Below are 71,087 nucleotides of genomic sequence, written 5' to 3' on the forward strand. Positions count from 1 at the left end.
ATGCCCATGGTGCCAGCAACTGGAGAGGGTGAGTATTGGTGCTTGAGCCAGTGTGCCGTTGCTAGCAAATAGCAATCCAGAGTAGGCAGTGAGTAGGTGAAGTGGCCTGGGAGGGAGGGGAGCATGTGTGTGTGTGGCAGGACCAAAGGGGAGAAGGCTCAGGGGAGTCCTAGCCAACTGCCAGACCGTAGGGTTTAGAGATCAACTGAGAACCACTTGCATGTCTCTCTGTGTGTATTACACAACAGGGAGGTGAGGAGATCCAAAGGCAAGCTACTGGGCAGACTGATTTTCTAAGCCCAGTTACTGCAGGGATCCACAGTGTGTGTGTCCCTGTGTGTATTGCTGTCTGTATTGGGGTGGTCTGTAGCAGCTGGAGTGGGGCTGTGGCCTCAGGGACACATCCAGGTGTCAGCAACTGGGGAGACTGGGAATCTGGGGGCACCTACTGGGCAGACTGTGTCTAAGCCCAGCTATTGGAGAGCTCCACATTGTACGTGTATATTCCTACTAACAGACCTTCATCAGCCAGCGAGGGGAGCAGGATGAGGCTGTCGGTGCTGTTTATGTCTGTCCGTGTTGTTCGGTGTGGCCAGCTGCACACACACATGTAGATGTGTCTTGTACACCTGTGTTTGTGTGTGTGCCTATCAGGAAAACCTGCTCAGCCTCACTACTGCTTAGACCTGGGGCCATGGCACTGTGGCAGCCTCACCTGCCGGGCTCGGCAGCCTCTCGTAGAAGGAACTTGCATGATGTAGTCATGCACGTAAGTGCTGGTGGCCTGGCCAGCGCAACAGCCAAACCAGGGTCATGTGCACAGCCATGCTGGGATGTGTGCAGCCACGCCATGCACTGCTGGAGGAGTCAGGGGCACCTAGGCCAGGCCCACCGTGCTGTGCTCAGGCTCTCGATTTCCTCTGTTTTGCTAAAGGCTGAAATAGCTGCACCTCATGAGCAGGCCTGACCCATTGCTAAGGCCAGGAGGCAGCTGTGGGCAGGCAGCAGGGCTGCCTGGAGGTGGCAGCGTCTGCCACAGGGCCAGAACCAGCCACAGCACAGCCCACATGCCCCAGTCCCAGCTCTCCCACTCAAGGAGCTGCCCAGAGCCAAACGCAGGGCACAGGTCCTACCCGGGGGCCTGTGGCCCATGGCATGTTGCCGGCAGCCAAGCCACAAGCTGAGTCCCACCGTGCCTCAGGTCTGTCTCCCACCTGCCAGACCTGCTGCTGCTTCTCCTCCACACCCGGTGGGGCCATGGTGCCAGCACGACGTGAGCCCACAGCAGCAGTCATGATGCCTGTCTCTGTACAAACAAGTGTGGTTTATTAAGGCATTTCTTTGAGAAGTTGGCACTTGGGTCCAGGCTGTGCTGGAACGGCCCTGTGTGCAGGCCGATGAGCAGCGCCCAATACATGCAGCTCAGCGAGACATGATACAAAAGGTACAAACAAAGTAGAAAACAGGAATCGTAGTACAATGTGTAAAAATAAATAACTGGAGGCTTGGCTCCTGGCTGGGCTCAGCAGCCCATGGCTGTGTCCCCCCAGACCAAAGGGGGGCTGCTGTGTGTCTGACCCTTCTACGTGGTGCTTGGGGGGGGGTGACCCATCTGTGTTCCCCTGTCCCAAACTTGCAGTGGGGGGTGGGGCTGCTTGGCCACCCTGGTCTGTGCAGGGCTCAGGGAGCACACGGCACCCTCAGCATGCTCTGTGCTGTGCCTGTGAGCAGGATAGCCCGGCCAGGACAGAAGGGATGAGGGGTGCCCGTCTCAAGACCCTGCACAGGCTGTCCCTGTGCTGAGTGAGCAGAACCCATCCTCCCCTTGCAGAGCCACCTTGGGTCTGCTGTGGTTCCCAGGAAGTGCAGGTGTGGCCCTGCAGCCCCCTTGGTGCCACCATTGGATCTCTGTCCTGTGTTGCTGCCCTGTGTCCAGGGACATGTGTGTCATGGGGATCAGGGTGCAGCATGGTGCCTGTGGTGTGGGGACACCCACAGTGCAGGCTGGGTTGGGACGTGCCGCAGAAAAGGGGAGGTTTAGGGCCGAGACAATGACAGAGATGGAGCTACAGTCACAGATGGTTCTTTGTGGGAAATGGGGAGGGAGTGGGCAAAAGTGATGGGTTTTGGCTGCTGTGATGAAACATTTGGGGCTGGGGTTGCAGCCATGGTGCTGACATGCTTTGGGCTGAGGCTACAGAGTGGGTCTAGCAAAAGTGTGATAGGAAGGAAACTCCCCCAGACCCCCTTCTTGGATGGCTGGGTGTCCCCCCCGACACCACAAACATGCTCACGCCCAGGCTGTGTATTTGGGCCTGCTGCAGTGCTCCATGTGCCCTGTTCCCAGCCCTCCCTCTGCACCCATGTCTGTGTGTGGGTCAGTGACTCTGTGAGCATTCAGGGCCGCGGCAGCAGTCCAGAGGACTGCGCTCCCAGGGCCACGTGATGTGTGCCTGCTCCACCATGAGCAGCCATGGGCTGTGGGGCGAGCAGTGGGGGGGGCTGGCCCCAGCGTGAGCATGACACCAGCTGCGATGCCAGCTGAGTGGTGCTGGAGTGAGGATGGGGACCAGCCCCATTGATGTGTGGCTCTATCCCATGCTCACAACATGGCATGAAGGACTGGTGCAGAGCAGCCGCTGCAAAGAGGGCTGGGGGTTCTGACACCTACGCACATGTTGGAGGTGTCCCTGGTGGCCCAGACTGTCCCGGTGAGCACATTGCACTGACCAGTTCCAGGGGAGGCCAGCTGCCCAGTGTCCCAACCTGTGGCTGTAAGATAACATCCTGGCTGCCACCATGCCAGCTTCAGGCCATGTGGCTTTTTGGGGTACCCCCTCCACCTGCTCCCCTCCAGCTGCAGGCTGGCCATCAGGCCTGGGGGCAGATGGAGCAGGAGGAGGTCACTGGCTTGTGTCACTGAGCAGCCACATCGCTGCCTTCCCTGGGGCCAGGTTGTCTTGGGGTCAGCTCTGCTGCATCTCATGCCGCTGCTCCAGCCAGCCCTGCTGCGCAGCCTGCCTGGTGCCTGGGCAGTGTCCGTGTCTGGTGCCTCAGCCAGCCCACAGCCCAGAGAGGTACCTGGCCCCGGGAGCTGCTTCTCCAGGAATGGAGCTCCCATGCTGAGCAGGGCAGCTGCCTCCCAGCCCAGGCCCTGAGGAACAGGGGTCTCCAGCAGCTCTGGGAAAAAGGAGTGGGAGGTTGAAGGGCTTGAGAGACCCCAGAGGATCCCCTTCACCCCCACCAGCCATGGATAGGCAAGCAGAAAGCAGGCACTGCCTTCTCCTCCCACTCCAGCTTGGCTTGGGATGGATCTCCCCTTGCTATTAGGAAGCAGGTTCAGCCATCCCCGTCCCCACAGGCAGCATGGGCAGACTGGCAGGCTGCTGTGGCTGTGCCTGCTGAGCAGTGCATCCCTGCCCTGGGAGCATTCCTCCCCAGTGCTGTGAGCTGCTGCGGGGAAGGGGCCAGCGGGGATGGCTCAGCGTCCTGCTGCACCGAGGCTGCTGCATGGCTTGGGCAAGTGGCCAGGGAAGGGCAGGGTCTGCAGTCTGCAGTCCCCTGGCCCAGCAGGGCAGGGAGTATCTGTCTGCTCCCAGCCTCTCTCAGAGCACAGAGTACCATGAAGCACCATCCTGCCAGGCACCGATCTGAGACACCATGAGCAGTACAAGGAACCATCACCCTGGGGTGCTGGCACTAGGATCAGCAGTCCACAGGGCATCAAAACCAGCACTGAATCTGCCAGACCACAGGGAGTGACAGGAGCCAACAGCCCCAAAAGACACAGGAACCCACAGCTCACGGGGGCCCCAGGCCAGGCAAGGTGCTGGGAGAGCAGGATTAGCACCCATGCAGTGCAGCCCTGGGCTTGGCCCCGCTCCTGACCCCACGGCTGCGGGGTGGGGTGGAGGAGTCCATGGGCTCAGGTCTAAATCCTGAGCTCGGCCTCCTCGGGGGGCTCCAGCGAGTGCTCAGCACTGATGGCGGAGGCAGAAGGCCCCTGTGAGATGCCAAAGGGCGAGACCACGGGGGAGCGGGCAGCCAGCGGGGACAGTGAGGGGGAGAAGCTGGGCGACATGGCAGAGGACGAGATGGAGCCCTCGTGGCTGATGGGTGAGCGGCGCAGGGAGGACGGATGCGGGAAGGTCCTGCCTGGCGGCGGCTTGGGGGGCACAGACTTGGCACCCGGGTGGGCCACTGAAGTGATGAGGGGTGGGGGGTCAATGCGGGGCTTGGGCTCTGCCTTGGGCTTGGTCGGGAAGGGCTTGCGCAGGGAGCTCTCATCCTTGAGGCGGGCAATCTCTGTGAAGACGCTGGCCAGCGGCTGGAATTGGGGGCACCAGTTCAGCAGGTAATCCCAGTTGTAGCTGCCGCGGAGCTCTTCATCGCTGGCCACAATGGCGGTGAGCGAGCCTTCCACGGAGGGCTTGCCATCCTCTGGGAAGGCATAGTCCTGAGGCTGGGAGGAGACGCTGAGGCCACAGCGCACGCCGAGGAAGGCGCTGCCTCCTCCATCCTCGCGGTACAGCTGTGGGGGCGGCCCTGGCAGCAGCAGCCCAGAGCCCTTCTTGCTCTTGAACCACTGGGCACTCTCCAGGGCAGCCGGCTCGCAGGAGATGTCAGAGAGTTGGTCGGCGTCTTGCTGGATGCCGGAGTCAGGGCCGCGGGCGGAGATGTGCTCCTGCATGGAGGCCGTGATGCTGGCCACGCGCGGGTACTCGTTGATCATCCGGATCTCATCATCCTCAGCGGCTTCAGCAGAGCCTCGGCCACTGGAGTGCGAGGGGTCCAGCGAGCCGCCCCGTGTGTACGGCCCTGCCGGCTCGCCCCCATACCCTGGCAGGGCCTGGTGGTAAATGTGCTCACCCCCGGGAAGCGCCGGCTCCTCACGGCCGAGCTTCTGCAGGGAGCCACTCTGCACGTGACCCAGTGGCCCGTCCGCCTCCGGCTTCTCGCGACCTCGGCGGTGACGAGAGCGCACCAGCGCCAGCACAATGGCCACGGCAGCCAGCACCACCACAACCCCCAGCGAGGCAGCCACAGCCACCAGCAGCAGGTTGAGGTCTGGAGCCAGGCCGAAGGAGGTGTGCGTGACGTCAATGATGACCTGCGCAGAGGCCGAGCGGGAGGCAGGCAGGGGGCTGCGTGCCTGCACCTCCAGGCTCATCTCACGTGGCTCCCTCTTGGCGCGCCCGGCCCCGGCCTGGGGCTGGCTGTCCACACGCAGGTAGATGGTGCCTGTGGTTTGGTTGATGGCAAAGTACGGCGAGGGCTTTGCCAGGGAGTACAGTACAACACCATCAGCACCCTCATCCTCATCTGTTGCCAGCACCCGCCCGATGCTCTGCCCTTTGTGGGCACCCTCAGGGACCTCGAAGTTGAAGGAGGGGCTCAGGAAGATGGGATCATATTCATCCTCCCCTGTCACCAGCACCCGCACGGTCACTGTGGCAGAGGCATTGCCAGCATCAGTGGCCCTGACTAGGAGCTGGAAGGCTTTGGTTCGTTCATAGTCAAAGGTAAGTCGGGAGCGCAGCTCCCCAGAGCTGCTATTGACAGCGAAGGCATCACGGCCCTCCGCCATGCCAGGCTCTCCCACTGGCTGCTCCAGCACTGTGTACCGCAGTTCCCCAAAGACACCAGTGTCTGCATCAATGGCACGCAGCGTGGTGACCAGTGTGCCAGGAGGGAGGTTCTCCCGCATGCTGGCACTCAGCACCTCCACCGGGAAGTACGGCTTGTTATCATTGACATCCTTCACCTCGATGGCTACAGGTACCAGAGCAAAGTACCCACCTGGCACATCTGTGGCCTGCACCACGAGTGCATGCAGTGCCTGGGCCTCCCGGTCCAGGGGCCGTGCCAGGCAGAGGGACCCTGTGCTCTCATGAAGCTGAAAGAGCCCATGCTGGTCACCTGAGCTGATGGTGTAGTGAACATGGCCGCGGGGCCCTGAGTCAGCATCATGGGCCACCACACGCAGCAGCTCTGTGCCGGGGGGTGTGCTCTCGCTCACTGCAGTGCGGTACTCAGCTCGGGTGAACACGGGTGGGTTGTCATTGACATCCTGCACAGTGATGAGCACAGGCACTGTGGCACTGCGCTGTGGCAGGCCCCGGTCTGAGGCCGCCACAGTGAGGTTGTAGACTGGGATGGCCTCAAAGTCCAAGTGCTCCACAAGCACCAAGGCACCCTGTGTGCGGAGGTGACCCCCTGCCCAGGCCACCCGACTCTCCACCTGGAAGGCGTTGCCATCATTGCCACTGACGATGGTGTAGTCAAAGCCAGCATTCTCCCGGGAGAGGTCGGCATCACCTGCCTCTAGTGTCAGCACGGTGGTTCCTGGGCGCAGGTCCTCGGGGACACTGGCATTGTAGCGTGGCACATAGAAACTGGGGCTGTGGTCATTCACATCCAGCACTTGGAGCTGCACTGTGGCCCAGGATGAGAGGCTGGGAGAGCCACAGTCGCGTGCCTCCACCACCAGGTCCAGGGTGGGCTGGTTGGCATCAAATTCCACCTGCCGGGTGGTGAAGAGGGTTCCTGTGAGGTCAAAAAGCCAGAGTCAGCATGGGGGCCAACAGGGAGCCAGGAAGGGTGTTAAGGTTATTGGCTGGAAGAACAGGCTGCGGTGGGAGCACTTGATGGCCACCCCAGATAGTGACCTGGTTAGGGGCTGAGCCTGGGCCAGCCCGGGGGCACCTCCCTTTGCAGGCACTGTCAGACCAACCCACAAGATGCAGCCCACACAGCAGCCAGCCCCACGCACCATTGCTGGGGTCGATGGCAATGTCAGGGCTGGGCACAGCCAGGTGGAAGGTGACATCCCCGTTGCTCCCCGAGTCTGGGTCGGTTGCACTCACGGTGAGAATGACACTGCCTGCAGGTGTGTGCTCTGGTAATGTCACCTGGAAGAGAAGAAAGCCCCAGTCAGCACCACATCCCCCATGCGGGCGCCTCATCCCCCTTTGCCTGCAGCCAGCCAGCAGGGCTGGGAGAAGGTCTGGGGCTGGCCAGGCCAGCAATAGCCAAGGTGGCCCAGCTCATCGCCAGCCAGGGCCTTCCCCACCCCTGCACCAGGGCCATGGCTGGCACATTGAGGGGGCCTGTCCCACATGCATAGCACCTAGCCTTGCTAGCACGACTCCCAACTAGCTTCAGCATCCAGTCCCTATTCTCTACTTTGTTCTGCTAGTCTGAAGAACTCTTTAATAGTTGATATTTTTGCCACAAAAGGTATTTTACACAAATCAAAACAGCTCCTGTCTTTTTAGTGTGCGAAACAGCATGTACAAACAGAGAGTTCCATTGGTCTGGGCTTTCACAACCTTCAAGCATTTCTGTGGCTTCCCCGCTTCTTGCATCTGCTCCAGAGATGCAGCACATTGCACAAGTCAGCTTTCATCCAGTGGTCTGCCTATGGGGCCGAGGCCAGGTCCTGCCAGAAACACTTGTCCGGGTTGTGACCCATCTCCTACCACTTCCGGCCTTCCCACTGTTCCCACCTATTCCAGCAGGTACGGCCTGCATGCAGCTGTGCAGGCCCGCAGCTGCTGATCCCAGTGCTACATGTCTGGTTTCAGCCTCCTGTCCACGCCACAGCGACAGCACGAGGGGTGTCAGGATGCGGATGGGAGCTCAGACCCGTCCTCACAGGGTCCTCTGTGCCTCATAAGGCCGGGTGAGCCAGGCAGGAGCAGCAGAGGGGCTTGTGCAGGATGGCCCACACTGCCTGTCACACCTGTGTGCACAGTACCTGATAGAAGCCCTGGCTGAAAGTCGGTGCGTTGTCATTCACATCCTCCACAACGACAGTGAGGTTGGCCTCGGTCTCATGGCGGGTGTCAGAGGCACGCAGGGTGAGGGTGTAGTGGCTGCGCTGCTCATAGTCCAGTGGCCCTGTCAGGGCAATGTGTCCCCCATACCGCAGCACGCTGAACGTGCCCATGGCATCACCATCCAGCATGAGTGTGTAGGAGAGCACGGGGCCAGAGTCCACATCGTTCCCAGTCAGCTGGGCTATCTGGGTGCCCAGGAGCGTGTCTGTGGAGAGGCAAGGCATGAGCAAGCAGCCCCATCTCCTTGGAGAAGACCTGGCTCACACGGTGGGAAACCAGCTCAGTCCAGAGCCTGAGCACTGGGGACGAGGGAGAGATGCTAGGGGTGAAAGGGAAGGTCTTGGGAGGTAGGCAGGGCAGGACAAGGCTGGCACAGGGCACACAGGCCGAGGACAGAGAGCAGGCAGGGCAGGTGTGTTGCAGCCAGAGCCCCTGCAGTGTGGGCAGGGGCCAGGGATGAGTTGGGAACTCAGCTGGTTCCCTCAGGACACAGCTGCAGCACAGGGGCTGTACATTCCCCACCCCAGGCCATCACACACCAGGCAGTGCCCAAGAGCTCCAGGGGAGCTTAGCCATTCGGTCAGCACAAGCCATCCCTTGGCAAGGGAACGGACAGACCCCTCTGGGGGCTTCTCCCTGACCCACAGGTGCCCATCGCGCCTCAGCTCTTGCCATCGGTGACGCATTACCTCATGGGGCTGAGCTGCACTTACTCTCTGGGACCCGCACCTCCCAGGGAAACGGGATCGTGGGGCTATTGTCATTGATGTCCATCACCACAACGGTCAGTGTGGCAGAGCCAACAAGAGGCGGAGTCCCTCTGTCCATTGCTGTTACCACCAAACTGCGGGCAAGCACAAGGGTACAGCACAAGGTTCACAGACTTTTGGCCACATGTGTGAGGGAGCAATGCATGCATGCACAGCATCTGGAACATGTCGGGGGGTTACTGCTTGTGTGCACAGGGTTGGAGTGTGTACATGTGGTAGTGGAACTGTGCACAGCATCTGGAGTGTCTGGGGCAATGGATATGTGCAGAGCATCTGGAGTGCATGTGTGGGGCAGTGGATGTGTGTGCATCGAGAGTATGGTGGGGCAGGGCAGCAGATGGATGCACATTTGAGGTGCATGTTTGGAGGGCAGTGGGTTTGTGTCCAGCACCTGGAACACATGAGCAGGCAGTGAATGTTGGCACAAGTGTTTGGAGCATGTGGTGGGCATGGATTCATGCACAGCCCTGGCATGGGCACGTGGGACAAAAGATGCATGCATGGTTGGAGGCTTTTGCAAGGGGAGGTAGTGGATGCACCCATAGCATTTTCAGTCTGTGCAAGGGGCAGGTGTCTGGAATGTGTGTGGGAGATGATGCAGGCAGAGCATGTGGTGGGGTGCAGGGAGATAGGCATTTGGAGCATATCTGGGTGTTGGGGAATGCACGGAGCCTCTTTGTGGAATGGTGATGGGTATGTGAATGGAATGAATGCCCTATGCCTCCCCATGCCTGGGGAGAGAGACATGTAGCTATTGGAGCACGCATATAGGGGAGAGAACATAGCCTGGGTGGGGAGGCATCTGGACCACGCATGTGTAAAAGGGTAAGGGAAGACTTAAATTCATTGTGTGCAGTGTTTGCCATTATTTTATATACATGTGGCTAGACAATGTCTAGAGTGTGTGCACATGATAAGGGACGCAGAGGACCTGGGCTGAATGCAGGAGGACTTGCAAGCGGGTTCAGGGCAGTGCATCAGCACCTGGAGCGTGTGTGGCAGGGCAGAAGGGTGCAGCGCATGGGAGTGGGAAGGAACTGAGCATATGTGGTCTGGATTAAGGAGACAGGAAAGGGAATGGATGCAGCTACTGAAAAGAGTCCCCTCCCCCCCCCAATTCTTCTCAGATTTGCAGAGACCAGGCTGAACAGAGCACTGGCTTATCTCATGGCCATCTGTCATGCCTTTGATACCATTTTCTCCCTGTGTTAACACTAAGCCCAAGTTCCTGCTGTTTGGCAAAAACATTTTACAGACAAAGCTGAGACAGCTTTGGGTGGCACCAAGTAGCAGAGTATCCTCTGCAGCCTTGGGGGTGCTGCTCCACAGCTGTGCCCCCCTCATATCTGTGGCACAAATTAGTCTGGCTCCACTCACCGGGTCTGGGACCAGATCTCCCTGTCCAGGATGGCAGCAGTAGTGATAGTGCCAGTCTGAGGATCAATGTGGTACAAGCCTGTCATTGGCAGGGACTGGTTGATGGCATAAGTCACCTGCCCATTCGCTCCCTGGTCCAGATCATCTGCCAGGACCTGCAAAGCCACATGAGAGATTCAGCAGTGCAGTTGTGGAGCCCTGCAAACCACAGTCCTCCAAGGCTAGACCTATCCATAGGTGCCAGCCCCAGGCTCATGGCATTGGCCCCCAACCCCCTCACCCCAACAGAGAGGCAGCCCAGGGGCCCAGATGTCCCTGTTTGTGCCACCAGTGATACCTGGATGACTGGCGAGTCATAGCTCTGTGACTCCCAGATGAATGCCACGTAGTTCTGCAGCTGGAAGCGTGGCAAGTTGTCATTCACATCTTGCAGGTTAAGGTTTATGGCCATAAAGCCGAAGGAAGCTGCTGTTTCTGCCTGGACCACAAGGCGCAGGCGGGGACTGGCCTCGAAATCCAGGCTGCTGGAGTCCTGAACTGAGATGGCACCTGGCAGCAGGGAAAGAGCAGAATGGGGTGGGTGAAGAGGGGGTGAGTGATGCAACAGTCCATCTAGCCCTCACCTTCTCTTTTGTTCCCTTGCGTTCAGTTCATCCCTCTGCTCATCCATCCATTCTCAAATAGACAGAACAAATGCACTGAGCTCTTCTGAGCCCTCTCCAAACTGACATCCTTCTCATCGGTCCCAGTGAGCTGCCCTGGGTGATAAATCCTGCACCTTACTCAGTACGGACATCTTCTGCTTACATTAAAGCATGCAATAGTCCTCCCACTATGGAGACGCCATCTGACGCATGGCCAGTTTAAAAAAGAACTGCTCCAAGTCAAGCCCCATACTGCTACACAGGCTCATCAAGCTCCAAGCCGAAGTCACTTAACCGCAGCTATTAGTCTAGGTCAAATCCTTACAACGACACTGTAGGAGCTACCAGCAGTTCTCCTGTTCGGAGTCTGAGGACAGACATCCATTCTTATCCCCCAGAGCCACTGTTCACCTGGGGGTTTATAATGACAAGGTATTGCTGTCCCACCCAAGGAGGTGGAGGGCATCCAAAAAGATGCACTAAAATGACTGGCAGCATTCCTACAGGCATCCATTCAAATGTAACGAGGAGGAACCATGTTCCAGTGGCTGAATTCCTGCCTTGGGGATTCCTACAGAGCCTCACTCTCTTTGAAGCCTGTTTCAGCATCTACATGCAACCACCAGGTGAACTGGTCAGGTGACAGGGGTGCAGTATCAGGCATCTAGGACAGCTATGTGGCCTTGGACGAGGTTAGCTTCTGTGTAAGAGCTCTGCTGTCAGCTTTGCACAATGGGTTCCAATGCACACAGCTGAAACCAGGCCATACATCCAGGAATGGAAAACACAGATTACAGCTAGAAGCATGGTGGCATGGTTTGGAGAACAGCTGTGTCCTCACCTCCTGCAACCCAAGGGCTGGGAGCCAGCTGTGCTCCCTTGCACCTCTGGCACCATTTGACTGCCAGAGCAGGCCCTGCCTCCAGGGCTGGCTTGGCCCAGATGAAATACAAGGAAAGCAGTAAGCAGCAGTTCACCTTCTGAAGGGTTGTTCCTGGCTGGGACAGAAGCAGCAGAGCCTGAGATGCCACAGTATGGGTCTGAGGATGCTCCCGTGACATTCCCCTGCTCTGGTCTTGTCCACAGCAGGCATTTTAGTATGCTCTACAATGCAAAGCTCTCGCACAGCTCCTGTGGACATCACCTCTGGTCCTCCTTGGAGAGGGCATACACCTAGGGATGTCTGAGGATAGTCACGGACTGGTGCCCATGTGCTGGCCCACTGTCACTGCAGAGCTGGAGGAGAGGCGCTGGTGTGACACTGCTTGGCAGCTGGCAGAGGGCAGGAGAGCAGCACGGTGCCAGCCCCCCTTGGCCTCCCTCTCTGTGGTGTTCCACCACCCCGTATCCCATTGCAGCACACAGCCCCTTGCCCTGGGAGAAAGCAGGGTAGTGTCTCACAGACAGACAAACGGGACACAGAGTGACATGTTTTAAGGGAAAAATCCTGTATTCTGGGCACTTTGCCCAAGGGAAACATTTCCTCATTGAAATGAAGTGGCATTGCCACAGCAATCAAGGTGCAATGGAGGTGCAGCCAGGACACATCCAGGGTGTTCTGAGAACGGCTTGAGCAGAGACAAGATGAAGGGATGCAAAGGGACAAGGATCATGGGGGAGATTTGTGATTCTGTGATCCTTTCAGGTCTTGCTGCAGCACAGCAGCATGGTAGCTTGCCATGCGGACCAGTGTCACAGTCACGCAGGGTGTAGCAGACCCCTGCTTATACTACTCAAGACAGCAAGGAGAGGGGACCTCCGCGCATGGCTGATCTCACAGGTCTCAGCCTCCCACACTGGGGAGCACAGTTCCTGTGTGCAGGGTCTGGCTGAAGACCTGGGTGGAGAAGCAAGGGGGAGGAGAAGGTCTCAGTGAGGTCTGTTCCAGCCGTGTTGTCAGCACAGGGTTTCAGTTGTAAGCTGCTGCAGTGGTGCAGTGCGGCACCAGGTCTGCTCAGGGACAGACCATTGGGAAGATCGGAGCAGTTGCTGTTCTCACACAGCGTGGCTCTGAATGAGACAGACAGGACAAGGCACAGCTCTGGCAGCCCCATGGGCAGCTTGGGAGTCACTTGGGGTTGCTTACACCCCCAGGCTATAATGGCAGCCATATAGGTAGGCTTCAGGTGAGAGACCTGGGCACACATAGGAGCATGGTGACTGCTGGCTCAGAGACCTGGGTGCCGGCTCAGGGAGCAGATAGAATTGGCCAGCATCCCACCCCATCAGCCCCTCATTCATGGACATAGCAACTTTGGCCCTGTTCCATAGCTATCAAATGCTCACTTCTGAAGAGCAGCTTCAGGTGTGTGAAGGCTGCTCCTTCAACAGCAGCAATCTCTGGGACTGGGAGCATGCAGGGGAGCCCTGGGCACAGCAGCTCTTCACAGTCAAAGTCCTCTGTGAGCCTGACTGGGGTTTTAGTACACCTGCCCGTTGACTCTGGGTTTCAGGAACTGCAGAGTACCAACTCCTGAGCTCAGTCTGGGGTTGCTGGTTACTCTGTTCAGGTGCTGGCATGCACCAGGTGACAGAGGAATTGCAGTCAAGCTATGCACATGGCTTTGTTGCGAGGTGGCATCAGGCACCCTGGAACAGCCAGGGTGCAGGCAGTCCTGAGGGGGGCAGCTTAGCATGGTGCTGGCTGGCTGCCATGATGCAAGGCTGCAGCAGGAAACCTGCAGCTCAGGGTCCTCAGGGTTCAGTGGGGCCATGCCCCAATGGGGGTTCAGACACCCTTCATGAGATACAGTGTGCTGCTCTGGCCTCTCCACAGCAGCAGCACAGCGCAGTGAGTGGCCTGCAGTGACACCAGGCTGAGGAACATGTATGGCGTCTGAGCAGATGTGTGGTGACAGTGGGCTGCTGTGGACACTGTGATTTCAGATGGGTACTTGTGCATGGCTGAGCATTTGCCACCATGCCCATGGGCAACTTGCAGTGGCCGGTACTTAATCATGGTGCCAATGGATTGCATGCTGTGCCATACTATGGGTGGCTCACAAGGACCTGGACAGTGCCCATGGGTTTCAGAGGGCACAAACACAATATCAGAAAGATCTCTGTCACCCTAGGATCCTGTCACAAACCCAACCATCTAGCAGGCACAAGAGAACGGGGTTTTAACAAGAAGCACATCTGTGCTATGAGGACTGACTTTCTCGTATCATAGAACCATAAAATTATAGAATAGTTTGTGTTGGAAGGGATCTTTAAAGGTCAGCTAGTCCAACCCCCCCTGCAATAAGCAGAGACCTCTCCAACTAGATCAGGTTGCTCAGAGACCCGTCCAACCTGACCTTGAATGTTTCCAGGGATGAGGCATCGACCACCTCTCTGGGAAACCTGGGCCAGTGTTTCACCACCCTCATTGTAAAAAACTTCTTCCTTATATCTAGTCTAAATCTACTCTCTTTCAGTTTAAAACAATTACCCCTTGTCCTATCACAACAGGCCCTGCTAAAAAGTCTGTCCCCATCTTTCTTATGAGCTTCCTTTAAGTACTGAAAGGCCGCAATAAGGTCTTCCTGGAGCCTTCTCTTCTCCAGGCTGAACACCTCCAACTCTCTCAGCCTGTCCTCTCAGCAGAGGGGCTCCAGCCCTCGCAGCATCTCCAGGGTCTCCTCTGGCCCCGCTCCACCAGGTCCATGTCTCTCCTGTGCTGAGGCCCCCGAGATGGAGGCAGCACTGCAGGGGGGTCTCCCCAGAGCAGAGCGCAGCAGAGGGGCACAATCCCCTCCCTCGCCCTGCTGGCCACGCTGCTGGGGATGCAGCCCAGGATGCGGATGGCTTGCTGGGCTGCCAGCGCACATTGCTGGATCATGGCTAGCTTTTCATCCACTAGTACCCTCAAGACCTTTTCAGCAGGGCTGCTCTCCACCCCTTTATCCCCCGCCTGTATTGATACTGGGGCTTGCGATATCCCAGCCTCTTCCAAACCACAGTGCAAGCACCAACCTCACAGCAAGGCACCCCTCACCCTGTCTCAGCCAGGCTTTCCCTAATGTGAAGGGATGCACGGCCCTTCAAAGGCTGCCCTTTGAAGCATGTGGTGCAAACAATACCAGCTTGCCCAGTGTCACTGGGCAGCACCCTGCAACCTGCCTCACTGCTCTGCCTGGGCTATCAGCCACCCACAGGCACCACTGAAACGTTCAGCACCTGCTGACTGCTCAGGAAACAGTGGTGCAGCGGGAGGGCTCCCTTAGAATGTCCACTGGACAGTGAGTGGTTCCCCATTTACTGTCACTTTTGGGGACTGCACAGAGACAGCCATGAATCCACAGCAATGCTGCAGTCACAGTAGCTACATGAACACCAGAGAATAAAGCACAGCAGTCCAGGTGTGGAGCTCTGAGGCCCCAACATAGGGTGTGTCATTTGGCTGAACTTGCCATCTAAGGCAGGGGCTGCACCCAGATTGCATCTTAGCAATGGTCCTGGCCTCTGCTAAATCCTGAACTGGGCCTAGGAGTTTCTGGGGAAAGGTCCAGTTGAGAGGGACCAAAATTGTGGCGGGAGCTGTGCTAACAACCTCTGGACAATGACAGATTAGTGTCCACGTCCAAATACTAACGTTATTTAACTTCCTGGTATAGAGGTGTGGACTGTGTTCCAGCCCACAGTAGCTGTTCCCCTTTTGGGGGACTCTGAGCCTTGTGATAGCTGAGCAGGCACTGGTGCCCTCCCACTTACTGCTTCCCCAGGTGGTCTTGGTGCTGTACCTGAACTGGGCTGGATAAGGAAAGCATTCTTCTCGTTGCCGCTGATGATGCTGTATGTGATGCGCCCAGAAGAGCCCCCTGTGTGCGTAGCTTGGATGCTTGCCACAGCAGTGCCTGGAAGAGAGCAAAACAGTGTGAAGGGGCAGCAGAGTCTTGGGGCAGGTAGCAGAGAGGGTTGGGGTGGTGTGTGGACAGCACATGCTGTACCACGGGAACACAGCTCTGCCTGAGGACACTTCTGCCAGAGGAAGCGAGATCTAATGGTAACTTTGGTCTGGGAGCTAGGATTTGTGGGGCCTGCCCATGGCCCCTCTATGATCTCACTGTGACTCCTGCAGACCTTCCAGGAGCAACTGGGCACCTGTGACTGCCTACAGTGATCTGAACACCCTGGGGCAAACCCACAGGAGCTACCACCCTGAACAGCCTGTGCACCAGCCAGACCCTGCAGTCCCTTGGGTCTATCCAAAGCATAATGGAGCTTCCCAAGACCTTGCAGTGCTACCTGGTTTGAGCTTCCCACAGCTTTGCCAGCCAAACACCCACCCTCCCTCCTGTCCTGTCCCATTTCATCCCAGCACTTGCTGCTCACCCTGCCTAGCTGATACCTGGAGCAGCATTTTCTGGCAGGGCCACATCACTGGTGCTCCGGGGAAAGCGCAGCCCCTGGTATGGCTCGTCCTGCAAATGGATCACCACCACACCGGTAGAGGAGAGTGCCGGTTGCCCCAGATCTGTGGCCAGGATGAAGAGCGTCCGCTGGCGCTGGCTGAGTGAGCTCAGGGGCTGCATCAGCTGGATATCCCCTGTGTAGGAATTGACTGCAAAGGCAGAGTTGGGGGTGGCAAGGCGATACAGGATGGAGGCATTGGCACCTGCATCCCTGTCCTCTGCCGTCATGGTGGCCACGACCTGTTTGAGTGGTGTTTGGCGGGACAAGTTGACAGTGAGTGGGCTGTGCAGGAAGGCAGGGGCATGGTCATTGACATCTCGCACTGTGACAGTGACACGCACAGCTGTGCTCTTGGGCTCCCACGGTGCTGAATCCACAGCCTTGGCCAGGAAGCTGTAACTGGGGTGGCGTTCCCGGTCCAGCGCCTGGGCACTTCTGATGCGCCCACTCTGCGGCTCAACCTGGAACATGCCAAGTGACTCATTGCCCAGGTAGTAGGAGATTTGCCCATTGGTGCCCTCATCAGGGTCCTCAGCCACCAGCTGCAGCACCAGGGCGCCAACAGGCAAGTCCTCTGGCACCTCTACCACATACGTGGCTTGAGCAAAACCAGGTGCATTGTCATTTAGGTCCAACACCCGAACGTTCACTGACATGGTGGCACTGCGCGGGGGGGTGCCGTGGTCTTGCACCACCACTGTGAGGCTGTAGAAAGCAACTTGCTCCCGGTCAAGGGCACGTGCAGTGGAGAGGACACCAGAGACTGGGTCTAGGCTGAAATCCTGCCCAGGGTCTCCATCTGGAAAAGAAGAGGGAATAACAAGACAGCATGACTACAACTGGTACAAGGAAGGACCTGCCCTATGCTGCCCAGAGAAGACAGCACGAAGTCCATCCCAGTGTAGCCCAGCAGGGAGGGTAGAGTGAGCTGTTCTCTGTAAGACCCCAGTGGGACTGAACCTCCTTGGTCCAGCTCTGTTTGTCTGTGTCCCTGTGTGTGCGCACGTGCAAGAACTGGCTCCAACAGCTTACAGGCCAGTGCTGCTGCCACAGGAAACCCCCAGATAATGCATGGCATGATAACAACAGAGATCTCACTTTGCAACCTGTAAATTCAACAGGTCAGAGCAGCCAAGAGAGGCAGGGAACTAGTCCAAGCCTGGGGAACCAGACCAGAGCCTGGGGAATGAGGAATTGCTGCTCGTCCAGATCTTGGGGTGCTCTTTACTGGGGGCAGAGAAACTAGAGGGCTGAGAGGTGGCAGCAGCTTACATGTTGTTTGGAGCAGGAGAGAACTGAAGTGGAACAGGAACTGTCACAGCTGATGTTTCCCAGAGCCATGGGCAATCCAGGGTGAATAGCCCTTACCTACTGCCAAGAAAGAAGCTACAGAGCTCCCTGTGCACCTCACCTGCCACGTGGTATTCCAAGCGCCCGTTCTCGCCTCCGTCAGGATCGGTGGCCCGCAGGGTGTAGAGTGCCACGCGGCTTTGGTTCTCAGGGACCTCCACAGAGCAGGACTCACTCTCTAGGTGTGGTGCATGGTCATTCTCATCCCCTACTGTTATCCGCACAGTTGTCTTGGAGAGGTTGGGGGGCAGGCCACCATCCCGTGCATAGACTGCAGGAACACAGCAAGAGCACTGCAGGCTACCCTGCTGGCTGGGAGCTACCATCAAGGCTGTCATATGCAAATTCCCAGACACCCACAAGGGCAGCCAGGCATGGGCTCACTGGCATTCCTGCATGCTGAGACCACCCAACAACCCTGCCTGCCCCACAAACCCCCATCACCTCCCATGGCCTGCTCTCCCTGCAGACCTGCCCTACCCCAGCAGTGGGGAGCACCCATCTGCCTCCCCTGTGGTCTCCACCCCCATGCCTGCTGCAGCCCTCTCATGCACCAGCACAGCCCTACCCATCAGCACGTGTTGCTCCTGCTCCTCGCGGTCCAGGGCATGTGTGGTGACAATAAGCCCTGTCTGTGGGTGGATGGAGAACGGCCCCCCAGAGAGAGTCCCATAGGACACCTGCCCATTGGCACCTGCAAGGGGGAACATGGCTTGAGGGCAGCCCAGAAGCCTCTCATTTGGCTCACAGCCCTGCACATCCCTCCTCCCAGGCCTCCCACCCAGGGGTCACACAGGCTGTGGGAGAGGACGATCTCACTCCCTGGCAAGTAAAGCTGGGGCAGAGATGTGGGGTGGAAGGAGGTCCCAGCTCAGCCCAGCTTGTGGAAGGGAAGATGGGCCAAGGAACCTCCAAGGAACAAAGGCCATTGTCTTGGGGAGCAGAGGGAATCACTGTTCTCATTGTCAGCTTCTCCCAGGATTCAACCCATCCCTCATCTCCAGGCCAGGTGGTGATCCTTCCCTCCATGGCCAGCCAGGCTCTCCAAGTCAGGTGGAAGGGAGCAGAGTGCACCCGGTCCTGGGTGCTGCATATCCAGAAGGGTCCCTGACCAAACAGGGCAGCCTACCCTTGCCCTGCATCCTCACCCAAGTCCCGGTCTGTGGCCAGCACCTGCAGCACAGGGCTGCCAGCTGGCAAGTTCTCCATGATGTGTGCTTCATACTCAGGTTTCTCAAAAGTGGGAGCCTCGTCATTGACATCCAGCACCAGCACGGACAGTAGCTGTGTGGCAGAACGGCGTGGGAAACCGTGATCCATGGCCACCACAGTCAGGTTGTGCTGCACCACCTCCTCCCGGTTCAGGGCCCGCACAACGGAGAGCGCACCTGCAGACACAGGGAGAGGGGCAAGCTGGGACCACACAGCACCAGGACCGACTGTTCCCAGGACAGTTATCGCAAGGCTGCAGGCACTGGGGTGAGTCAGTGACAGCCAGGTCTCAAGAGAGGCAGCAGTATCATGCCAACCAGGTGTTATGCTCTCTGTACCCCACAAGTCTCCCTCCTGTGAGTTCCCCAGCCCACGTCCTCCTCCTCTGCACCATGCTACATCCCCATGTATCCCTGCACCCTCCTCAGCCCCCACATTCCCAGCGTCCCTGCCGCCCACCCTGCGTCCTCCTGGGCCCTCACCAGTGCTGGGGTTAAGGTGGAAGCGGCCATCACTGTTCCCTGCTCGCAACGAGTAGCTCACACGCCCATTCTCTCCCAAATCATTGTCCTCGGCCACCACATGCAGCGCCACGAACCCTGTCGGCTGGTCTTCCATGACACTGACGGCAGCAGGTGAGAGGAACACGGGCACGTTGTCATTCTCATCAGTCACAAACACACGGGCTGTGACAGCTGCTGAGCGGCGCTGGCTGACGTTGCGGGCCTGGTCCATGGCCTCCACCACCAAGAGGAAGGAGGCAGCAGCCTCCCGGTCAAGGCCATGGCGAAGTGTCAGCACCCCCGAGCGGCCGTCAAGCTGGAAGGGAGCCCCGGGGGGCTCCTGGTGCAGCAGGGCGTAGCGCACTTGGCTATTGGGACCCACACCATCCCCATCCAGCGCCTGGAAGGTGAAGATGGACGAGCCAGCCTGGGTGTTCTCAGGCACCACAATGGTGATGGGGTCTTCAGGGAAGGTGGGCCCCTGGTCATTGCAGTCCTGCACGTGGATCTGTACCAGCACCAGTCGGCTGGAGGGATAGCCATGCTGCGTGTCCTCAGCACTCACCTGAAGCACATGCCGTGCCCCAGCTTCATAGTCCAACTCCCGGGCAGCGTAAATCTCCCCTGTCACACTGTCAACCACAAAGGTGCCATCCCCACCACCTCCTACCACTGTGTAGGTCAGCTGTCCTCGTGCAGGGGCATCTGGGGGTGCCACTGAGCCGATCACAGACCCCGGCTTAACCCCCTCAAGAGGGTGCAGGGTCAGCACAGTGGCATCAGGCCGTGGCAGCACTCGGGAGGATGGCAGCACCTGTGAGGAGAGGCAGCAGTGAGGGGTACGCGCCAGGGAGCTGTGTGCCAGGAGGTCCTATCAGGGAGCCAGTGGAGAGGGGGACATGGGGCCTGCACAGAGCAGGTGTCTCAGCTCTTGTGACCTAACAGATGAGTATCAACCTGAAAAACATACTGACAATAAGCATGGGTTTGACAGGGTGAAAGATGAGCTTCACCTGGGGTAGGTAAGGACAGACAGAGCTGCTGACTGGCCAGAGACGACTTGGGGGAATCTTATCAAAGTATATCAATACCTGAAGGGAGGGTGCAAAGAGGATGGAGCCAGGCTCTTCCCAGTGGTGCCCAGTGCCAGGACCAGAGGCAAGGGGCACAAGCTGAAACACAGGAGGTTCCCTCTGAACATCAGGAAATGCTTTTCACTGTGAGGGAGACCGAGCACTGGCACAGATTGCCCAGAGAGGTGGTGGAGTCTGCATCCTTGGAGACAATCAAAAGCCATCTGGACATGGTTCTGGGCAACTGACTGGGTGTCCCTGCTTGAGCAGGGTGGTTGGACAAGATGACCTCCGGAGGTGCCTTCCCGCCTCAACCGTTCTGTGAGTCTGTGATACTGTGATTATATTAGATACTGCAAAGGCAACAGACACCAGCAGAAACAATCCTGCAGAACATAAGCAAGAGTGGGCGAGAAGAGAGGTAACACTCATCCAGACGAGAGGTACAGAGAAGAGAGATAACCCAGTATGACCCAAAGATAAATAAATACTATCACTGCTTTTATTAAAGATACTGAAGTTAATTTGGGGATGAGGTGCACCTGTGGATGGGAGCGAGGCTGCATGAAAAGCCATAGTGTTATCTGAAGGGAAAACACATTGAAGAACTCAGTGCACTTATGTCAAGGAGTTGCGGAAAAAGAGAAATCAGCAAAACTGTCAGCCCAGAAGGGTATCAAAACTAGCGACTGTCAAGCAAATAGCTACGTTATAGGGATGCAAACAAGCACGTCAGGGACAACCAGCCTGCCAGCCTGCCCTCAACACTTTGAAGCCTGTAGAAAAACTTTAATGACAAGAACAGTTACAGACATGGCATAAAAAGGAAATGGTATAAAACGTATTGTGGAACAGCTAAAGGCAGATGTGCCAGGCTAAACCAGTGCTTCTCTCCTCAAGGACAAAGGAAACACTGTGTACCTAACTTGCCTGTGTTTTAGCTGGGCTCTGATGCAGTAGCACATGGGAGATCACCCATTAAACTGGGGAAAGGCATAGTATGAGTATGACTGTGTGATGGAAAGGACTAAAAGATCAACTGGCTCAAGAATAGTGATTAGCAGGCCTTTGCAGAGATGGCTCTTGCTGCTGACATTTACTTTTGATAGGTGCAAGGGCAAAACAAAGCTGAGTACGTTATGAACTTGCTGAAAATGTTAGAGGGCACTGCCAGCACAGAGAAGTAGCAGAACATCAAACAAGGAGAGTCAAATGGCCTTGGGAACTGCAAGAACAGGGACGGGAAGATGTGAAATGGTGTATTGTGAAAGTGCCTTGACTGGGGGGAAACCAGAGTCTCTGCTGTAAAAGGAAGCTCATTACTGACAATAGAGAAAGGACTTGGCTGCCTGGGTCAATACATCAGACAGTGAGTGCCAAAGTTATACAGATGTGAAGAACACCCTGAATGTCTGGAACACCTACTGTTTTCAGTAGATGGTGGGAAGAATTAATGTCTCTGTGCAGGGGACCTCTAAGGGCTTCTCTGCAACAGCATATCTAGGACAGAGTTGGCTGTCCCAGTCTGGAAAAGACAGAACTGCTTACTATTAATGCTGTTGACCACTTTACAAATGAGAACATGCACAGTGGCAGATAGACCCATCCCTTCCCATCCCAGGTTCTCCACACAGATTTTAGGGCTGCATCAACAGCTGAGCAAGGTCAGAGGGTGCTCTGGAATGAAGGCAGTGGAGGGTTGAGTAGGTGGGGAGGAAGGCTGCCAAGTAGCTGGATGCTGTCCTCCAAGAGGTGACTGAGGGGCAGATGGTCCAGGGACAAGAGGAGTTGGCATGCTGGATACCTGAATGCGAATGATGGCTGACGTACTGCGAGGCACCGTGCCCCGGTCACTGGCTGTCACAGTGAAGATGTACTCAGCACGATCAGACCGGCGTAGAACTGTGGCAGTCCGCAACTCTCCAGTAGCCATGTGCAGCGTGAAACGCTCTGCCCAGGCTCCTGCAGAAAGAAGGTGAAACACTGCAGGGAGAGGCAGACAGGAGGGAGGGCAGGGGGCAGGTTGGGATGGAGGGGGAGTGCAGTGTGGCAGGGCTTGGGCAGAGGGCACCCATCTGCCCACAAGGGTGATGGCTGCAATGCAGAGAGCAGCATCAATTAGTCAGTTCTGCAGCTCATACCTGTCAGTGAGTAGATGATGGTCCCATTCTCACCCTCGTCAGGGTCCTTGGCCTGCAGGGAGGCGACTAGAAGTCCTGATGGCTTCTCTTCCAGCACCTGCAGCACAGCCCAGGAAGCAGCTGAGTGGCACAGGGTACCCTTCAGACTACCCCCACAAACCCCCAAGCATGGCATAGGATCTGCACCTTTCTACACCAGCCCTGCACCTCACCCAAGGCACAGACCCCCCAGCAAGACTCCACAGGCTGTGTCTGAAGCTGGACAACATGGAGATGTCCGCCGCAAAGGTGACAAAGGGGACTTTCTGCCTTGCCAGCCCTCCTCCCATTCTGCCCTGTTTGACAACCAGCTTAGCAGCGTTGGGGTATGCTGCAGCAGTGAGCTGCAGGGCAATGGGAGGACACTATTTCACCCACGTCACATCCAAAGCCTCTACAGCTAGTAAAATCCAGGATTCCACGACAGTCTTGGTTCTCTCTGCCCCCAACAGAACCCTTCAACTGCAAATGCAAAGGTGTGAGCACTGACAGGCTCAGAAGCCAGTCACCCTGGCAATGCAAGGTGTCTTCCTCAGTTCCCACCAGCCAGCCCAGGGAGGTTTGCGATCTCTGGAAATGCAGCTGGCAGTTCTTCCTGGGCTCAGACACCTGGACCCTTAGGGCTTTTCCGTTCTCTCCTTTTTTCCTAGTTAGCACTGCTGACTGCCTGTCTGTAAGCACTTAAGACCTCCATTTTATGCCAGTACATCACAGTACCATCGAGACATTGATTATGCACACGCTCAACTAACCCCACATTCTGAGGTGACTTACCAGCTTCCTGACAGACACCACAGGTAACAGCATTGCATGCAAGCACCTTTCCTGGATAGTTATGGAAATGGACACATCCCATTACTGTCCATCACCACCTGTCAGTTTTTGGGAGTACTCTCAGCAAACAACCCATGCCTGCCAGCAGACCTGTCTCTCCTCCAACACAGACTCCTTGCACATACCCACACCTCACCGGTAGAGCCCCACTTGGCACAGATTCTGCAGTCCCTTCCACACCAGAAGACATCAAATTCACATCCTGAGGTTACAGACTTCAGATTCACATCCTATCAGCACATCCCACAGCACAAATCATCCTCACAGATCCAGCTGTGTGGATCTCTGTGTGGTCCCACTGTAATGCATTTATGAAAAAGACAAGGGGAATCTGAGCAAGAATCTGAGGGAAGAGGCTGCAAGCCCCTGAGAGAAGGCAAGTGTTAATGCTGTTGCACAAGCTGCTGGCACTACGTTGGTGGCGCTCAGGGAGGGGAGACCAGAAGAGCTGGACTTGTTTAGCCGGGCCAAGCAGTGATGTGACTGCACTCTGTAAACACTGGGAAGAGGGGAGGGAAATTCCAAGGAGAGAGAAGAGTTATTTAAGCAAAAACACAATATTGGCACAAGAACAAATGAGTATAAAGTGGTCAGAAATTAGTTTAGGCTGGAAATTAAGAGATGGTTTCTAACTACTAGATCAAGGAATCTGGAACAGCATTTCACAGCAGTGATGGAGGCAGAAGACCTTCTAAATATAGCTTGGCTGTTTATGAAAAGGAGTGTCTTCGTGGACACCTCTAAGTGGAGCCATGCTTAGGAAGCCCCTTCCCACCTCTCCTCTGTAACGGCTGGGGCAGGGCCTGCCCCCCATGCTGTCCCTAATCACCCTCAACCAGGATACAAGGGGCTCCTGCTTTGCGTGCATGGTCACACTCCTCTTCCACAAGGAATGAAACTCCATCTGAGGCAAGCAGTGACTCAGCAAAGGAGTTAAATGAGCAGCATCCACACAGGCTCCATGTACAAATGCCATTTTAGATGCACAAACAGAGGAATAAACAGCAATAGAAATGGTTTTGCCTCTGCAAAAACCTCAGCCTTACTAAAATTGCTACCAGGCAGGCTTGTGCAGGTTAGATGTCCACTCTCCAAGGAGGTTGCGGCAAATACCAGCTTGGTCCAAAGATCGGAAAGCCACCTCAACCACTGGCATAGCTCTGACAGTGGCTGGCAGTGGATACATAGAGAAGACACAAGAAATAGGGTATGTATGGAATAATCCTCCTGTGAAACCCTCCCCGCTTCCAGCACTCTGTGGCTAAGTCACTTCCTGAGCCACAGATCATATTTTTGTTCAACAGCCTTTGATGGATTTTTTTTCTTTCCATGAATTCATCTACTTTTGAACCCATGCAACTTTTGGCAATGATTTCACAATTTAATTACGTTCTGCATGAAAAAGCACTGCCTTTGTTTATTTTAAACCTGCTGCCTGGTCATTTCTTATGAAGCTGCCTAGGTCTTCTATTGTGAAAAAGGCAACTTCTAATTTCCCTGTGACTTTCTCTGTGCCATTCACTGCACACTTCTGTTATATTCCTGCAGTTTCTTCCATGCCAAAGAATGTTGAAGTATTTTCTTTCTGCATGGAAACCATTATCTACTGGAGATCACATTAACATCCTTTTCTGAACCTTTTCTAGCACTACTGCTTATTTAGTGGAATGGAGGCAGAATAGAGAGTGTGTGCAGAATTTGAGATGTAGGGTAATGATGTTTTCTTTCATTCGCTGTTCCTTTTCTAGTAACACTCAGCATTTGATTTGCCTTTTTGACTGCAGCTGAGCCCTGAGCTGACATTTTCACAAAGCATTCACAGCGATGCCCCCATCTTCTCCCCCGTACTTCTAAACCGAAGTAGCCAATTTAGAGCCCACCACTGTGTAAGCAAAATTCGTATTGCTTTTTGCCATGTGTATCACTTTCCAGTTAGCAACAGTGAATTTCATTTCCCATTGAACAGTAAACCAAGATCCTTCCACAGTTCTTCACAGGGAGCCCTCACCTTTATTACTGTGAATATACCAGTAACATCAACAATCACTTCTTCTGGAAGATACATGAAAATGCTAAATAGCAAGGATACCAGCACCAGTCCTAGGCACCCATCAGTGACATCCGTCCTCTGTGAAAACAGACCACTTCTCCCTTCCCTTTGCTCCCTCTCCCTTTCCTAGTGATCATTCCCCGGCAGGATCCACTACTACTGCAGGTCCTGCGTGAACAACACCTGGTCCTGCCAGCATGTTACACTGTGCTTGACAAGCTCATCTTGCAAGCCTACAGTGGGAGATACTCTAGCTGATGCCCAAAGCAAGGTGCCAATACAGAAACCTCCTTCTGCTTTGTCTAATAAACATTGATATAAATACTTCACTAAGCAAGTCTGCAATAAATCACTGAGCTTTGCATTTATCATTCAGTTTTTTCTTTTCCCTCCAAGCCTTTCTTCTACAGCTAGATCACGATTAACAGCGGCCTCTTCCTGTGCTTCACCCTTCTCTACCAGTGTTTCTAGCAGGAGAGCTTCAAACCAAAGTGCTCAAATATTTGTTTCATTCAAAGCTGCCAGAGCATTTACCTGCCTTCAGGACTCTACATCTGTCCCAGCCTTGCTCTGTCTCCCGAAGGATGTAAATGCTTTTGTGCTATCTTTGTATAAGATTTGTATAAGCTCCCAAGCTCTAGCAGGACACTCCCAGCATTTCATGCCCCCAAACACAGGAATCAATGGCAGAGCCTGCTATGCAAGTGTCTTGCGGGTGTCCCTACAGAGGAGACAAGACATTCAGCAGCCAGCAGCCACAGTGCAAGCAATGCCATATTGCAGAGCCTGTTGAGCTGCAGTCTCAACAACACCATGGCTGGCTGGTCCCCAGTCTGCAGGAGTGACCCAAGGGCCAGAGCCTTGCTCGGACTAACTTTGCCTTCCTCTGCCTCCACCAGGCCCTGAGAGATGCCTTCATCCAGGCCAAGCCTTGCCAGACAGTTTTGCAAGCAGAGTGCCAGCTGGACATGCAAGAGGCAGGCTGGGCAAGGGATGGCTGCAGCCTGGAACAGGAAAGGAAAAAGCAATGAACAGGAACAGCCTGACTGGCGTTGCAGAGTGTCCCCAGCGTCCTGTGCTGATGGCCACCCAGGTGCGGCAGTGACCTGCCAATACAGTTCTGCCTGCTCTGGCCTGCCTCCAGTGTGCAGCTCAGGCAGGACTTGTGACACATCACCATGATGTTTTAAACTCAGCACAGTGTGAGTGGCTTTGAGCACATTGCCTGAAGTGCAGCAACGTGCAGAGCAAGCACATCCTTTCAGTCACAGGTTCTCCCCACTCTGTGGGGAGGAGATGAGGACAGGGCCTCGATTGTCCATCCTGCTCCATTGCTGCCAGCGCCACTCAGCTGGCTCCAGCGAGCCCTCGCCATACGTGCCACTCCACAGGGGCCACAGCAGAGCAGATGCAGCCAGCTGGGGCTGAGGGTGGAGGGCTGGTCCTCGCCCCCTTCTGTTGAGCAGCACAAACATAACTTGGTCAGCTTTGAGAGGGAAAGCTGGGCTGGGACCCATACCAGATTCTCAGAAAACCCTTGTGAGTGCAAGGTCCAGCTGGGCAGTGCTTTCTTGACCTCCCAGAAAGCCGAGTGTCTATACCAGAAGTCCTGAGATGTAGAAGTTATCGTCACCCAGTGCCTCCCTGCTCGCAAGTGTTGTACTGCTGGCTCTGCTGGGTCAGGTTTAGGGCTCCCTTTCTCCTTCCCTCCTTGCAGCATGTGTGATCCAAGAGTTTCTGCCTGCTGGCCAGTCCTATTAGTCTCAGAGCCCTCTGCAGTCCTCACGTGCTCTGTGCACAGAGATGTCTACACTTCCCAAGGATGTGCCCATCTTACTGCATCTCAATCATATTTACCAGACTGCCCTGGCTGCTGCATGGATGCAACTTGTGCCTGCTTGTCTCCCACCCTGAAATTCTCCTGGGTGCCCCTGCCCGCTCCCTTTCCCTGCTGCAGAACTGCCTGCCCCAAACCCAGAGGCTGCCACACCCCTGCCTCACCAGGGCTCCAGCTTGCTGCCCCTACCTGCACGGGCAGCTCCTGACCACTGGCCACGTGAAGGAAAGCAGGAGCGTTGTCATTCTCGTCGAGCACAGTGACATAGATGGTTCCTGTGGCACTGCGGGGTGGTGCTCCCCCATCCTGCACGATTACCAAGAGCTGGTAGCTGGACTGCTGCTCCCGGTCCAGGCTATGCTTGGTGCTGAGCTCCCCTGTGAGGGAGAAGTGGGGACACAGCTCAGCCCAAAAACCACTTTAGAGAAGAGCCTGTGCTCAGGTATGTTGCTGGGGAGCTCAGCACTGCAGGGGTGAGCAGATGAACATTGTGTTGCGGCACCGGCCTGGCCCGCATCACTTTTGACCCGCCCTGGGCTTTCTCCCCAGCCAGCCCCAGCCTAGGAAGCAAGGAAGTCTCTCACCTGTCTGCGTGTGGATAAGAAAGTTGGGATCGTGCTGGAGCAGCCGGTAGGTGAGCCGGCTGTTCTGCCCAGCATCCCGGTCACTTGCCATCACCCTCCCCACACTGCTACCAGGAGCCTGATTCTCAGGAACAGTGAAGAAGTAACGCTCCTCACTCAGCCGGGGGCTGTTGTCATTCTCATCAGTGATGCTGATCCGTACAGTGCTGGTGCCTGTTTTCCGGGCTTCCGCCCCTGCACCACTGCCTCCTGCTGAGGCCAGCACTGTGAGCACATACAGGTCCCGCGTCTCCCGGTCCAGTGCACTTTTGACATACAGCCAACCACTCTCAGGCATGATGCCAAAGCTGGCAGCATCCCCATCTGCACGCAAGTGGTAGGTAAGGGTCATAGATTCTGTATCACGTGCCAGGGCCCGCACCTGCAGGAAGCGGGTGGAGACAGGCACACCTTCCTGCACCTCCACGCGGTAGGTGAGCGTGTCAAAGATGGGCCCATTGTCATGCTCAGCTTGCACATGCACCAGCAGTGTGAACGTGGAGCTGAGCTGGGGAACGCCACTGTCTCGGGCCACAATGGCCAGTCTGTAGGCTGCGCTGGCTTCATACTGCAGGGCCCCGATCAGTCGCACCGCCCCCGATGAGCGCTCCACACTGAAGGTGCCATCACCTCCTGACACCAGCTCAAAATTCACCTGGCCGTTTGCACCGCTGTCACGGTCCTCAGCCTGCAAAGTGTACACTGTAGTCCCAGGTTCTGTGGCCTCTGGCAGCAGAATGGAGTCAGAGGGGGCTGGGAACACTGGCACGTTGTCATTCACATCTGACACAGAGATTTTCACGCGTGTGTTGCTGTAGGCAGGAGGTGAACCACTTCGGGCCTGGACATCCAGAATGAGAGCCGCCTGGGACTCATGATCAAGAGGCAGGCTGGTGCGGAGCTGCCCAGAGGCAGAGTCGATAGAAAAGTAGCCATGAGGATCCCCCGAGGAGATGGAATAAAAGATGTCATCCGCATGACCTGTGGACAAGGAAATGAAGACAGGAAGAATGATTTGTGTACCCGGCTCACCTCCTCAGCCGCCTGCAGACAGCAGCAGGGTTGGGCAGTCCTGTTTGTGGCAGACTCCAGTTGGGAGGTGTACAGTAGCACTGTGTACATGTGCACGTATGCACAGATGCATGTGCACAAGTGTGTGTGTACACATGTGTGTAAGTACATGTGTGAGAGCATGCACTGAGTTGAGTGACAATCACACGGGTCCACATTTGGATGTGTGTGCCTCTGTGCATGCGTGGAGCTCCCAGAACAGGGTTGCTCTGTGAGGAAGTGTGGTACTGGACCTTCAAGATGATGCAGGGACAGGGAAAGGGACTGCATACAAAAGGGACAAGCCCATACCTGGAGGGTTCTGGGCCCGGACAGCCCCAACACTGGCACCCTGCAGCATGTCCTCAGGCACTGTGAAGAAGTACTGAGCTTGCTCGAAGACAGGGGGTGAGACCGTACCCTCCACGATGCTGATGTTCACCCGGGCATTTGGCTGTGCCTGTAGGCCCCCACCATCTTGTGCAGCTATCACCAGCTGTACCAGGGTGTTGGCTTTACCACTCAGGGACCATGAGAGGGAGATGACACCTAGGGAAGAAAGCAGTTCAGAGGGCTCTGTGCCTGCACCCCTGCCTGTCATCTGGCACCAAGGGAACAGGCCAAACCATAAGCTTGAAAAGAAAGACCTAAGGGGGCAGCAAGCAATGTGCGTCACAGGGAGGAACTTGCCATGGAAGAACTGGAGTAAAGAAGAGGAACCCTCCTGGGAAAGCCTCCCCAAATCCTCCTTTCTCAACCTTAAGCCCCACCCTGAGCTAAGCAGTGGTTAGGGCTGGGGGAAATGAGCCAGACTGCAGGTCTTGAGAGAGGGAAAGGAGGGAAGAGGGCTTCCAATGTGGGGCACAGGGTGAGGGTCATGATGCAGCAGGTGGGATCAAGGCTGTGGGGAGGCTGTTGGAGGAGATGTAGAACGAAGGACCATCCTCGACCGGCCCTACAAAGGAAGCGTTGCTGCATTAGGATGGCTGGTAGGCCTGTCTCATCCCAGTCATGTTCTGGGAACTTGGGGACCAGTGTGGAGAGACTCTGATGCCTGTGCTCAGCACAGGACACCTTCCTGTCCTGCTGAGAGCCCCTGGCACCACACAACCATGCGTTCACCTCCCCAGAAGAAACTGCTCTGGCTTAGGTGGCCAAAGCAAAGCAGAGCAGATGCAGCTAATGAGAAAGGTGCGACAGAGTTATAGGGAAGGAGAGTAAATTGAGCAGGGGAGAGGAGGGGACTGGGCAGGGACAAGAAACTAAGCAAGATACGGTCTGATGGGGTAAAGTAAGCAGCACGCAGGAGGAAAGGTGCAGTGAGTCAGGGATGCGGAATGAGGGAGAGGTAGGAAGACGGGACAAATGAGGAACAGAGCAGGGAGCAGAAACAAGAGGTCAGAGACTGAGTCTGGGAAGGGGCTGCCAGAGGCTCAAGAAGCTGAGGCAGGGAAGATGTGGAACAGACATATTCTGGTGGCAGGCTGCACTGCTGTGATGGCCAAGCAGTGACCCTCAGGCTGGCTTTTACACCTGCCTACATCCCACTGCTCTGATTGCTGCCTATTCTGGCTGCCCCCTGAGTTCTTGCTCACCTGTGTCCTTGTTGAGGGAGAAGAGAGGGGGTGAGTTTCCCAGGACAATGCGGTAGGTCACTTTCCCGTTCAGCCCCTCATCCTTGTCGTGGGCAGTAACACGCAGCACAGCTGTACCTGGCATGCTCTGTGTGCTGATGCTGGCAGCATACTCCAGCGGGTAAAACACTGGCCGGTTGTCATTTACGTCCTCCAGAAAAACCTTCACATACACCATGGAGTTCAGGCCACCCTGTGGAAGGATCAGATCAGAGAGCAAGGGCAAGGACAACAGTATCCCTACACAGTGCTGCATCAGCAGCATCGCATCCCTGCAGCCTCTCCAGCACTCACCCCATCAACAGCAGTGATGGTGAAATCATAGGCAGATGTGCCCTCATCACGATCTAGAAGCTGCACGGTGCACAGCTGCCCCGTGTGCTTGTCGATGCTGAACTGCGTGGGGACAACACTGCCGATGCCAGAACCGATGGAGTAGGAAAGGGAGCCAAATGTGCCGCTGTCTGCATCTGTGGCTGTCACCTGGAGAGGGAAGGCACTACATGAGCAGGGCCAGCATCACAGAGAAGACCACCAGCCAGACCCAGCGCATCACCACCACAACCCAATGCTGCCCTCTGCTCCGTGGCCCACAACCACTGCACAGTCCTCAGAGCTGGCCATAGTAAAGCGGACTGACAGCTACTGCCTCAGCCCTGTGATTCTTGTCCTAGACAAGCCACCACTTCCTCTGCAGCCCTCCCTGCAAGAGGACAGGGCCGCCCAAGGTCTCACTGGCTGCAGACAGTGCCCTGGCCAGTGCTGCAGGCAGCTGTGGGGGACCCCCAGATCAGGTGATGCTGGCCCAGTCCCCATGAGGGGACACAGAGTTGGGGGAGCACAGCACTGCAAACTTGCAAGAGCTGCACCATGCTTTCTATCTACAGTGCTGCCATGGGTCCCTGCACCACCAGAGGTGCCTTGTTTCAGGTGACACCTACCTTCTTGCACCCCTGGGGCGACATCCATGACCCTGGTCAACGGACCTGCCTTAGCAAAGGGAAAGGCCACATGGAGAGGGGGTGCAGAAAGGCCAAGCCTCACACAGATGCCAAGGATTTAGCAGCCAAACATCCCCATTGCACCCAGCTTGACTGGCCAGCCAGGGACAACCTGTGCTTTTGCAGCAGCTGCCCCTGGCCCTCTGCTCCTTCTTTTCCGCAAAGATGCTTAAGACAAGACAGGAAGTAAAACAGCCCCCTTTTCACCATGACCGTGGCTCTATCCTGCTGTCGGAGCTCTGTGCCTGGCAGCCCTGGCGACGACTGAGGGTGGCATTGCCCTGTGATGGCCAGGCCCACCAGAGCCTGGGGCACATGAACTGCATTAGCAGCTACAGACACAGCAGGAGGATTAAAACTGCTCCTTGCTTGCAAGGTCCCAGTTCCTCCTTGGGCTCCCTGCAGAGCTCAGGTCAGCGGAAAACAGCTCCTGACCCCGGCATCACTGCCCATGGCTGGTCCAGCAGCTGGGAGCTCCGCACAGAGAACAAAGCTGGAGGCCGGAGCCAGGAGGGAGGCAGCTGGGCCAGGCCCGGGTGAAGTGGAGTTCAGGCCTCGTCAGCCACAGCTCCTCCCAGCAGCAGCGCTGGGGCCTCGGCTCCCGTGAGCGAGAAGCACAGGAACGCCGCACGCGCGCCAAGGAAAGGGCCCAGCTGGGGGCTGCGAACAGCTCTTTCCTCTGGGCAGGGCCCCTAACCTGAACCACTCACCCTTTTGTCAGAGATGGAGGAAGGACGAGCAAGAGCACAGGGAACGGCTGGGCCAGGGAAGAAAACCAGGTAGAGGTGGGATCTCCCTCCCCCCAGACATATGCTCTGCACCCCAGGGAGGAGCAGCAGCACTGGGGAGAGCCCCTGGCATGTCCTCCTGCCCAGCCACCCATGGCCTCCAGGGAGGGCAGGCAGCACCTGCAACACCCTCACCAGCGCTTCTGCCCTGCTGCCTGCAGTCTAAGGGGATGCCTGAGAGGAGAAGCCGAGAGCACATCTACAACGAGCACCACACTCCCTGTACAGAGTGTTTGCTCCTGCAGCAGCTGCCAGAAGAAGTGCCATGAAACAGGATCCCCCTTCCCTGCTCCAGCTGCGGAGCACTCCGAGCCACAGGTGCCATGACAGCAGCCCGGACAGAAATTGGACCCACCAGCCTCCCCCCAGCTCAACAACCTCCCTCCCTCCTGCCCTAGCTCCCTTTGCTGTGGAGCCGCTCATTTGAGAGTACAAATCCGACCTCACTGGCATTGCTGAAAGCTACCTGTACTCAGGTTACAAACGGCTCCATGCTGGATATTATTACTGGGGTAATAGCCTTGTACCGATACACTTGGGTTGTGTGCCGTGCCTGGGTTTCAGCTGGTAGTGTTCTCTACCACTGCAGATGGAAATGCACCTGAAAGCGATAAGCTGCCACAGTGACTGGAATAGGCAAATTAATAACCTCTTTCCTTCAAAATGAACTGCTTATCACTCTGAAAGTGCTCTAAAATGCCTGTCAGCTGCCCCCTGTGCAGCAACAAGTTCTACAGCAGAGTAAGATATTTTCCTTAGGCTACTTGGGCCAAGGGCTCTGGTGCTTCCAGAGCAGCCTCACTCCCCCACCTAAACCACCTTCTGACAGTCACCATCCTAAGATATATACCCACAGGGGAAGCTATCTGGAAATCCAGCTTTCTGCCACAAGAGCTGGGTCAGATGTTGGGAACAGGGGAGAAACAGATGAGCTCTCACCATTATGCAGTGCAGCACCACCTCCCTGACTGCTCCCTGGTACTCAGAGACATCTCCCTCCAAGACTGCCTCATGGAGCCAGCAGCCCGGTATCAGAGGCAAACCTAGCTGTAGAACCAGGGAAAGGCATCCGCAGAAAAGTTCCCCGTTCACTTGTCCGGCACTCCACCTCTCCATCCTGCTGTGGGACTTCCTGTGGACCAACGCTCCAACACAGGCCCTGCCTGTCCAAGCCCACACAGGGTCCACGAGAGGTCATGTCACCACAGCACCAGCACTGGCGCAACCACTACTGGAGACTTGTGTCTGGTCCTAGGCTCACTTGGAGGGGTGGTGCTAAACTAATGCCCAGAGAAAAGCCACAGGAACAGCAAAACACCTGAAGGAGCAGCTAACTCTGTTGGCTCAGTGTGGGGTGGATGGACAGTTTGCTTAGTGTCTGCCACAGTGGGGAGAGGGAGTGGGGCTGCTGGCGCAGACCCCAGCCCGAGCTCTCCAGCCCACAGGCCAGCCCATGCTTAGCAGGGCACAATGCAAGCCCCAAAGGCAATGCAGATCCCAGCTGCGGGTGGGGTGATGCCTCCTGGGGACTCCTCTGAGTTTGATCAGCCACTAGGTATGGCAGACACCTCCCTCTAGATTGTATGCGTAGCTGGGACCCCTGGCTGCAGACTGCAGAGCACACGCAGTCTGGGACGTGGTGCACATTTTTAGCTGTGAGGATAATTAACCACCAAAAGCGCTCATCAAGGCCTGTAGTGAATTCACCACTCCTGGAAATTTTTAAACCAAGTCTGGATATTCTTCTAGGAGCTTTGCTAGAAGCTAATGGAGGGCAGCCCCAGACTCCATATTTAGCGCCCACCCGAAATCTTGGATCAACAGTTGTTTTTACTGTAGCTTACTTATAAGGCTCCTGATGTTTGCCTGAGAAATAAGAGGGAAATGGGGTCAAGCTGTCTGTGGGACAGCCCAGGAAACAACTCCATTTGGGGTTGTGCAAGGCTTACTGCTTGAATATGTGGGAGCAGAAGTTAGAGCGCTGAGTCTGAATGGAGCCCCTACAGCACCCTCACCTCTGACTTCTTTAAACATCCTTCAGGATCAAGACTGGCTGTTCCTAGGAGGAGCTATGTGAGAGCAGAAAGAAGAGGAGGAGAAGGCTGTAGCCGGGAACAATACACCTGCATGAGCTTGCAGGGTCAGCATGCAGATATGAGATGTGGACAAAGCTGAAAGCTGGGGGGTCACCTCATCTGCACAGGACACAGCACAAGCTCACAGGATTACCACAGATACGCCAGGCACAATGTGCAGAGGCAAAGTGCATGCTGTGTTTCTGCCCAAGACTACAGTACGTGCATCTGCAACCCCATGTGCCAAGAACAGAAGGGTTCACAAAGCACAAGTGCAGGGAGATTCCCCACACTGTGTGAAAATGTTCTGTGCCGTGTCATTGGACAGCAGTGATGCCAGAGCCCAGCACTCTGCTCATGTTGGGACTCCAGAAGGTGCTCTGTGAGGCAGGGAGTGTGGTGACCCTGGAGCTCTGGCTTCCAGAGTCCAGATGTTCTCATTCACAGACCCAGCCAGATCAGCAGTGAGAAGGAAGACATGGTGAATTGTTTCTATGGTTCATTATATCGCTGTCCCACACGATATCCTGGTCTCGAAATTGAAGAGACATGGATTCAACAAATGGACCACTCAGTGGATAAAGAACTGGCTGGACGGTCACACTCAAAGAGTTGCGGTCAACGGCTCGATATCCAAGTGGAGAGCAGTGACAAGTGGTGTTCCTCAGGGGTCGGTACTGGGGCCTGTACTGTTCAACATCTTTGTCAGTGACATGGACAGTGGGGTCGAGTGCACCCTCAGCAACTTTGCCGATGATACCAAGCTGTTTGCAGAGGTAGACACACTGGAGGGGAGGGATGGCATCCAGAGGGACCTGGACAGGCTGGAGAGGTGGGCCCAAGCCAACCTCATGCAGTTCAACAAGGCCAAGTGCAAGGTCTTACATCTGGGTTGGGGCAACCCCAAGCACAAATACAGGCTCGGTGGGGAATGGCTGGAGAGTAGCCCTGAGGAGAAGGACCTGGGGGGTGCTGATTGACAAGAAGCTCAACATGAGCCAGCAATGTGCAATTGCAGCCCAGAAGGCCAACCGTATCCTGGGCTGCATCCAAAGAAGTGTGGCCAGCAGGTCAAAGGAGGTGATTCTGCCCCTCTACTCCACTCTCGTGAGACCCCACCTGGAACACCGCATCCAGCTCTGGAGTCCCCAACATAAGAAGGACATGGGCCTGCTGGAGCGTGTCCAGAGGGGAGCCACGAGGATGATGCGAGGGCTGGAGCACCTCTCCTATGAGGAGAGGCTGAAAGAGTTGGGGCTGTTCAGCCTGGAGAGGAGAAGGCTCTGGGGAGATCTTATTGCAGCCTTCCAGTTCCTAAAGGAGGCCTACAGGAGAGCTGGGGAAGGACTTTTTAGTAGGGCATGTAGCGATAGGACAAGGCGGAATGGCTTTAAACTAGAAGAGGGCAGGTTCAGATTAAACATCAGGAAGAAGTTTTTCACTTTAAGGGTGGTAAGGCACTGGAACGGGTTGCCCAGAGAGGCTGTTAAGGCCCCATCCCTGGAGGTGTTCAAGGCCAGGCTGGACGTGGTCTTGGGCAACCTGGTCTAGTGGGAGGTGTCCCTGCCTATGGCAGGGAGGTTGGAACTCGATGTTCTCCAAGTCATTTCCAACCTAAGCCATTCTATGATTCTGTTTTTCTATGATTATGTTCTCTGTTTAAGACCTAATCACTGCTACTACCCCTGTGTCTGATTCCGCCCTTGTAAGACTAAGGGGTGGTTGTTCTCAGAAAGCATCTCTGTATTGGTATTGGTGGGTGGACCAGGCAACCCATCCCCTTCCTGGATAAACCAGCTGCATGGTCAGAGTGGTTTTTGGCCTGTAGCTTTCCTGTTCCATCCTGTAGAACCCCATTCTCCAAAGCGAAAGCCTTTCCGATCAGGAGATAACAGCTGCATGAATGCATCCTGATATTGCATATGGGATGTGTTTCTGACAGCAATTACCTCCTTAGTCTTGAAGAGAGAGGGAGGTTGAGGCTCACGGTCCTGCAGAGCATCCTGCTCGAGTCCAGAATACGGCCAGGGTTTCTGAGCAGCACAGGGTCAGTGCTCCTGCCTGTCTTTCGGCCTTATTAAGATATGCTTGGCTGCAAGCATGGTATTTCTCTGGAACCTGCTGCAGCTGTGCACAGCACATGGAGCATTACTCTCCCTCCATGCTTTGTCCTCTCATTCTGCGTACAGCATGATCCTGGGGTAGCCCAGCCTTCACACAGCCTCACATAGGGCCCACCCAGCCCAGTGCAGCACTGGTGTCCCCCAGCACTGCACACCATGCTAGACATGGGCAGGTCTGGCCTGAAACAGGCTACTACACCTCTCCCATGTCCCACAGCACACCCCATCCCCACCTGCCTCTTGTGCCCCACACAGCTCCATCCTTTCCCAGGCCCCATACAGATGCTCACATGGGCACTAGGACTGGCGCCTTTCTCTTGTCACTCCCAGTGACACCTCCATCACCTCCCTGTATTGCCAGGTTCCTCCGTTGCCTGCTACCCAGAATATCCCCCTGGCCATACAGGAGTGCCCGACAGTTGTGCTGTGGCTGTGCAGAGCCAGCACTGACCATGGGCTGGGGAGCGTAGCCTCGGCTTGAGGCACTCGATCTCTCTTCACGTCTGCCTTTCCCCTTGCAGGGCAGCAAGCAAAGCAGTGCAGCACGGCCTCAACCTGCGAGGATGTGCTGGCAGTGCCCTGGTCCAGCTGGAGCTGATTGCTCTCCAGCAGTGCAGGGCTCAACAAAAATGTAAAAATGAGGAATACCTCACTTCAGAAAGCAATGACCCGCATTTACTGAGAAAAATCCACTAAAGGCTTTTAAGCCAAGGACATCAATGCTGCACCAGGAAATCCCTGTAGCTGAAATTGCCAAGGAGGCAGTAGTACCTGAGGGAAGTCTCTGGATCACAGACCCTGGGTCTCACAAAGAATTTCAATTTCCAAGGCCAACCAGGGGTGACACACAGATGTATCTGCTGTTCTCTGGCAAGGGAGAACTGACTGAGGATGTGGAAAACAGTGGTAGCCTTGGCTGTAGTGACCATGAAGTAGTAGTGTTCAGGATCCTAAAGGGAGTGAGGACGGAGAGTAGCAGAGTACAGACCCTGGACTTCAAGCAAGACTTTAGCTTGTTAAGGGAACTGGTAGGTGGGAGGGATCCCACGGGAGGCAGCTCTGAAGGCCAAGGGAGCTCAGGAAAGCTGGAAGGCCTTCAGGACAGCATACTTCAGGCACAAGAACAGTCCATCCCAGCACTCAGGAAACCAAGGAGATGTATCAGCAGATGACCTTGGCTAAGCAGGGACGCAAAAAGGCAGCATATGGGAGGGAGGTGGATCCAGAGGCAAGCTACAAAAGAGGCATTTACAAACATTGCCTGGGCATGTAGGGATGGTGTCAGGAAAGTCAAAGTTCAAGTAGGGTTGAGACTTTCAAGGAAAATTGAGGGTGCTAAGAAGAGTCTCTACCACTACATTGGTAGTAAAAGGCTGAATAAGGGCCCATTTCTGAATGTAGTGGGTGATTTAGTGACAGCAGACACAGATAAGACTGAGACACTTTTAATGCCTCCTTTACTTCAGTCTTCACCAACAAGGTCTCCCATGCCTCCACGCTTTTTGAAAGGGTTCAGAGAGCTACCAGACAGAGATGAAGATGGAGTCAGGATTTCCTGAGCGAACTTGATCTACACGAATACACGGGACCCAACAGGCCGCATCAATGGATGCTGACAGAAATGGACTTGCATGGCTGCTCTTTCAAATGTGGTGGAGAACAGGGGAGCTCCCTGACAACTGGAGGAAAGCAAATATGGCACCCCATTTCAAAAAGGCCAAAAGGATGAGCTGAGGATCTACACTCTTGTCAGCCTCACTTTGGTCCCTGGGAGAATCATGGAGCAAGTCCTCTTGGAGCATGTTTTTGTCTACATGGAGGAGCCTGGGAGGCGAACAGCCAGCACAGATTGACCGTCCTGTTTTCTTTCTGCGATGCAATGATGGTATCTGAGGTTGAAGGGATAACAGCTGTGGATGACATGTTCACGCACGCTCATTCTTTGTTCCCTTAACCCTTAACCTTACCTGCAGCCTGCTTCTGTCCTGCAGCACTGTCTTGACTTTAAGAAGGATTTTGACACCTTCTTCAACAATCCTTGTATCCAAGGCAGGATGTTACCTTTTGGGGAGCTGGACAACCCAGTGGGTCAAAACCAGGTTGAAGGACTAGGCTCAGAGGGTGGTGGTTCATGAGCTGTGCTCTGCCTGGGGACAGGTGCCAAGTGGAGCACCACAGGGACCAGCCCAGGGACCTCTCCTGCTGAATGTCTTCAGCGATGACCCAGTGCAGGCACAGAGTGCATGCTCGTTAAGGTCACAAATGACCCCAACCAGAGAGGGGGAAGCAGCTGACATGCTGGCGGACAGGACTACACCCCTATCTCAGGACTCACAACTGTTACACACTCAGCAGCAGCCCTGGATTTGCTGCAGCAAATCCAGCCAGTCCCAGCAATAGATGCTCCCCTTCCTCTTCTCCCAGTCACACACAGGCTAGTTCACAATTCTTCCTCCGAACCCACACACTCCTTTCCTGTGCCCACGGGGCTGGGCAAATGCAAGGCATTTGGGAGGGCTCCAGCAACACAGTCCCCAAATCCCTGTTAATCTTATAGGCAGAGGGTTGCAGGACTAGTTGGGTTTTCCTCAGCTATCTGTGTCCCTACAAGAGCGGAGGAGCCTTGCACCAAGCCAAAGACATGCAGCACCCCAGCATCCTTCCACATGCATATACTGCCATGTGGCTCTGCAGCTGCCCCCACCTCTGTTCATAACCCACAGCATGGGTCACAGCATGTTGAGGTCCAGTGGGGAACAACAACAAGTACAGATTCCCAGCAGGTCTTTCCAACAGAATCTACATCTCCCAGACACATAAACATGCAGTGACACTCTCAGACACTGCAAACAGCAGTGATTCAATACATCACATCCTACAAAGCTTCCACTCACCAGAGTCACACAGCAGAATGTACACATGTTCACGCACGCTCATTCTTTGTTCCCTTAACCTTACCTGCAGCCTGCTTCTGTCCTGCAGCACTGTCTTGGCTTCACTGACCCCCTGCACTAAGCCTGGGCCCACCTCTAACAGCTCCTGAACCTCTGCCTTGGGTGTTTTCACAGTTCCAGCATGTCCAGGGTCCATCTTTCGCACAAATCTTTCCGCTCCTGGGTCCTAGGAAGGGTAAAGCCTCCTCAGGCTGGCACAGGCTGAGAGTTCCCAGGTAATATGTAGCCAAGTTTATACCACAGCAAAAGACAGCAGTGGCCAGCAGGATCCTCTTCATTAGTTAATGTTTCAGTCCTAGTTCAGACTTGAATCCTAACAAGATAGGCTTGCAATTTTAAGGCTATTTGGAAATAGGTTTTATGCTTGGATTTTGTTGTTTCCTCCTTACACCAGACAAGGGAAATAAGAATACAAGAGAGAACAAGTGACATGCTGTGCAGCAGCACAAAACAAGAGCTGGGCTGCAGAGGAAAACCTAATGGAAGGGAATTAAGATTTTGCTTACTAAACAAGTGAAGCAAGAGGAGGGAGAGGCAGGGGGAAGCCAGGGAGGATATGCGACTTCAGTATGAGGGGACAGCCTGAACCAGAGGCCACCATCCTGGCACTACTGAAGGAGGCTGACAACCTGGAGATTCAGCTGGAGATCAGGGGCTGGAGACTGATTCCAGGGCCAGGAACCAACAGCATCCTTAGGGCAAAAGCTGCATTTCAATGCAGACTTGGGAGACAAGATATTTAGTATAGGCAGTTGTTAATCAGTGCTGCAGCCATGCCCCAGAAGAGCGGACAAAGGCACTCAAATGCTGACAGCTGCTGGGTGGGCAGTGAGCTCTCACAGACAATCCCAGCGGGATGTTTTGTACATAGGGCAGGCTCTCCATGTCTACAGAAGTTGTTTGGGACCACTATAAAAAGGCTGAGGATGTTCTCAAGTTTATATGCATGACAAACTGAATATTTAGAGATGTGATTAGCCAGATACTGTAAACTCAGACTTAGGAATACCATGACAGTCATGTGAATGCTTGTATGTAAAAGGCTTGCCAGCAGGGGAAATGGGCAAACTGAAAAACACACAAAAATGCAAAATGTTAAAATGAAATAAAATAGCTACAGTTTGGCACAATCACCATCTGTGTGCCAGGGATGAGAATTATGAAAGGCCTAAAGGATGAGAGGCAGAGGCAAAAGGAATAGAATAATAGAATCATAAAATCATAGAATGGTTTAGGTTGGAAGCGACCTTAAAGATCATCTCGTTCCAACCACCCTCCCACTATACCAGGTTGCTCAAAGCCCCATCCACCCTGGCCTTGAACACCTCCAGGAATGGGGCAGCCACAGCTTCTCTGGGAAACCTGTTCCAGTGTCTCACCACCCTCAGAGTGAAAAATTTCTTCCTCATATCTAATCTAAATCTACCCTCTTCCAGTTTAAAGCCATTCCCCCTCGTCCTATCACTACGTGCCCTTGTAAAATGTCCCTCCCCAGCTTTCTTGTAGGTGCCCTTCAGATAATGGAATGCTGCTCTAAGGTCTCCCGGGAGCCTTCTCCAGGCTGAACAACCCCAACTCTCAGCCTGTCCTCACAGGAGAGGTGCTCCAGCCCTCTGATCATCTTTGTGGCCCTCCTCTGGACCCGCTCCAACAGGTCCATATCCTTCTTATGTTAGGGGCTCCAGAGCTGGACACATTATTCCAGGTGCGGTCTCACAAGAGTGGAGTAGAGGGGCAGAATCACCTCCCTCAACCTGCTGGCCACGCTTCTATTGATGCAGCCCAGGATACAGTTGGCCTTCTGGGCTGCGAGCGCACATTGCTGGCTCATGTTGAGCCTCTCATCAATCAACACTTTAAAATCCTTCTCCTCAGAGCTGCCCTCAATCCATTCTCTGCTGAGCCTGTATTTGTGCATGGGATTGCCCTGGTCAATGTGCAGGACCTAACAGGACAGTAAATGCAAAAGGAACTGCATAGTGCAGTGGCAGTGTAAGGCTGGGATATGCTACTGTTGGTTTAGCACTAAAAACCATAGAATCATAGAATAGTTTGGGTTGGAGGAGACCTTTAAAGGTCATCTAGTCCAACCCCTCTACAATAAGCAGGGACATCTTCAATTAGATCAGGTTGCTGATGTCAAGTCAGGAAGAGAAACTGGATGAAAGTGACAGACAAAATATGTTATTCCTTTCATATAATGGATGCAAATGAAATGGCATGTGCCTCTTGGGACCCAAGAATGTGTTAAGGAACCCAGGGGATGAATCTGATGCTGTGTTTTGAAGACTTTTCTTTGACAGGTATAGAAGAAGCCACTACCATGGAGGGGCTTAGGGAATACATTTGGGGCATTTTCTGCTGAAATCACTATTGTAACTACATGAAAATGTAGATGATTGCATTCAATTCCCAACTGGATTTGAATTTGGCAAAGGATGTCAAAGTCAAGAAGGGCTTCAACAAGTGCATAGGTGACAAAAGGAAGGCTAGGGAAAATGTAGCCCCACAGCTGAAGGAGACAGGCGGCGACCTGGTGACACAGGACATGAAAAAGACTGGGGACTTAATGCCTTCTTTCCCTCAGTCTTTACTAGTAAGACCAGTCTTTAGGAATCCCAGGTTCCAGAGACTGGGGTGAAGGCTGGAGCAAGAAAGATGTACCATTGGTTGAAGAGGATCAGGTCAGTGAATTCTTAAGCAAACTGGACATAACTAAGTCCATGGGACATACCTAAGGCCCTGACGGGATGTACCCACAAGTGCTTAGGGAGCTGGCAGATGTCATTGTGAGGCCACTCTCAATAATCTTTGCTTAATCATAGCATTTGGGAGAAGTGCCTGAAGAAAGAAGGAAAGTAAATTTCACTCCTACCTTCAAGAAGGGTAAGAAGGAGGTCCCAGGTAACTACAGGCCAGTTGTGGTCAACAGCTTGATGTCCAAGTGGTGACCAGTTACGAGTGGTGTTCCTCAGAGGTTGGTACTGGGACTGGTGCTGTTCAGCTTCTTTGTTGGTGACATGGACAGTGGGATCGAGTGCACCCTCAGCAAGTTTGCTGATGATACCAAGCTGTTTGGCGAGGTAGACACAATGGAGGGGAGGGATGGCATCCAGAGGGACCTGGACAGGCTGGAGAGGTGGGCCCATGCCAACCTCATGCAGTTCAACAAGACCAAGTGCAAGGTCTTACGTCTGGGTCGGGGCAATCCCAAGCACAAATACAGGCTGGGCGTGGAATGGCTGGAGGGCAGCCCTGAGGAGAAGGACCTGGGGGATGCTGATTGACGAGAAGCTCAACATGAGCCAGCAATGTGCACTTGTAGTGCAGAAGGCCAACTGTATCCAGGGCTGCATCAGAAGAAGTGTGGTCAGCAGGTCATGGGAGGTGATTCTGACTCTCTACTCTGCTCTCACCTGGAGGACCGCATCCAGCTCTGGAGCCCCCAACACAGGAAAGACATGGACCTGCTGGAGTGGGTCCAGAGGAGGGCCACAAAGATGATCAGAGGGCTGGAGCCCCTCTCCTATGAGGACAGGCTGGGAGAGTTGGGGTTGTTCAACCTGGAGAAGAGAAGGCTCCTGGGAGACCTTATAGAGGCCTTCCAGTACCTAAAAGGGGCATACAGGAAAGCTGGGGAAGGACTTTTTACAAGGGCATGTAGTGATAGGACGAGGGGGAATGGCTTTAAACTGGAAGAGGGTAGATTTAGATTAGATATGAGGAAGAAATTTTTCACTCTGAGGGTGGTGAGACACTGGAACAGGTTTCCCAGAGAAGCTGTGGCTGCCCCATCCCTGGAGGTGTTCAAGGCCAGGGTGGATGGGGCTTTGAGCAACCTGGTCTAGTGGGAGGTGTACCTGCCCCTGGCAGGAGGGGGTGGAACGAGATGATCTTTAAGGTCGCTTCCAACCTAAACCATTCTATGACTTTATTAACCTCACCTTGATCCTTGGGAAGATGATGCAGCTGCTCATTCTGGAAACCATTTCCATGTACGTGAAGGACAATAAAATCATCAGGAGTAATCAGCATGGCTTCACCCAAGGGAAATTCATGTTTGACTGACTTGATAAATGACTAGCCTGGTAGATGAAGGAAAAGCAGAGGATATCGTCTATCTGGACTTCAGCAAGACCTTTGACACTGTCTCCCATAAGATCCTCACAGACAAACTGTTGATGAATGGGCTGGATGAGCAGACAGTGAGGTGGATTGAAAACTGGCTGAATGTCTTGGACCAGAGAGTGGTGATCAGTGGCACAATGACTACTTGGAGGCCAGTAGCTGGTGGTGTACCCCAGGGGTCAATACTGGGTCCAGTCCATCTTCATTAATGATCTGGATGATGGGGCAGAGTGTACCCTCTACACATTTGCTGATGACACCAAATTGAACGGAATGGCTGATAGGCCAGAGGGTTGTGCTGTCATCCAGAGGGACCTCGACAGGCTGCAGAAATGGACTGACAGGAATTTCATGAAGTTCAACAAAGGGAAGTGCAAAGTCCTGCACCTGGGGAGGAAAAATCAGGTGCACGAATATACGATGAGGGCCACCCAGCTGGAAAGCTGCTTGGCAGAAAAGGACCTAGGGGTCCTGGTGGACACCAAATTGAAGATGAGACAGCAATGTGCCCTTGCTGCAAGGGTGGCAAATGGTACCCTCGGCTGCAGGAGCAGGATTGTTGCCAGCTGGTTGAGGGAGGTGATCCTGCCCCTCTACTCAGCACTGATGAGAGAACAGCTGGAGTGCTGGGCTCCCCAGTACAGGAGAGAGATGGACGTACTGGAGAGAGTCCAGTGAAGGGCCACTAAGATGATGAAGGTACTGGAGCATCTCTCCTGTAAGGAAAGGCTGAGAGAGCTGAGACTGTTCAGCCTGGAGAAGAGAAGGCTCAGGGGGGATATTATCCGTGCATGAAAGAGGACACCAAGAAGATGGAGCCAGGCTCTTCCCAGTGGTGCCCAATGCCAGGACCAGAGGCAATGGGCGCAAAGTGAAACACAGGAGGTTCCCTCTGAACATCAGGAAACACTTTTTCACTGTGAGGAAGACCAAACTCTGGCCAAGAGAGAAGGTGGAGTCTCCATGCTTGGAGGCACTGAAAAGTCATCTGGACACGGTCCTGGGCAACCAACTCTGGATGGTCCTGCTTGAGCAGGGGAGGTTGTACTAGATTATCTCAAGAGGTCCCTTCTAAACTCAACTGTCTGTGAGCTCCAGCCAAAGGCCCTCCTGAACCTCCCAGGTCCCCATTTAGCTCCAATCATTCTTTTGGAGAGCTGATCTTCTCCACCAGCCCTGCACTGCTCCCCTGACAGCACCGTGCATCTGCCACCTGCCCCTTCTTTCCTATAGTTTTGGTGAGAAGACTTTGCTTGTATACCCTGCAGCTGGGCAGAAGAGCACCTCATGGGAATGCTGTGGTTAAAGTAGAGCAGAAATGGATGACAAAGAGCAGCAAGATGGCTCGGGGTTAGGCAGAAAGAAACCAGAACACCAGTCTTAGGGAGCTATGAGTTCTGTCAGGGAAGGAGGGCAGCTGTGCCTCTCCCCACTGCATGGAGAAGTGGGAGGACAAAGATGGGCATTGAGGCCTTGTTATTTCACGCACTCCTCCTAGTGCCCCAACAAGACAGGAGGGATGAGTGGAGCCAAGGCACCACAAAGCTCTTACGCTCCCCGGAGGCGGGGATGGACAGAGAAGCACAGCCCCACAGTGGGGTCCTCAGCTGCACCACCTGTAGGAGTCAAGGCTTCTCCTTCTCACAGACCCATCCAGAGCACAATACCATAACTCCTCAAACACAGCCATCCCTTGCAGTCCCAGCCTTACTGCTGACCTTTGTACCCCACTACACAGTCCACAGTCCTGGAAAGGGATGGAGTGCTTCTCAGCAGCTCGGGCCTCCATTCTCTGGCTGTCCTCCCCACCTCCAGCAAGCGCAGTCAGCAGGCAGGGAGCTCATCTGGAGCCCTGCCCTGGCTGGATCTCTGCTACGCACATGTTACGCTGTGGCTTTGGCAAACATCTGGCTCTGGGCTCCCGCCCCTCAGAGTGACGGCTCTTGGTGGGAGAGGAGGGGAGGCTGGCGCCAGTGTGGTCAGCGATCCCACGCACGGCTCCCTTTGCCTGAGTGTGTGCCAGGCGTCCTGCCCTCCCCAGCCCTGGCACAGCTGCTGACCAGCTAAAAGCAGCCAGGGAGCGGCCACAGCTGCTATTTCAGGAGCTGCCTCTGGCTCCTGGGCTGTGTCTCAGCCTCCAGCATGCTCAGGCCTCGGGGGAGTAAGCAGGGTCAGGGTTTGGCCCCAGCAATTGTCCAGCACACGTGGCTGAGGCGGGGGTCAGACCCTGAGGCTGCAGGAGCGCCATGTCCGGGGGGAGCCCTCTGCACAGCTTCCGACACTGCCTGCTTGCACCGCGGGGTCCCCGCAGCCCAGCAGCTGCAGGGCATGGGCAAGGGCTCTGGCTGGTGGCCCCACAGCCACAGCCCAGACACGGATAGGTGCAGGGCTGCCACAGCCATACGCAGCGAGGTACGGAGAACAGGGGCAGCCTATGGCCTCCAGCACTGCTCTGGGATGGGATACAGCCCTCAGTTTTGAGGAGAAGGGGAAGGAGTTTATTCACAGACGTTGGCGGGGAGGTAGGACCATGGAGGGTGAGGCTGGGCAACAGGCTGGGGGTGAACACTGCCTTGCTGGGAGCCCCAGTGCTTCTGAACACAGGGGCAGAGTCTGGTACAGAAAGGCGAGGAGCAAAGCTCGTACACGGGCACCCAGGTGTCCTCTCTGGTGGGGCAGCAGGGGGTGAAATGGGCACTGCAGCAGGGAGCTACAGGGCACTGGGAGCCCCAGCAGAAGATGCAGCTGCCTGGAGGCTGAGCGAGGCCTGAAGCTGGGCCTCTGCAGAGGAAGAGTGCTCAAGGCAGGGGGCTCAAGTGGGGCAGCAACAGTGCAGGGTGGGAAGCAACAGGGTCTGGCCATGGCTTCCTCAGGGACACTGATGCCAAGAAGGACTCCAAACCAGGGTGTTGGGCTGTGCTTTGGCTGTGCAGAGCTCAGGCAGGGAGTGCTCACAGAGCAGGTCTACACAGCGAGATGGGATGCAGCCGAGCAAGACATGCAGGTGAGAGTGGGGCTTGGGACAGCAGGAGATGGTGCATGCCACGCAGGGTGACCCTGCGGTATGAGACAGGGATGGGGAGCAGGAAGAGGCTAGAGTGTCCCAAGGGCTGTGCAGGTAAGGGAGATCCTGGGGGCAAAACAGCAAGGGTCCCTGGGGGAGCAGTCAACAGCAGCTGGCAGCATCCAAGGGGTGCGGAGGGAAGAAGAGGGAGCAGAGACTGAGGGATGGGGCAGGGGGTGCTGGCAGGGTGGGGGTCCGGGAGGGAGGCACAGGGACTGGCACTCTGGAGGGCAGCATGCACAGGTATGGGGCAGTGGGGGACATGGAGGAGGCAGGGTGTGAGCAAGGGCTGTGGGAGGAAGAGGAGTTATAGGGGGCCTGGGGCTGAAGCAGAGGTGAGGGAAAAGGGGCAGCTGTGAGGGGGCTGGGGATGGTGGAGAGGAAGGAGGGAGCTATGCAAGGGGCTGGGGGAGGAGCAGAGCACGGGGGAGAGGAGCGCGAGGGGCTGGGGCCTCTCGGCTGCAGTGGAAAAGCTGCTGCAGCTCCAGGGGAAATGCTACTTGAATTAATCATGGCGCTGGCTGCTGTGCCAAGCCCAGGAGGAGGCTGCTGGCAGCGCAAGGAAATAACTTTCACAGGAATTTGGAACAAATGCAGCTCTTCTGGCGGTAACAACAGCACTCACCTCCCCCACAACCTCCCCATGTACCAGCATCTCCCCCATGTCCCCACTCCTTGTGTACCCCCAGACTCTACTGCATTACCGCTTGCTCTCCCAGAAGCATGTTGCACTCCCTACCCTCACTGCTCCCCAGCAAGCTCACAGGCATCTCCCCATCTTGCCTCAGGAAGCTTGACTTCTTGTTTCTGAGGAGGGGGAGGCCTGTTTTATGTCGTGCAAAGGTCTGAAAATAGGTTAATGCTAAATCCCTTGTCCCAAGAAAACGAATGCATGTAGTAATGTCCTCCCCAGCTCCCGCTGCTCTCTTTGGCAGCAAAGTCAGTGACCGTTAGTCCTCTTACTGTTCCAGTCCCCATGCACGGCTACTTCCCGTGTCCTCTCACAGCTGCCCCCTTCAGTGGCATAACCAATGCATCAGGATTATCCGTGAAGACTCTCTTTCAGTAACACAGGATATGTGGCCTGGTCTAGCCCACAGCACTTCATGCAGGTCTTCCTATCTGCGGCACAGTGCAAGAGGCTGTCCTGGTGCTGTGCTTGCAGCATAGCCAGTGCCACAGAATCACAAATCAGTATTCAAACTTCAAAACTCATCAGACTTGTCCTCAAAACTGCAAGATGAGACTGTACGTTACGTGTGTTGCTGGTCAGCTTTTGATTTCTGATGTTCCTGTTCCCCAACAATTGTGTGTATGGATGCAAATGAAATGTGTAAACCCTGATTGCAATATCATTAATATTGGATCCATGCAAGAATCAATAATCCACCATCTCATCTCATTCACACTTCTGTCAAATCAGCCTGGGCTCACCACATGGGGTTTACGCAGCTCTGTGTGCTTTATGCTGGCTGCCAGAGGACAGACAATACTTGATTTAGCATGAAAAGTCAGAAAGGCCCAGAAAGACAATATCTGACCATGCTTGCAGCTTGCTGGTACAAAGTCAAATGTTTAAAACAAATTTAAGACAGCAGGGTGAATTTATAACAGAACAGTGCTTCACATCCTGTAACCATAGCATTTGAACGTAGTCTGATGAGCCCTAAAGCTTCTATATTATCAACTCATGGCCACAGAGAGAAACAAGAGACAACCAGTCAGTGACTATCCCTTGCTCTGTTTTCTACTGGTGTAGTGTTTGCTGATTCCCTGGGCTCCTTCTACGCTGGTGTTTCTCTCTCATCTCAGACTTGAACTGTGAGTTTGCTATTTCCTTTGCTTAGTGCTTGTGCAGCGTCTGCTACTGTGGGACCTGGACCATGATAAACACAAGTAATAAATAAAGATGTTACGAGATCCTTTTTCTTTCTCAGGACCTCATGCCAGCAACCTGCTCTGCTCCTCTCTGTTCGTACACCAAACACAAAGACCGACCTGGCAGAGGATGGTGTGTGCAAGGGAGCAGGAGACCTGCAGCTGTTCTTGAAGTGTCTTCTGGTCAGTCACATGGACTTCCCCCTTCCCCATCATTCTGTCCTGCTCATGGAGAGCAAATGTTACCACTTGAAAATAGACCTGGTTCTCCCAGGGCTTCTTGCTTAGAAACATGGCAGTCCAATGGAGAATCAAACCCATTCAGTTCTGTGCTGACCTTGGAGGCTGCCCTGTGTCCTGCACATCATGCTGGCAGAACTTGCCTGTGGCCTAAACCCTCATGACCATTATGTAGGTCTGGACCAAATCCAGACCTTGACAGAGACCCTTTAACCTCCAAGGCAGGATAAGCCCTGATGCCTAGAAGCCAAGGACAGATGGAGTCAAGCAGGAGCAATTGCACACAGGGGCTGTGGGGCAGCACACCCAACGTGGGTGACCCCGTGGGACATGATGCTAGCTGCCAGCCACCATGGACCCTAACAACACCTCTGAAGCCCTCCTGTTCAAGGCAACAGGACCGCTGTGGCTGAGGGGTGGCCACACAAGGCAGCTGTGCTCTGAGACCTGGGCTCCCTGCCCCGGCTCTACCCGGCTCCCCGACCTGGCTCGCTCCTGCTGCGGCCCAGTGCCGAGCCGGCAGCCTGGCCAGCCTCCTTTCCCATCCTCTCACGTTTCCCGGCTCAGAGGAAGCAGCAGCAGATGTGTGAGCTGTTTGCTTTGTGCCGAGGCCACGCGGGAGTTACCTGTGCTCAGCCCAGACGCGCCGTTTCCAAATGAAACATGAGGTCCGAGCCAAGACCATCGAAATCTGGCCAAACCCTCAGTTGCTGCCGGCCGCCGGGCCAGCGCCTTCCCCTGCGCAGTGCAGAGCTGGGCTGGCCCCTGTGCTACACTGGTCGCACCATCCCATGCAGCCACGCGCTGGACCAGCTTCTCTGTGCCATCCCCATGTCCCCGCACTGACCCAGCTACTCCACAGGTCCTGCTCCTGCCTGTCCCCGCACTCGCAGTCAGGAGCCCAGCCGCCATCTCCAATTGCATTTCCAGAACGCCTTCCCACCCGGCAAGCGGCACTGTGCAGGAAGGCATGGAGAAGGAGAGAGAGGGGGGCCTCCCTTCAGGGGCTGCCGCAGCTGAGACATCCCTACACACGCCTGGGGCCTCCATGCTCACCCAGGGGCACAAGGTTCCTCCACTCCCACCCTCTCCCTGAACCCACCCCCACTCTTGACCCCTTCCCCATCTCTGTCCCCAGCCCTGGTCCTGTCCCTGTCCCCATCCCACTCACCTGGGACAGTGTGGAGTGTTGCCCTGCACAGACTAAACCCAAATCTTCCCCAATCCAGATGTTCCCCCTCATCTCCCACCCACTTCTTCTGCCCAGACTTCCCCCCACAATCCCACCCTGACCCACCCCCTATCCCCCAAGATCTGCCCCATCCTAAACTTGCCCCTGCCCCATCTCCCTTCTCTATTCTACACCTGGCCCTTGCTCCTACCCAGTTCCTCCTTCCCCCCACACTCCTACCCACCCCGTCCCCTGCACTCACCCACCCCACAAGCCCCTCTCCAGCACTCCCATCCCATACCGTCAGTCTCATCCACACACCCTACATGGCCCACATGCTCATACCCCCCATGCCCCAGCAGTGCACACACAGCACAGCCACAGACCGGTTTTTCTTGCCAGATCCACTCCTGACCCATCTGGAGGGCCTTTTCCCTGGCCAGGTGGCAGGACCTCCTTCTGCCTTGTCTCATGGGCCCAGAATTCCTGCTCCCCTTGGCCCTCCTCCTGGCACCACGGGCACTGCTCACCACCTGGCCCAGAGCCCCTCACAGCCCCAGACACGACTCCAGCAAAGAAGGGCCCCGAGATTCACAGGTGCTTGTCCCAACAGACAGCCTGGACACTGCTTTGGCTGGCAGTGCCTTGCTGCACTACTGCACCAGTTCCCCTCTGTCAGCCCTGAGCCCCACATCTCCCCATCCTGGCTCTGATGGGCTGCATCGCCTGTTGCCACCAACCAGGGCTCCAGGGTCTGAGCTGTGATTGAAACAGCAAATGCAGGGGACACAAAATATGCAAAATATGAATGGCATCACTGGCACATCTCGGGGTCCATAGAACCTGCCAGAGTGGCAGCACCTCTCCAGGCCTCACCTGTGACCTCTAACTACATGAAGGCTGATGCAGCACGTGTGTCCCAGCTCAAATCCCCCAGGTGCTGTTTCCATGGTAATATAACAATACCAGTTGTGCATAATCAATGTTAATGTTCAGAACCAGCCTTACAAATACTGATGAACTTAGGCTAATGACCTCACCAGGTGAGAGAGAAGTTAGCAGCTTGGCTACAAGCAGCTTCCTAGAGGTCTTACCCATGTTCCTGAGCACCATTTTGAGCATCCTGGTCTGCAAGGCACCTCCACACTTGTGCAAGCAAGGCCTGGCACAGTGGCCCCCAGTCTTAGCTGAGGTCAATGCTGTGCTTTGCACAAAGGACATCCTCGAGGTGTGCCCATAGTATCAGTGATATCACCCAGCAGTCACATGCAGAAAGGGTGTAACAGTGCTCTGCCCCATATCCGACTCACACTGAGCACGGGGATCTCTGTTTAGCATTCCTGCTGCAACCGTTGACCATCTAAGCCATGACAACTGCAGCAAACAGCCTTCAGTGGCAGGTGTCCCACCCCAAGCTTCTCATAGCCCTGGCCGTGCCCTCCTCAAGCTCAGCTCCTGCCAGTTGTACCTACCTGTAAGAAGCAGGTCCCAACAGGGGTGTTCTCCTTCAGGGAAACATTGTAGAAATTACTCCTGAACACTGGTTCATTGTCATTGACATCCTGCAGGGCCACATGCACCACAGCTGAAGAAGAGAGGGCAGGGGTTCCCCTGTCTGTGGCCAGCACAGTCAGCTGAGGCTGAGGATCCTTCTCATAATCCAGGGGGGCAGCAGTGGTGATGATACCTGTGGCGGGGTCAATGGCAAACCAGCTGGAGTGGGTGTCACGGCCATGCATGATACTGTACCGCACTTCCCCATTGGGACCCTGGTCCTTGTCACGAGCTGTCACCTGCAGGACAAAGCTGCCTGGGTACACAACCTCGGGGATGCTTTGTTTGTACTCCTGCTGGTCAAAGAGTGGAGGGTTGTCATTGATATCCATCACTTGTAGCACAAAGGCTGATTCTGCCCGGAGTGGGGGTGTTCCTGAGTCAGTAGCTGTCACTCGCAAGTCATAGGAGTCTCTTTCTTCCCTGTCCAGAAGCTGGTCCACACAGATCAGGTAGATGATGTTGTCCTTGGTAGTGAGGGCAAATTTGCCATCTCCTCCCTCCAGTGTGACATTGACATTGGAGTACTCGCCATAGTCTGGGTCAGAAACAGAGATGCGTGCGACATACTGGCCGGGCTGGGCTCCCTCAGAGATCTGAGGGGAGCCATCTTCACTCAGGAAGATGATAGTCATGGTGGGCTGGTTGTCATTGTAGTCACGCACATGAATAGTGACAAAGGCTGTGGTGACCTCAGGATGGACAGCCTTATCCCTCGCCTGCACCACCAGCTCATGCACCTTCCTTACTTCATAGTCCAGACCCTTGTTGAGCTTGATGACTCCAGTCCGGGAGTCAATGGTGAAATACTGGTCAGGATCACTCTGCCGACGATTGATCTCATAAATCACATCCCCATTGTCACCTTCATCTGCGTCAGAAGCAAAGACCTGCAGGATGCTGCTGCCAGGTTTCAAATTCTCTGAGATGAGAGTATGATAGCGGCTCTGGTTGAAGCTAGGAGCATTGTCATTGATGTCCTGGATGGACACATCCAGCGTCATCTGGGTGCTCCGGGGAGGAGAGCCACCATCATAGGCTTCCAACAGCAGCGAGTATGATGAACGGTTCTCACGATCCAAGATGTTGCTGACCACCAGGTCCAAATACAGGACCCCATTGGGTCCTCGACGTGTTTCCAGGCGGAAGGCCTGCCCCACATTCTCTCCCTTAATCACATAGCCTTGTGTATTGAGTAGGCCACTGTCAGCATCAAAGGCTGGGTCCAAGGGAAATCTGCTGCCAATGGGTGTGTGCTCTGGGATCTGGAAGGTGCTGTGTTGTTTGGGAAACGCTGGAGCATGGTCATTGATGTCATTCACTTGGATGTTCACTTCTACTGTGATGCCCTCTGGGGTAACAGCAATGAAGCTGTAGCGGTCCCGAGTCTCTCGGTCCAGGACACGAGCTGTTTTGATGATACCTGTGTTCTCATCTATCCCCAAGTCAGTGGTAACACCGCTGCCCTCCTGTGCTGAGATGAAATACATGTAGGCACTAGTTCCAGGGGGCAGGCCAGCACTGATGTCTCCAATGATGGTGCCAGCTGGCTGCTCTTCATCTATTTGTAGATCCAGGGTACCCAAGACGGCAGAGCCCTTCCCTGCCCTCAGGCCCCCAAGAATTAGCAGCTCCAGCAGAAGCATGGCTGACCCCTTCATCTGCTCCATTGCTAGTGACTTGCAGAGTAGAGGGTGACTGGATCTCCTTTGCAGTGTGCACTTTAATCCTGCATGGAATGCAGACCAGAGGATGCTGGTTAAGAGGGAGCAGAAAAGGAAAGACAGAAAAAAACATGGAGTGGGAAGGTCTGCCACATACCCGCTGCCAATTGCTCTGTATCTCCTATCCCTCACAAGGAGTGAAGGTGAAAATGTGTCAGAGCAGAGGGTGCCCAGAATGAAGGCCTGGGACAGCACCTGAAGTCAGCCAAGCAGGTCACACCTGACAGAGCTCTGAGGTTAGCAGCTAGTACCCTGTCACATAGGCTGTTTCCCACACAGTCAAGCATTCTGCTCAACCACCCACCCTTCTGGAGACACTGGACCCAGCTGCCCTAGAGCAGCGTGTTCCTGTGCCTTTAACAGCTGAATGCTTCATGTGAGGCTGAGAGAGGCGGTCTGCAAGAAGATCAAGAATTTTGGACAAACAGCAGCATAGCACCTCTCCACCCTGAAAAAAGCTGGTCTAAAACTGAGAGCTCAACAAGTCACCGTGTTGAGTTCCCCCCACACCCTGCCCCCAGTAGCATGCCTTTCAGGACCACAGGGACATTAGGTGCCAAAAAAACCATGAAGTGCAAATCTGGTGTCCCTGAGAGAGAGCAACAGAACTGGAGCAGGCTTACATCCAGTGAACAATAAATCAGAATGGCTGTATTGCAAAGGATGTACCCACAGCTGGGAAGGCCCAGGATAAAATCAGACAGGGCCCATTGTTTGGCCTGGCACAGAGATCTGTGGATGCCCCAAGCTGGTACCATGGAGGGTGGTGGCAGTACAGTAGGAACGCAACAACTCCCTCTGAACTGCCAGCTGCTCTGGCTCCTTCCCGGTCCCACACCCTCCACTGCTCACTCTCCTCCTTTGTCTCCTTCTCACTGCTCCTTGCTCGTTCTGGCTCCTTCACTCCATTTCCCCCTGCCGTAGCTTCATTTCACTGCAGCAGTGGGGGAGGGACGAGCAGGGAGGAGCAGCTCTCTGCAGCAACACCACTACTGGACATGCTGGACAGGCTCCCAGTACCCCAGGGCTGTTAGCCCCCCAGGGCTCTGCCCACCCTCCCTGTGAATAGCCAGAGAAACTCAGCAGTCTAGCAGCTTGTGAAGAACACCAGCCCCAGTGCTGCTTTCAGCCCCTGGTAAACGAGGCTTAGTGGTCTGCAGGGATGGCGGCAGCATGAGCTCACACTTGGACTCTCTTGAAAGCATTTGCTGCTGGTCCCATAACCACACTCAGGAGCCGCTCATGTCAGACGCAGGATGGCAGGAACCTCCTGTCTTGGGGGATGGAGGTGGCTGACATTGCCTAGTTTGGGGACTAAGAATGTCAGCCCTTAATCTAAAGAACCCTACAGCAGTGTTAACCCTTTCCAGGGGATGTAGGATGATTACTCCTGGGTCGTCCTTCCCACATTGTGTCAACTGTTTAGATTGATTTTCCCTGTGGAAATCCTGGGTTAGTGACAGAAAGAAAAATATTAAAAAGTGTTTTCTACATATAAAGAAGTGTTTGTTTACTTCAGCTGGCATCCAGTGTCTGAGGCCTACAGCAAGTAAATCCACACAGTCTTTTTGCACCTAGCAAGTATGAATCCTCATTGTCTCTCAGGAGCAGAAGTCAAAAGAAGTTACCTTTATCCCCGTGGGCTCCTAGCTGGGGATACGCACTAACTCAGTGGTCCCGTGACAGGTCTATCTCTCTGTCTCTGTTGGGGCTGGTTAAATTTCCCCAGCTGGACGGGTAACTGCATACATCCAGAACATGCAGTGCTGGGGGAATGGGGTCCAAGTTTGCTCCTCTGATGAAACTGCACCATCCTAGCTGTGACCCAGCTGCTCAGGTCACGGGAAGGTACAGGGCAGAGGGTTTAAAGCTTTGGCAGTAGGTTAGACAAAAACTAAATAAAAAGGAGAGTAGGAAAACAGGTAGAGGGACAAGGCTCCCTGGGGTAAACTCAGTGGCTGAGGGCAGGATGAAACTGAAAGGTCTTGGGTAGTGCCTGGAACAGATCGGGGCACTGATATGGGGAAAAAACACCTGTTTTGTTTAGTGATGTGGCTCTTGAGAAGCAGAAGGGAGTGCAGCAAGGCTTTGTGGGCTGCTGGTGGGGAGGACAGAAACTTGAAAAATGAATCTGCGGAGTGTGAAGAGCATTGCAGAGCACTGAGGCAACCAGGGAACAGAAATTAGGGTCCTCGGGGTGGGGAACTGGTGACGAAAGTCTGCGCAAACTTCTTCCTTTCCATCCTTCCTGGATACAAGTGGGTAGTTTCTGAGCCTAGCTACCTCTTGGGTAAGAGATGCAACTGCCAGGTTGTACTAGTCCAGGATGGGCAGAAGGCCATCCATGGTACTAGCAGCCCTCTGCTCCTATGAAGTTTGTAGGCTTGGGTCATAGAGGAAGACAGCAGTGACCTCAGTGGATGCAGAGTCACCAAATCTGAACAGCTGCTTCCAATTAGCAGATAGCTCAGCGCTAGGGGCTGGCTTGACTGGTCCAGGCCCAGCTTGTGTAATGTGAGCCAGACTGCCCTGCTCCCTCTCTGTCCCTCCCACCATCGGGCACTGAGTTCCCTAGTAAAAAATGGCAGCAGAAGCCTCTGAAGAAAACTGCTAACATGAGAATCTGTCCAGAGAGATGCTTGTAGGTCCAGAGCCATAGTAAGGAGGTTGACAGGAAGGGCAGCTAAAATGGAGTGAGCTTCACTACACTTAAGCATCTCCACACCTAGAGCTGATGGGCCAGGGCACCAGGAGAGCCCAGCCTACACTTGGCAGGTAAGTCACATTTAGAAAAAATAAGATACGGAATTACAGAGGCACCACTGCATGCATTGCTGCCTGCCTGCCAGTGGCACCTCGCATCTCATGTCAGCCATGAGGAAGGGGAAGCAGGCCCACAGTGGCCCCAGCAAAGAAGCTGGAAAGACGGCACCCACTGTGCATGCCACAAACAGATGTCAGAGTGCTTGCTGTGCAAAAGCTCCATCAAAGCTGCAGATGCTGCTGATGCCATACCCAAAGTCTCACATGAGGGGCCATGACTCATGTAATGATGTTTTTGAGACTCCAGTCCAGATGGGGAAGGATTCAGAAGCCCACTTAATCTTTGCTGAGCACCAGTCACTGTCCTGGAATACGCTTTTCTCTTCTACATTCACACAGATCTCTCTCTCAAGTTTTGGATTATCTGCCCTCAGAGCCAGACACAGCCCAGGCTTGCCTGCAGTGCAGCCTTAGGCTAACAACTCACTTTCAACCTCTACTATGTCTGCCACTACCTACAGGCACCTCCATGCTTCCTGGCCCTCCCACCACCTCCCACCCAGCCCTTCACACCAGCACCCTATGGCTCACTCCCAGCCCAGCCACACAGCCTCATTTCCCTCTGATATCTGCTCTGAGCTATGACCAGCAGTGGTGACCATCCTCTCACGAGGATGCACAAGCTCCACTGCATCACAGTGCATCGTATTTCTGTGCCACACCAGGGCTTCCTGCAGCCTGTCCTGTCTCTGAAAACACCTCACCCACAAAGGAAGCTCTCATAAAATTTCCTCACGCATTAGCCAGTTCCCACAATCCCAGCCCGCATGCATCTTGGCACTGACCTGGCCCCTGCCATACTGTACGCCCATGGCAGAGGTGCTGCAGGGCCTTCTCTGCTCCCTCTCTGCCGGTGCCCCCAGGCTGTCAGGGTTCTCTCTCCCTCGCAGCTCCCGGGCAGCCCGCCCCTCCCGGCTCTCGGGGCTCCCTGCCCCGCTCGGGGCGTCCCAGCCGCCGGGCCCACCGCCCGCGGGTGCCGCTTGCCCCCGTGCACAGCCCCGTCCGCGGGCGCTCCGGGCGTCCCGCACAGTGCAGTCTCTGCGCCGGAGCTCTGCCAGCGCCGGTCCCCGCTCCGCCCGGGCCCGCAGCCCCCGCCCGGCGCCTCCGCGGCTCCTCTGCCGCCACCGCTGAGCGCCCGTCCCGCGGCGGGTCTGCCCCCGCGGCGGCACGCGCGACGGCGGTCCCTCGCCCGCTCCGTCCCGCTCGCCCTCTGCCAGCCCCGACCCCGCTGCCGTCGCGCCGCGGGCGAGGCCGGTCCGATCGCGGATCCGTGGTGCTGCGCCGCCGCGGGCGCGCCCCCCCGCCGCCCCCCCCCCCCCCCCCCCCCCCGCCCCATTGTCTGCGCAGCGGAGGCAGAACAAAGCGCCCGGTCCCGGCGCCGGCCCCGGTCCCGGTCCCGGTCCCGGTCCCGGTCCCGGTCCCAGTCCCGGCCCCGGCCCCGGCCCCGGCCCCGGCCCCGGCCCCGGCCCCGGTCCCGGTCCCGCGCAGCCCGGCCCGGCCCGGCCCACCGTACGGCGATGCGGACGTGCGGAGCACCGAGCGAGGGCGGCGGGCAGCAGCAGCGGGTCGGTCCCCGGCGCTGGCACTTACACCGTGCGTCCCGCGCTGGCGGCGCTCACATCCCGCAGGATCCGGCCCCGCCAAGACGTCCCACAGCCGCTCCGGTACCCCGGTGTGCCGCTGCCACCGTCGCTTCGGTACGGCCGGCCGCTCCGGTACCCCCCGCGCTCCGGTACGCTCCTCTGCGGCGGCCGCCCCAGTGTTTCGCTGCGCCGCCCTCCCGCTGCCGCGGCCGCCCCGGTGCCGCGGTCGCCGCGCGGAGCGCTGAGCGGCAGGCGGCGGGTCGGCTCTGGCTCGGCGCGGAGGCTCCTGCTGAAACCCGACCCAGCGCCGCCCTCAGCCCCCCGCTCCCCCCACCGCCCCCATCCCCGCCCCGCCACCCGAGCGCGCCGGCACAGCGCGGCCCCGGAGCGGCCCCGGGCGGGGGTCCGGGGCGACGGGACGGCGTGGCGGGACACGAAGGAGCGAGGGAGCAGCCTCGGGGAGAAGGCCGGCACGGAGGGGCAGGAAGGGCTGGGGCTGGGATGAAGAGGGATGGGGAGGAAGCAATGGGCGCCGGGAGCCCGGGGACGCGGGAAGGGGTAGGCACGATGGTGGGACGGGACAGGGCAAGGAGGGGGCTGGGCAATAGATGGAGGGAGGCTGTGGGCGACACTGGGGGCATGTGGGGACACGATTGCAGGGGCACAGCCCATTCCCTGGTCACTCCCACCGTTCCTGCCTAAGCACAGACCCCAGAGTCCAAGTACCTGTAACCTGCCAACACCCGGAGTTGCATCACGGCTTCTGATGTCCAGGCTGGAAGGTACTCACCTGCAGTGCATGCACTGCGAGTGATTTGGGCCACATCAGTCTATGCTAAGAGACAAACCAAGATTGGTAAGTAACTGTCTAGGCTTCTCCACCAGTGGCTGGCTCCCTGGCTCAGCTTGGCCACTCAGGCTGTTTTTCTCTGCTCCAGACAGTCCAGGTCACAGCAGTATTGGTGTGTTGGTTGGAGCCACTCAGCCTCCAGGCCAATAATCACTACTGAGTCTTCCTTCATATCTTAGTAGAGAAACTGCCATTGATTAATGGCTGTTATGGCCCATTGCTAAGATCATGTGCCACAGCTCAGTCTGCTTCATCACAAAAATGTCTAGGTTCCATCAGTGGCATTCAATTCAAATAGAGAATATGGACCATCAGAGTAATTTCATAGAGAAGGAAGCCTTCAAGATTTGTGTGTCTGCATCTCTTCCCAAATACCACATAGGCTGAGCTGTATTTAGAAATAAAAAGTAACTCTGGATTACTTTTACTGATCTAAAGGTACTCTGGAGAAACCAAATCCTTTTGATCCTGAACAGCACATCTCACAATTCTTACATAAATTCACCTAACCATAATATATTCAGTTTATTTCCTCCTACATCTATCTTCAGAAGGTCACAGGAAGGCAGGAAAAAAGTTCACAAGCAGGGAGTGAGGATGATAAAGGTCCGGATCAGCTTCAGTACATGGAACAATTTAGTCTCCGTTCTGGAAAGGAGGCAAATGAGGGAAATGGGGAAGAGGACAATGAAATAATGAGTGGTCTCTGGAGGGTGATTTTGTTCAGCTCTGTGGAGCTGATTTTGTTCACTATATCTTCCAATATAAAACAGTCATGAAATGAGACTAACAGAAGCCAAGATCAAAATAAACAAAAGATGGTGGTACTTCATGTGAGGGGCTGTGGACCTGAGGAACTTCTTGCCACAGAATGCTGTGGATGCTCAAAATTTACATTGGTCCAAGAGGTGTTTGGATTAGTTCACAGAAGAGAAATCCTTTGAGGGTTCCTGAACAGAGGAAACCACCTCCAGGTCATGAACTCTTGTGAGTTACAAAGAAGGGCATTTAGGTGAAATATTGTGTGTGCTTCTCCTGTTCTTCCACACCTTCCTGTGCATCCACTTGTAGCCACCGTTGGAGCCTGGGCCTGGGCTAGGGAGAGTCTTGAACTGACTCCCAATGAGATGGTCCTTATGATCTTGTGTCTATCCCAGTTTTAACAATGCTTGATTTAGCTATTGTGTCTTTATTTCTCTTTATTTTTGTCTACAATTGTTTTTTCTTACATTACCTTATTCCCTCCCAGATATTTTCAGAAACGGTGGTAAGTTTATCATTCAGCAGCTCTTCTAAATGAAACAAAGCATGTGCTCATACGCTGGTCTCATGATCAGCTATCCATTGCTGTTATCGCAGTTGCTCTTCCATATGTATGTCTTCTAGTTTAAATTAATGTCTTTTTAATATAGGAGATCAGAATTCCTACTGTGTTCTGAAGAAATGTCATCTGCACCTTATAGAAAAGCATTTAAGGGAAGGCTTCCTTTCTCTACTGGAAATATCTTGCTTGCTGTACTTAGGGATCATGGAATCACGGAATCACGGAGTTTCAGAGTTGGAAGGGACCTCTAGAGATCACCTAGTCCAACTCCCCTGCTAACAAAATGATGAACAGCAAGGAAAAGGGAGCCTGGAGGAAAAGGAAGCCTTGATCTCTGCAGAAACTGTGCACACATCTAGAATACAAATAGAAATATAGGAGCTACCATAATGTACTGTATCCTGCACACTAACTGCAGCAGCTAGGACTAGGTACTTCAGGTATGCCAGGAACCACCTTAAAAGGCAACACTAATAAAGTACACCTCAGACAAAAATTTTCATGCTGTTGTTGATAAAATGCTAGCGCTGGTCTGAGGATTGAGCTTTATGGGTCCCAGTTAGAAATATGCATACTGCCTATTCTCTGTAAAAGTGACATTTTGAGATTGTAACTTATTTAATGCACAATATAGTAATTTGTGGCGTGCAAGATGTGTAGAGACACTGAATAGGACAGTAAGTGTAGTACTTGTGACATCTTACATAGTTCAGGCTACCATGGCTCCTCTACAACTCCTAGTACAAATCATACAGAGAAATAACTTGAAACATTCACCTCCTCTACCACAGATACTCCCATGGCCCTGCCTGTTTGTACTCAACACTGCCAGCTTGTCCCAAAACACACGCAGTCACCAGTCCCTGCAGCACAGAGAGCAGAGTATGGGCAGAACTACTGTGGATCCCGCTGCACAGAGTTCTGCATGCCTCCACTGAGCTCTGCACACCACCAGGGAACAGCATCATGCCCTGGAGCAGCTCCACACCCTGGCTGGGAGATGGGCACCCTGTCCCGGGAGATGGGCACTCTGTCCCAGGAGATGGGCATTCTGTCCTGAGAAGATGGGCACCCTGGTCTGGGGGAATGGCACCCTGTCCCAGGAGATGGGCACCCTGGTTGGGAGATGGGTATTCTGTCCCAAGAAGATGGGCACCCTGTCCTGAAAAGATGGGCACCCTGGTCAGGAGATGGACACCCTGCTCAGGGAGATGGACACCCTGTCCTGGGAGATGGACACCCTGTCCTGGGAGATGGACACCCTGGTCAGGAGATCACGAAATCACGTAGTTTCAGAGTTGGAAGGGACCTCTAGAGATCATCTAGTCCAACTCCCCTGCTAAAGCAAGATTGCCTAGAGCACATTACTCAGGACTGCATCCAGGCGCGTCTTGAAAATCTCCAGAGAAGGGGACTCCACAGCCTCCCTGGGCAGCCTGTGCCAGTGCTCTGTCACCCTCACTGTAAAGAAGTTTTTCCGTGTATTTGAATGGAACTTCCTATGTTCTAACTTGTGCCCATTACCCCTCGTCCTGTCACTGGGAACCACTGAAAAGAGCCTGGCTCCAACCCACCCTTTAGATACTTGTAAGCATTAATAAGGTCTCCCCTCAGCCTTCTCTTCTCCAGGCTAAAGAGTCCCAGCTCTCTCAGCCTTTCCTCATAAGGGAGATGCTCCAATCCCTTAATCATCTTAGTTGCCCTTTGCTGGACTCGCTCCAGCAGTTCCCTGTCCCTCTTGAACTGGGGAGCCCAAAACTGGACACAGTATTCCAGTTGCAGCCTCACCAGTGCAGAGTAGAGGGGGAGAATGACCTCCCTCGACCGACTGGCCACACTCTTCCCTGTGCAGCCCAGGATTCCATTGGCCTTTTTGGCAACAAGGGCACATTGCTGGGTCATGGATAATTTACTGTCTACTAGGACCCCCAGATCCTTCTCTTCAGAACTACTTCCCAGCAGGTCCGCCCCTAACCTATACTGGTGCTTTGCATTCTTCCTCCCCAGGTGCAGGACCTTGCACTTGCTTTTGATGAACCTCATTAGGTTCTTCTCTGCCCAGCTCTCCAGCCTGTCCAGGTCACGCTGGATGGCAGCACGGCCCTCTGGGGTGTCAGCCACCCCACCCAGTTTGGTATCATCAGCGAACTTGCTGGGGATACACTCTGTCCCCTCATCCAGGTCATTAATGAATACATTAAACAAAATTGGACCAAGTATTGACCCCTGGGGGACACCACTGGTTACAGGCCTCCAACTAGACTCCGTGACGCTGATCATAACCCTCTGAGTTCTGTCACACAGCCAACTCTCAATCCACCTCGCCGTTGCCTCATCTAGCCCACACTTCCTCAGCTTCCTAATGAGGGTGTTACGGGAGACAGTGTCAAAAGCCTTGCTAAAGTCAAGGTAGATGACATCTACGACTCTCCCCTCATCCAGCCAACCAGCTATAACATCATAGAAAGCTATCAGATTGGTCAAGCATGATTTACCCTTGGTAAATCCATGTTGACCACTTCCAATAACTTCCTGTTCCTCAACGTGTTTGGAGATGACATCCAGAACGAGTCGCTCCATTACCTTCCCAGGGACAGAGGTGAGACTAACCGGTCTGTAGTTCCCTGGGTCCTCCTTCTTGCCTTTTTTGAAGATCAGAGTGATGTCAGCCTTCCTCCAGTCCTCTGGCACCTCTCCTGTTCTCCATGACCTTTCAAAGACGATGGAGAGTGGTCTAGCAATAACATCTGCCAGCTCTCTCAGCACTCGCGGGTGCATCCCGTCAGGGCCCATGGACTTATGAATGTCCAGCTTGGCCAAGCGGTCTCTGACCCGGTCCTCCTCAACTGAGGGAAAATCTTTCTCTCTCCACACCTTCCCCTTTGCCTCCAGAGTATGGGATTCGTGAGGGACAGCTTTAGCAGTGACGATCGAAGAAAAGAAGGCATTCAGTAACTCTGCCTCCTCTGTGTCTTCCACCACTAGGGCACCCGTCTCATTCATCAGTGGGCCTACATTTTCCCTAGTCTTCCTTTTTCTATTGATATACTGAAAGAATCTCTTCTTATTGTCTTTAACTGCAGTGGCCAAGCTGAGTTCTGACTGAGCTTTGGCCCTTCTAATTTTCCCCCTACATAGCTTTGTTGTATCTTGATAGCCCTCATAAGGTGCCAACCCCCTTTTCCAGAGAATGTAAGCTTTCCTTTTTTTCCTGAGGTCCAGCCAAAGCTCTCTATTTAGCCAGGCTGGTCTTCTTCCCCGTCCGCTCGTTTTTCGAGACATGGGGATGGCCTTCTCCTGTGCTTCTAAGAGCACCTGCTTGAAGTATGCCCAGCCTTCCTGGGCACCTTTGCTCTTCAAAAGTGCCTCCCAAGGGACACTCTTGACCATGCTTCCAAACAGGCTAAAGTCTGCCCTTCGGAAATCCAAGGTGGCAGTTCTGCTGGCTCCCCACCTTGCTTCATCAAGAATTGAAAATTCTATCATTTCATGATCACTCTGCCCAATATGACCTCCAACCTTTACATCCCCCACAAGACCTTCTCTGTTAACAAACAGTAGGTCCAGTAGGGCACTTCCCCTAGTTGGCTCCTTCACCAGCTGTGTTAGGAAGTTGTCTTCCACACACTCCAGGAACCTCCGGGACTGTTCCCTCTCTGCTGCGTAGTATTTCCAGCAGACATCTGGGAAGTTGAAGTCCCCCACAAGAACAAGGGCAGATGATCGTGAGACCTCTGCCAGCTGCTTATAGAATACTTCATCGGTTTCTACATCCTAATTAGGGGGTCTATAACAAACTCCCATCACGATGTCTGCCTTATTGGCCTTCCCCTTAATTCTTATCCATATACACTCAACACTGTCATTCACACTGTTAAGTTCCAGACATTCAAAACTGCCCCTAACATAGAGGGCCACCCCACCACCTCTCCTTCCTTGCCTACCCCTTCTGAAAAGTTGGTAGCCATCGATTACAGCACTCCACTTGTGTGTGTCCTCCCACCACGTTTCTGTGATGGCAACTATATCATAGCTTCCTTGCTGTACAATGGCCTCCAGCTCCTCCTGTTTATTCCCCATGCTGCGTGCATTAGTGTAGATGCACTTCAGCTGGGCTAATTGTCCTGCCACTTTCTTGGGGGGACAAGCCCTAATTCGCACCTGATCATGCTCGGACACTACTGTAGTTACCAAATTATCACTACCCCTCATGTCTTTGTTGCCATACAATTCACCATCCCCCACCATCACTGAGACAGGCTGCAAGACCTTGCTGGATGCACCAGTCTCAGAGCCAGGAGTTAATTTCCTGGCTCCTCCTATTTATCCCCTTGTCAACCCCTGCAAATGGTGGAATAGAGGAGAACACCATTTGTGCTCCCGATCCCTTATCCAGCCGTCCCAGTGCCCTAAAGTCATTCTTCATTGCCCTTAGACTTCTGGTACCTACCTCATCACCACCTACCTGAAATATCAGTAGTGGGTAGTAATCTGATGTCTTAACCAGGGAACGGAGTTTTCTCCGTATGTCCTTAATTGTGGCCCCAGGGAGGCAGCTGACTTCCCTGTGGGATGGGTCTGGTCTACAAATAGGGCTCTCTGTTCCCCTCAGAAGGGAGTCACCTACTACAATTACTTTCCTTTCTTTCTTGGTTGAGGAAGTCCTGAGGCGTGGGGGGATGACATTTGCTTTTTCATAGTTGCATCATCTTACTATCTTACACGTGACTCATACACAGGTATTCTTCCTCTTCTGTGGTTTGTAACTAGAGTAATTTCCAGCTGCTGGCCAAATACTTTCTAATACATTGCTAAGATCAAGATGCACAATGTGATTAAGGCATATACTCTCCATGGTTTCTAATACCTTGGTATTTGCAGCAACACTTTTATTGATATGCATTAACTTTTACTTTTTGATAGATTAATCAAATACATGGGGCTGATGGTGCTGAAAGATGTTGATGTGATCACAAGGCTGCTGTCCATTATATATGAACAATTGTGCCTTTGGAGGGGTCCTTGATGATTAATCAATTGAAATAAGTGAAGAGAGCTGGCAGATCTTTAATGACACTTCCCATAGATCACAAGAGCTCTCAATCCTCACATGAAAGAAATTGGGAAAGGAAGGCAAGAGACCAGTATGGCTGAGTAAAGACCTGTTAGTCAAACTAAAGGGCAAGAAGGAAATGCATAGGCAATTGAAGCAGGGACAGGTATCCTGGGAAGAGTATAGGGATGTTGCCCAGTTGTGTAGGGATGGGGTCAGGAAAGCCAAGGTGCAGCTGGAGCTGAACTTGGCAAGGGATGCAAAGAGTAATAAGAAGGGCTTCTATAGGTATGTCAGCCAGAAAAGGAAGGTCAAAAAAAGTGTAACCCTCCTCCCTGATGTACACGACTGTCAAACTGGTAACAACAGATGAAAAGAATCATAGAATCATAGAATCATAGAATTAGTGAGGTTGGAAGGGACCTTTAAGATCATCAAGTCCAACCATTAACCTACCCTGATAAAAACACCACCACTTCTAAACCATGTCCCTAAGCACCTCATCTACCCTTTTCTTAAACACCTCCAGGGATGGTGAATCCACCACCTCTCTGGGCAGCTTATTCCAATGTTTAATAACCCTTTCAGTGAAAAAATGCTTCCTAATATCCAATCTAAACCTGCCCTGACATAACTTGAACCTGTTTCCTCTTGTCCTATCACTTGTCACCAGGGAGAAGAGGTCAGCTCCCATCTCTCTAAAACCTCCTTTCAGGTAGTTGTAGAGGGTGATAAGGTCTCCCCTCAGCCTCCTCTTCTCCAGGCTAAACAACCCCAGATCCCTCAGTCGTTCCTCATAAGGTTTGTCCTCCAGACCCTTCACCAGCTTTGTAGCCCTTCTCTGGACACGCTCCAACACCTCAATGTCCTTCTTGTAGTGAGGGGCCCAAAACTGAACACAGTACTCGAGGTGAGGCCTCACCAGTGCCGAGTACAGGGGGATGATCACTTCCCTAGTCCAGCTCACCACACTATTCCTGATGCAGGCCAGGATGGTGTTGGCCTTCTTGGCTGCCTGGGCACACTGCTGGCTCATGCTCAGCTGGCTGTCCACCAACACCCCCAGGTCCTTTTCTGCCAGGCAGCTTTCGAGCCACTCCGCCCCCAGTCTGTAGCGCTGCATGGGGTTGTTGTGACCCAAGTGCAGGACCCGACACTTGGCCTTGTTGAACCTCATACCATTGGCCTCAGCCCATCTGTCCAGCCTGTCCAGATCCCTCTGCAGAGCCAATCTACCCTCAAGCAGATCAACACGCCTCCCTAGTTTAGTGTCGTCTGCGAACTTACTGTGAGGGTGCATTCGATCCCCTCATCCAGATCATTGATAAAGATATTAAAGAGAACGGGCCCCAGCACCGATCCCTGGGGGACACCACTCATGACTGGACACCAACTGGATTTAACTCCATTTACCACCACTGAGGTACTCAGCCTGTTGCAGACAACACCAAGTTGGGCCAGACTGTTGACCTGCTTGAGGGTAGGATGGCCCTATAGAGAGATCTGGACAGGTTGGATTGATGGGCCACGGCCAGTTATGTGAGATTCAACAAGGCCAAGTACTTGGTCCTGCACTTGGGTCACAACAACCCCATGCAGTGCTACAGGATTGGGGCGGAGTGGCTTGAGAGCTGCCCAGAGGAAAAGCACCTGGGGGTGTTGGTTGACAGCCAGATGAATGTGAGCCAGCAGTGTGCCCAGATGGCCAAGAAGGCAAATAGCATTCTGGCCTGTATCAGGAACAGTGTGGCCAGCAGGACCAGAGAAGTGATTGTCCCTCTGTACTCAGCACTGGCGAGGCCCCACCTCAAACTCTGTGTCCAGTTTTGGGCCGCTCACAACAAGAAAGACATTGAGGGGCTGGAGCGTGTCCAGAGCAGGGCAATGGAGCTGGTGAGGTGCCTGGAGCACAAGTTTTGTGAGGAGTGGCTGAGGGAACTGGGGTTGTACAGCCTGGAGAATAGGAGGCTGAGGGGAGACCTCGCTCTCGACAGCTTCCTGAAAAGAGGGTGTAGTGAGGGGGGTTGGTCTCTTCTTCCAGGTCGCAAGTGATAGTACAAGAGGGAACGTCCTCAAGTTGCACCAGGGGAGGTTTAGATTGGATATTAGGAAAAGTTTCTTCACCAAAAGGGTTGTCAAGTATTGGAACAGGCTCCCCATGGAAGTGGTGGAGTTGACAACCCTGGAGGTATTTAAAAGATGTGTAGATGTGTTGCTGAGGGACATGTTTGAGGTGGGCTTGGCAGTGTTAGGTTAATTGTTGAACTTGATGATCTTGAAGGTCTTTTCCAACCTATATGATTCTATGATTCCCTGATTCTACTCAACAACTTTTTTTCCTCGGTCTTCACTGGCAATCTCTTTTCCCAAATCTCTTGAGAGGATGGACCTCAAGGCAGGGACTGGGGGAGCAAAGTCTCTCCCAGTGTAAGAGAAGACCAAGTTCGAGACCACCTGAGGAACCTGAACATATAGAAGTCTATGGGACCTGATAAGATGCATCCCAGAATCCTGAGGGAATTGGCTAATGTAGTTGCCAAGCCATTCTCTGTGATATTTGAAAAGTCATGGCAGTCAGATGAAGTCTCAGGTGACTGAAAAAAGGGAAACATTGCACCTGTTTCTAATAAAGGTAGAAAGGAGGACCGTGGGATCTACCAACCTGTCAGCCTCACCTCTGTGCCTGGGAAGATCATGGAACAGATCCTCCTAGAAGCTATGTTAAGGCAGATGGATGACAGGGAGGTGATTCGAGACAGCCAGCATGGCTTCATCCAGGCCAAGTCTTGCCTGACCAACCTAGTGGCTTTCTATGATGGAGTGACTACATCAATGGACAAGGGAAGAGCTACTGTCCTCTATCTGGACTTCTGTAAGGCCTTTGTCATGGTCCCCCACAACATCCTTCTCTCTAAATTGGAGAGAGGTATGGATTTGATGGATGGACTGTTTGGTGGATGAGGAATTGGTTGGACGGTCACATCCAGAGAGTAGTGGTCAACAGCTCAATGTCCAGATAGAGATCAGTGATGACATGAGTGGTGTTCCTCAGGGGCCCGTATTAGGACCAGTACAGTTTAATATCTTCATCCTTGCTCATGGCAAGGGGGGTGGAAGTACATGCTCTTTAAGGTCCCTTCCAACTTAAACCATTCTATGATTCTATGATCAACAACACCGACAGTGAGATCCCATAGACAGTGCGATTGAGTGCACCCTTAGCAAATTTGCAGATCATAGGATCATATAATCTTAGAATGGTTTAGGTTGGAAAGGACCTTGAAGATCATCGAGTTCCAACCCACCTGCCACAGGCAGGGACACCTCCCACAAGACCAGGTTGCCCAAGGCCACATCCAGCCTGGCCTTGAACACCTCCAGGGATGGGGCCTCAACAACCTCTCTGGGCAACCTGTTCCAGTGCCGCATCACCCTCAAAATGAAAAATTTCTTCCTAATGTTCAATCTGAACCTGCCCTCTTCTAGTTTAAAGCCATTCCCCCTCATCCTATCGCTACATGCCCTACTAAAAAGTCCTTCCCCAGCTCTCCTGTAGGCCTCCTTTAGGAACTGGAAGGCTGCAATAAGATCTCCTCAGAGTCTTCTCCTCTCCAGGCTGAACAGCCCCAACTCTTTCAGCCTCTCCTCATAGGAGAGGTGCTCCAGCCCTCGCATCATCCTCATGGCTCTCCTCTGGACACGCTTCAGCAGGTCCATGTCCTTCTTATGCTGGGGACTCCAGAGCTGGATGCAGTGTTCCAGGTGGGGTCTCATGAGAATGGAGTAGAGGGGCAGAATCACCTCCTTTGACCTGCTGGCCACACTTCTTTGGATGCAGCCCAGGATACGGTTGGCCTTCTGGGCTGCAATTGCACATTGCTGGCTCATGTTGAGCTTCTTGTCAATCAGCACCCCCCAGGTCCTTCTCCTCAGGGCTGATCTCCAGGCATTCCCTGCCGAGCCTGTATTTGTGCTTGGGATTGCCCCGACCCAGATGGAAGACCTTGCACTTGGCCTTGTTGAACTGCATGAGGTTGGCATGGGCCCACCTCTCCAGCCTGTCCAGGTCCCTCTGGATGCCATCTCTCCCCTCCAGTGTGTCTACCTTGCCAAACAGCTTGGTATCATCGGCAAACTTGCTGAGGGTGCACTCGACCCCACTGTCCATGTCACTGACAAAGATGATGAACAGATGACAACAAGCTGTGCAGTTGACATGCCTGAGGGACAGGATGCCATTCAGGGGGACCTGGACAAACTCGAGAAGTGGGTCCATGTGAACCTTCATGAGGTTCAACAAGGCCAAGTGCAGGGTCCCGCACCTGGGCCAGGGCAAGCCCTGGTATCAATACAGGCTGGGGAGTGAAGGGATTGAGAGCAGCCCTGCTGAAAAGGACTTGGGAATACTGGTGGGTGAAAAGCTGGACATGAGATGACAATGTGCGCTCACAGCCCAGAAAGCCAACCGTATCCTGGGCTGCATCAGAAGTGTGGCCAGCAGGGTGAGGGAGGGGATTCTGTCCCTCTACACTGCTCTGGTGAGACCCCTCCTGCAGTACTGCGTCCAGCTCTGGAGTCCTCAGTACAGGAGAGAAATGGACCTGTTGGAGTGGGTCCAGAGGAAGGCCACAAAAATGAACAAAGGGAACACCTCTTCTATGCAGACAGGCTGAGAGAGTTGCGGTTGTTCAGTCTGGAAGAAGAAAAGGGTCCCGGGAGACCTTATTGTGGCCTTTCAGTACTTAAAGGGGGCTTGTAAAAAAGATGGGGACAAACTTTTTAGCAAGGTCTGTCGCAATAGGACAGGTGGCAATGATTTTAAACTAAAGGAGAGTCAATTCAGACTAGATATAAGGAAGAAATTTTTTATGAGGGTGGTGAATCCCTGGCACATGTTGCCCAGAGATGTGGGAGATGCCCCATCCCTGGATACATTCATAGAATCATAGAATCATAGGGTTGGAAGGGACCTCTGGAGATCATCTAGTTCACCCCCCCTGCCAGAGCAGGGACACCTTAGAGCAGGTTGCACAGGAACGCATCCAGGTGGGTTTTGAATGTCTCCAGAGATGGAGACTCCACCACCTCCCTGGGCAGCCTGTGCCAGTGCTCTACCACCCTCAAGGTAAAGAAGTTCCTCCTCATGTTTAGGTGGAACTTCCTATACTCAAGTTTGTGCGCGTTACCTCTTGTCCTGTCACTGGGCACCACCAAAAAGAGCCTGGCCCCATCCTCCTGGCACCCACCCTTTAAGTATTTATAAGCATGGATCAGGTCCCCCCTCAACCGTCTTTTTTCCAGACTAAAGAGACCCAATTCCCTCAGTCTTTCTTCATAAGAGAGGTGTTCCAGTCCCCTAATCATCTTGGTAGCCCTTTGCTGTACCCTCTCCAGCAGTTCCCTGTCCTTCTTGAGCTGGGGAGCCCAGAACTGGACACAGTACTCCAGGTGCGGCCTCACCAAGGCAGAGTAGAGGGGGAGGATGACCTCCCTTGACCTGCTGGCCACACTCTTCTTGATGCACCCCAGGATGCCATTGGCCTTCTTGGCCACCAGGGCACATTGCTGGCTCATGGTCATTCTCTTGTCCACCAGGACTCCCAGGTCTCTTTCTACAGAGCTGCTCTCCAGCAGGTCAGCCCCCAACCTGTACTGCTGCATGGGGTTATTCCTCCCCAGGTGCAGCACCCTACCCTTGCCCTTATTGAATTTCATAAGATTCCTCTCCGCCCAACTCTCCAGCCTGTCCAGGTCTCTCTGTATGGCAGCACAACCTTCTGGTGTGTCAGCCACCCCTCTCAGCTTTGTATCATCAGCAAACTTGCTGAGAGTGCACTCTATCCCCTCATTCAAGTCGTTGATGAATATATTGAACAGGACTGGACCCAGTACTGACCCCTGGGGAACACCACTCGTCACTGACCTCCAACTAGACTCTGCACCCCTAACCACAACCCTCTGAGCTCTGTCTTGCAACCAGTTTTCTATCCACCTTACTGTCCATTCATCTAACCCACTCTTCCTAAGCTTCCCTATGAGGATGCTGTGGGAGACCGTGTCGAACGCCTTGCTGAAGTCAAGGTAGACCACATCTACCGCTCTTCCCTCATCTCTCCATCCTGTCACACCATCATAGAAGGCTATCAGATTAGTCAGGCATGATTTCCCCTTGGTGAATCCATGCTGAGTACTTCTGATAGCCTTCTCTTCCTCCACGTGCCTTGAGATGACACCCAGAACAAGCTGTTCCATCATCTTTCCAGGGATGGGGGTGAGGCTGACTGGCCTGTAGTTCCCCGGGTCCTCCTTCTTGCCCTTTTTGAAGACCGGAGTGACACTGGCTTTCCTCCAGTCCTCACGCACCTCGCCTGTTCTCCAG

At 54.3% G+C, this 71,087-nt stretch overlaps 1 protein-coding gene across 1 annotated transcript; it reads right to left on the bottom strand.

Annotated features, from left to right (window-relative positions):
• Positions 1–3,642: 3,642 nt before the first annotated feature.
• Positions 3,643–53,021, bottom strand: DCHS1 (dachsous cadherin-related 1; the record flags this gene model as incomplete). Its single annotated transcript, XM_082498350.1, has 20 exons — positions 3,643–6,546; positions 6,773–6,911; positions 7,760–8,046; positions 8,555–8,685; positions 9,989–10,143; positions 10,326–10,537; positions 15,357–15,470; positions 15,965–16,828; positions 17,441–17,650; positions 17,948–18,073; positions 18,528–18,767; positions 19,074–19,908; positions 21,972–22,129; positions 22,309–22,405; positions 27,258–27,445; positions 27,653–28,672; positions 29,054–29,290; positions 30,337–30,568; positions 30,670–30,858; positions 51,270–53,021. 20 exons carry the CDS (start codon positions 53,019–53,021, stop codon positions 3,932–3,934), a joined length of 9,801 nt encoding a protein of 3,266 aa, XP_082354476.1. The 3' UTR covers positions 3,643–3,931.
• Positions 53,022–71,087: the final 18,066 nt, after the last annotated feature.

The sequence above is a fragment of the Vanellus vanellus genome (genome assembly GCF_965231255.1).
Source record: "Vanellus vanellus genome assembly, chromosome: 1".
In the NCBI taxonomy this organism is placed as follows: domain Eukaryota; kingdom Metazoa; phylum Chordata; class Aves; order Charadriiformes; family Charadriidae; genus Vanellus; species Vanellus vanellus.